Source organism: Callorhinchus milii, unplaced genomic scaffold (assembly GCF_018977255.1).
Source record: "Callorhinchus milii isolate IMCB2004 unplaced genomic scaffold, IMCB_Cmil_1.0 Scaffold5, whole genome shotgun sequence".
Classification (NCBI taxonomy): domain Eukaryota; kingdom Metazoa; phylum Chordata; class Chondrichthyes; order Chimaeriformes; family Callorhinchidae; genus Callorhinchus; species Callorhinchus milii.
The window spans coordinates 10835458-10896405 of record NW_024704746.1 but is presented as its reverse complement, the minus strand read 5'-3'; the positions used below and the strand labels follow the sequence as shown (position 1 = coordinate 10896405).

Below are 60948 nucleotides of genomic sequence, written 5' to 3'. Positions count from 1 at the left end.
TCAATAAAAACCTACTTACCTGTATTTAACAAAAAGACCAATTTTTCTCTTTCAATTTTTCTCTCCCCTCTTGTTTTGATGGTTTTCAGCTCCTTTACCAATCTGGTATCGTGGGTGCTAATAATTCTCTCATATTTTCCCAAATATGTGAGCCTTCATGTTTGCTTGTGTTTGTGATTGAAACTTGTTGGACTCCATAGTCAAAGGCTCCATATGAATAATGAATAAAATGTCTTCAGGAAAGGAGAGCAGATCGGATAGAGGAGCTTTTTGAATTAAAAGCAACAGATTTATAAAAATAACAGGATCAATTCCATAAACAGACCCGAAAGTAAGTGAGAACAAAATTCAAAAACAATTGAATATTGATAGAAAATTGCAGAGATTTAGTATAAATGAAAAGCAGAAGTTAAACGTTTTTATTTGGAACTAATATTTCTCGTACATTGTGCAAATTTGTCCAATATTTTCTATGTGTATATATATCATCCTGTATATGCACACACTTTAGATCAAAATATTTTCACAGCTTAATGCGTTCCATATGTTTCCACAATGCCTTGTGTGAACACAAGATAACAAACAGAAAAAACAGGCCCAAAATACAAGTAAAATTCACACCCCAAAGGAGAAAATCTTATAAAACCAAAATGGCTATTAAGCAATTAAATCTGTTACCTGTTAAAAAACGCAGATTATCCTGAAAGTGTTTGTGGATATAAGAAGTCTTCAGCAACAGCAGTTACTCTTAGCTCATGGCCTAAGATACAATTAGCGGCCTATTTGCTGTTCAAAATGTTATTCTGTGAATTTTCATACTTTTCCAGTTAGCTCCTCTTGCTCTAATTGAGCTCTTGCAAACTAGTTTATTGTTCAAGTCTGTTTTATTTGAGCAATTGAAATATTCAAAGCAGAAATAATAATAATTCTATAATTTAGATAACGCCTTTCATGTTAGGAGGACTCCTCAAAGCGCTTCATTGTGTGTCAGCCTGATGCAGTGGTAGCGCTCTCGCCTCTGAGGCAGAAGGTTGTGGGTTCACCCTCGGGAACTTGAAATCACATAGTCGAAGCTGATACTCCAATCCAACTGACTATATTAAATATACGGTAACTCCCCTCCCCCCCCACACACACACAAAACAAACCTGTCACTACCACCACCAATATATTTGAAAGTCTAATTTGCGATATTTCCAAAACAGATTGGATGAGTGCAACTTCTGGTTTATGAATCCCGAAAGCTGTTTTAACTGATTTTAAAATTTAAAAAAATCCTGCAAGCCGATGTGACTGGGAAGTTCTTTACGCACTAGGAAGTGCATAGATCATGCACACCATAACCAAATGGCGTCAAACTTCATAAGGTCAAATGAAGAGGAGCCTATGCAAAATCATTTCTCTTTGGCTACCTTTATGTAAGGCACCAAATATGTTATATAGAGAGATATTAATAAGTGCAGAGATGTCTTCTTTATAACCTTTAGAGATTATGAGGCACTTCAGTAACATACAAAATATACAATCAATTAACTTTACAGTATATTCTGTGAAATGCTTTGAGACGTCTCAACAACGTGATAAGGTTCTATATCAAATGCAAGGATTATTATATACATTTTGCCTTTAAACCTCAGACTTTACACCAACTCTTGACACTGTATTTGTAAATGTCCCAGTTGCAGGCCCTATGAAGCATTTATTCCTAAAAGGAAGAGTTGAGAGACAAAGTCATATTGCCTGTACTAATATGGTAATGAGAAATGGGAATCGACTGCACCTAATCTCAAGTATGCAACTAGTATGTCTGAGCAGCACAGTTTTGAATGGATCATGGGTGTCGCGATAGTGAAGCTGGTACAATGGCTAGTATCAGTATTACCAGGAGGAGAGCACCTGATATGGCTTTGAATGGCATTCTGTTGGCAGCTACATCGGGTATTTCTGAGGTCAAATTCTGAAAAGTGTACGCACACAGTTTTTGCACCAGTGAACTTTAGATTGGAGATAATTGAGCACAGTGTTCTGTGATCCTATATCATCTGCAGGCACTCAAATTATGTCTGCCTCCTCAGTGCAATTTTTACCCATGTGCGGTGGGATACAAAGCACAAACAATGAGAGCGATTCTCAGTCACTTTGAAACCATTATATGCAGAGTGACAAAGGACTGTCTGGCTTAGTTCCCCATCACAAAAATATTGTTAATATATATTCTCAGAAAGATCAGGCTTTAGTGTTCTGCAATCACCATTTAAAAACAGTGGAGTGCATTGATGGGCTACTAGTGTGTACCTTAGTAATACGGTAATCACAGAATCGTTCAGATAGTTGCTAAATGTTTTTATCAGATCTTGTGAATATTGGCTCTGAAATGTTTCCTCTCATGATGCAATTATATTTTATGGTGCAGATGTAACATAACCTGCTTTGCAGTTGTACAATCAGTATGTTTGTATTTTCACTTTGAACCCAACGAGTGAATCAAAAAATATTCATTTCCATTACATAGGGCATAACCTCTTTATTGAGATACTGAAAAGTAAGTGGGATGGAAACAGTTTAAGTGATTTACACAGATTGTAAGCATAGAAATAGGCCATTCAGCCCAACTATTCCATGCTACATGAGTCTCCACCCACTCCTTACACTCTTTCATAACCTTCTATTCCCTGCTCCCTTGTGTGTATATCTAGCTTCCACATAAATACATTCTATCTGATTCAACCGTCAATTCAGGCAGTGAGTTCCACATTCTCACTACGCACAAATTACTGTCAATTCACTTTACAATGTATTCTGCAAAGCGCTTTTAGACGTCTCAATGACGTGATAAGGCATAAATCAAATGCAAGGATTATTATTACTACCTTCTAGTTTAACTTCCTGACTACTTTTACCCTCTTTGAGTCTGATAGTGAATCTACTGAGAGCTCTGGAACTATGAACAGTTTTGCCCTGCTCACGAGGAAGTGGGTTGAGTACCGTCCAGTCTCATTTCACTTGGGAATTACAGCCAGCAGGGAGAAGAAGCTCCCTTTCCATCATTACAAGAACAATTCAGCCTGGGCCACAGAAGCGAAAGGAGGCTTCTCTGATCTGTCGTGACACCTCAGTTCCGTGAACAAGTAACAGAGGCATCACTGATATTTAAAATGATGCTAAACACGGTTATTGGCTCTGGATTTATCTAATGTCACACATTAAGCACATCTAGGTAGCTCAGCCTCCAATCTATTTGGAGTAGCAGTCAGTGTAAGGAGGGGTCTGCAAGGCAATTAGTGTCACTTCAAGATACTGGCATTGACTTGTGATTTAAACAGCTCCGAGTCTATAATCCTTTAGGAAGATGGGAGGCAGCAATATTGCATGATGTACAGAGACTTCTTAAAATGGGATTATTTTTGCCCCCAAGAAACTGCTTGTATCTTCTATTTTGAAAAGATGTAATTTAACGGCAAGATACACAGTTCAAGATATATGAGATCTATTGGATTTAGGATATGCTGAAACCAGTTATTTTATGTTCAATAGATCCACACACCAGTTATTCAACTTTGTGTTTTAGGGGCAGTGAATATAAATTTGTTGCAAAACACAATGCTTCGGGCCTTCAGCCACTCTGCCCACACCCTCTGGAACTCCATCCCGCAGTCCCTCCACCTCACCCCTCCCTTGTCTCCTTCAAGTCTCATCTCAAGACCCTCCTCTTTGACCATGCCTTCGATCACTCTCTTCCCCTCCCCCCGCCCTTCACCCTCCCTGATCCTGACGCTCAGCTCAGGTCCGAAACATTGACAGTCCAGTGCTTTGGGACATCCTCCCGACATGAAAAGTGCTACGCAAATGTGATTTTGTAGTTGTTGTTGTTATAAAGTTTTGTGTTTGTTGTGTCACCGTTGGCTGTGAAATTCCTTCTTGTAAGTCTTCCAATGGACAGAAGGCATCTATGAATGTAATCTAAGAAGAAGAACACAAAGGCAACTGCATTCTCTTTATTACAGAAAATTAATAGAAAAATATTTAGAGAAAGCAACTGGAAAAAATGGATATTAAATACAATTTACTTTTGACACGCGATATATTTTAGGCAGGTATTTCAAAAGTAATAAGGTTAATGTCTATAACTTGAGAGTTAAATTGTTTGTCTATTACCATGTATTGATTAAACAAAATGTACAAATTGTTATTTGAATAAATTGGTGTATACTGGCTGAGCAAATTCTGGATTTTTGAATTAACCTTTTTAGAGGAAAGGCTCCAATGTTCATGTCCTGAGGGCCAGATCCAGCTACGTGGGACAGCAGTTATTGGCTCAACAAACAGAGCTTTGCAAAAAACACTGTCACATTTGTGAGCATGGGTGTGTGCAATAAATCATTCACTTGATGTGTGGCTCACCCACCGTCAAAAACTGGAATTAAATGAATTGTATTTTTATACTCCAAAATGCTTCAATGACCTTGTTTTCTCCCTTTCCCCTTCTCTCTCCTCTCCTAAACCTTGACTCCTGTTTACCCTTGGATTATTGGCACTGTGCTACGTCCCAGTGGCCCTTATTGTATTCATGTTTGAGCCTTGACAATGAGTTTGGGCACACAATTTGAGCTTAGAGGGCCGACAGTCAAGACAACAACAACAACAACAAATTACACTAGTGTGGCACCCTTCACGTCGGAAAGGCAACCCAGGGTGCTGGACAGTCAGGGGTTTTTGGACCTGAGTTGGGGTGAGGAGGGGTGTAGGGCAGGGGAGATTGAGGTGGGAGGTTGACCAAAGGCACGGTCGAAAAGGCTTATCCTATTTTCACTCAACTCCAAACACATCACCTCAAGCAAATGTCTCTTATTAGAAAGCAGCAGAGGGAGTTGCATTAGTTGTTTTTACCTCTTCCCTTACCTGAGAAATTGAGACCCCCTTAATGCTACTTTGACTAACATAGGTCAATTTGGCACACAGCAATGTAGCACAGATTGAACCTGCCACCTTCCTATTTTGTTTGGTGGGGGAGGTTTGTTCCAGGAATAAAGCCAGCCTTGAAAATATTTACATTTACAAATCAGTTAAAGGTGCAGTGGAGTAAAAAAAAACTTATATGTTAAAAAAAAGTCCTTTTTTGCTTGACAGATATCATTATTCCTCAACTAAAATACTCTCTTTGCATCTGAGTGCAGAATAATCCTTATTAAGCTTTCAATTTAATGTACAATAGACTCAATGGAATTAAGCATCTGAGTTATGAAGAGAAACCACTATGTAAAAAATTATGTATGTAATGTATCTCTTGTGTGTGTGTGTGTATGTCTATCTGAAAAAGGAAATTGCACATCACAGAAAAGAACCTCATCAAATCTAGAACTTATTTGATAATTATTGATAATTATTTGGGGAGGACAAGTTTGCACGGTTATGGGGAGAGAGTGGGGGGGGTGGGATTGATTTGGGTAGCTCTTTTCAAAAGCTGGCACAGACACGATGGGTCGAATGGCCTCCTTCTGTGCTGTATAATTCATAACTAGAAAATTCTTGTTTGTTGAATTAATCTCCCTTGAGACCTATCTTTTTGACTGTGCTTTTAGCCATCTTTCCTTCCGTCCCCGTCCCACCCACCCAACCCTAACCCCCCACACACCCTCAATATCCCCTCTTCCGCCCAGCTCGGTCGCGGACAGCTGTTTAAAGTGCGGTGACACATCCTCCCAACATGAAGGACCCCATATCAATGGATATTGTTATTGGTGTTGAATACAGCAATTCACTGTCAGGCATTGTTCTGGTGTTTGATTTATGTAAACATATTCAGTTAGAAATACTGTATATCACTTCTCCGTTCAATTAAAAAAAGAAATTGTATTCATCAAAGTGAGTGGCAGTGGTAGGGAATTGATGAACGGAGCATTTGTATGTGTAATTTTCTACATGCAAGTACCCTGCATCAAGAATTCCCTTAATCAGGTATGGCGTAAGTTAGATTGAATTCATCTTTGCTTTAAAATTGGCTTAAAAAGCAACCTCCTTAACACATTTCCATTTCTTGTACTTTTTTCTATCTTTATGACCTCCCTGGGCAATGCTGTCTAATTAGGGCCAATTATTGTTGCATCTGCTGCTGTGTGCTCTGCAACTGGACAGAGCCTGTTAAATAGCTCATTTCATTTCAATGAAGGCCAACAGAGAGAAGGATTTTTCATCTGCTCTGGCATGGTTTTAAATGAAAGGGCCCTGTTCCAATGCAATGTGTTAGTCAGTTACTTTAAAATCAATCTTCACGCTTCTTGAATGAATGAACAGAAGGGAAGCTGTTTAATAAAGCAGAATGCAATGGACAGAAACCTGTGAATAGAAATACAGTGTTGAGAGGAAAAAACGTAGCTCCAATATATTGCAAATATTCTCCAACTGCAACATAATATTATAATTTTCTTTAAAGCGAGTATTGGACTTAAGAAGTGCTGTGCCTCAGCAAATGTTTGAAGTGCAATCTCAAATTAATAACTAGAGCTTGAGATCTTAGAAGGGTGTTTTGGAAAATGCATTAAAGCGTACAGCATAATATTGTAAAACTTTCAATATTAATCATATGCACGGAGCAGAATATAATATGCTATTTACTGCTCTTAAGGTTCAGCAGACTTTAAGCAACAATCCCTTAACAAAATAATAATATTAAATCTTGCATTTGATATAGTGCTTTATCATGTCGTCAAAATGTCTCAAAGCACTTCACATGATCTATTCTACTGTAATCTATTGTGATTTGTAGGCAGACATGACAACCAATTTGCACAAAACAAATCAATTTTATTTGAGGGATTGTTGACCTGGATATTGAGGCAAATTGCCTTCTCTGTCCATCTGAACAAGCAGACGGGTGTTTGGTTTAACATCTCATCCAAAGGCACTTCTGACAATGTAGAGCTCCCCTGGTATTGCACTGCAGCGTCTACTATGAGTTTAAAGTCCCGATCGGAGCCTGAACCCACAATCTTCTTCTAACACAGTTTAGATCATCCAGAAAGTAATTTTCTACATCCAAGTACTTGTCTTGGAAGAGTGTTTCATCGGGAAAGATGTTCTATGTGAAATTCTACCCTTGTGTGAAGTTCCATCTCCAATAAATTCTTGAGCACTTCTCCATTATACAGAAAGGTTTATTTAAATTAATAATAGTAATACTTGCATTTCATGTAGCACCCTATCACGTCTTCGAGACATTTCAAAGCTCTTCACAGAATATACTATAAAGTAAATTGACTACATTTTGTGAGCGATTTTTGTGCCACAAAAAGAACCAAATGTTACAATAGTGTCAAGGTTAATTGCAGGGGAGAGAATGAAATATTTCTCACTTGGTGTAGTGTCTTGCTATTATTTGCTTAAGTCATCCACTGTGCAACTGTGCGCATGTTACTGTTGTATTTAGTGGAGAGGGAATTATTTTGCAATGTTAAGAGGAAGGAGTAATTAGTGTATCTTGTGTCAACTTCACACTGGGTTAATTTCGCAATTAAAATACCTTTTTATTTTCTTCCTTGAGAAAATATGCTGCCATACTTAAAGCCATCTTGCATCGTTTGCTTAAGCAGTCCCTAAACATTTATCCCAAACGCTCCTTAGTTGTGAAATATTTATCTTCTGTCTTAAGAGCTTAGTATTACTAGTAGGAATAAATCATCCTTGCATTTGATATAGCACCTCATCACGTTGTTGAGAAGTCTCAAAGTGCTTCACAGAATATATTGTAAAGTGGATTGACTATGTATTTTTTGGCTGAATCTCAGCAGCCACTCCAGGTTTGTGTATGCTTTTAAAACATTTAAGTGTGATGATAATTAATATCATTCGCCAGGCTCAAAAAAAGTACAGAATTTCATATCCTAGAATTTAAATCATTCTGAACCTGTTTATGCGGATTGTGTGGGGGTTCAATGGCACTAACCTGAGAAGAATCAATGCTTCCTGTAATGAGGCACTTGCTTCTCTTGGTCCGCTGGAGATATTTAAATTGGCTATCAATTTGATTTCTATTACTGAGATAGATGAATGCAAAGTTTGTTGCATTTATTCAACTTTCAAGCTCAATTAGTCAACTGTGTAATCACGATTAGGCTCTGAGGGCTGCAGTCAGATTGATTGTCTATCGTAGCTGTATACCAAGGTGAGGTTCCCGACCTGAAACTGACCTGCAAACAAAAAAATCCCGCAAGCCTCCTGAGATTGCCTGTTTCTTGAACAAATCTGCCACAAGTGCTTTTAAAATGAGTGAAAATGATTGTTTTCATGTTGCAGACTTCGGCCCAATGGTTTGTCCCAAAAATGCTGGCACCTGGCATGGCAGAGCTGCATTGTGCAGCATAATAATAATGTATAAGCAATGTACTGCAGATATTCCTCTGCAAGTGCTAATATAAAAGAGTTCGAGAGCGGATGAGATCATTCAAAAGGTGGAGAGATTAGGTGAGAGTTTGAAAACCTTTTAACCGCTTTTATTTAGTGTAACTAAATTACTTTCTAAGAAAAAAACTCTTGTAATGTGTGTCTCCACCACTGTTTTTTGCCACTTCTGTGCACAGCTGGCTCTAACATTTCCACTGTGCAATGGGATTTTTGTAAAAGGTTAAAACGTAGGTGTGAATAAATAAATAAATAAATAGATTTTAAAAAAATAATCTTTACTTTTGATTTAGCGCCTTTCATGTCAGGATGATGACTCTTGCTCTAAAATGTAGTGCAGCCCAGATGGAGAGGAAAGATCTCTTCACAATACCCCCAATAATATGACACCAAAGTGGATTATTTCACTTTCTCACACTGGTCACCATTCTAGTTTCGCTGAGATTGCCAACTCATGCCAAATTGTAAAGCAATATTGCATTCTGTACTTGAGGGAGTAAGAATTAAACTGGCCCAAACTCCCTTTGCTTGGAATTCTTACAGTCAATGAGAGGAAATGCTACTAGAAACATTTAGTTTAGACTGGGTCCTAAAGGTGAGAATAGTGCTCGTTCATGTATAGAAGTGAAATTCCCGTAAAATTACCAATTTTGCCAGAGTGTGGCAAAATGCCATCATAAATGCACAAAATCCCACTAGAAATGAATGCCATTAAATGCTGGTAATTTTGCGAAATCTCACCCACCCCTTGCCCTGTTCTTACTTCGAAACAATTGCATGTCCAAATGTGCTGTGGTGTCATTGTTCCACTCCCCATCCCTCCCTGTTACAAAGCCATTCTTTTTAATTATATGTAATGGCTTGCAGATACTGAGCTAATGCGCTGTCTCAGTAGTCTATTGTGAGTGTACTCAGGAGTGCCAGAAGCAAGGCTCCTCTGTCTGGTAACTGCTTTCCTCTAGTTTTAATATTTTTTTTACAACCTCTGTGCACAGCTGAAGCACAGTTGCTGCCACAGCAGCATTGACGAAGGAGGCGGTGAGGAATATCATGAACAGAAATCACTGATCTACCTCCCGCTCCAGTGCTGAGAAAAAAGTACATTATCCATTGCTGTTGCTTCAAACTGGTACGTTTGATCCGAAGATTGGCAGTCACTTCACAATAATAAACCTTGCATTTGATGTAGCACCTTATCATATCATTGAGACGTCTGAAACACTTCACAGAATAAGTGGATTGACTGTGTAATTTATGGGCGAAACATAGCAGCCAATTGTGCACAGCATGTCCCACAAACAATCGAAGATTGAGGTCCCAATTTTTTTAAAAGGGTTTATTTACAATTTATTGCTAGGTAAACTGAAATTTACCTAAGGTTTTGCCCCGCCCGGGAATCAAACCCAGGTCCTCTTGCTTGCGAGGCGATTGTCTAAACACTATGCCACAGGACTTAACAGGGTCTCCATCAGGAGAAAGGCCTGAAAAAAAGTCGTCTTCATGATGAAAATTTCTGGGATTAAAAAAATCACAGGAAATGTCAATTTAATTTGTAAAACAGACAAGCATTATAATCCCATCGCTAAGAAATTGTACTGAATGATGGTGCTTGCTTGGGTCTGATGCATGGACACAAGCTATGACAAAAGATACTTTATTGAATGTATCTGGGACAGTGTACTTAAAGCCTCTTTAAATCTCAGAATACAGTAAATAAATCTGAGGCGAGCTAAAAATTTATATTTGAGGCTCATTATATGAGGTGGCTTTATGTTTTTGTGCATGTCAGTTGTTGTGAGTGAGGGAAGAGAAGCTGTTTGTGCAATGAGAGCAGGTTCCTGTTCAGGCATGTCTTCAGGTGTTGAGAGAAGAGCTTAAATTAGATTTACGCCCCCACCTTCACGCTGGGCGGGGGTACAATATTGAACTGTTATTAATTATTAATGATTAATTATGACTCCGGTCACCCTCTGTGAAAAAAAGTTTATTAAATATGTAATTAACAACCATTCCTTTTCATTAATTTCAATTACACAATTAAGGGCATCTATAATTCCTTCCATACACGTGTGTTTACCCATGGTTTACACATGGATCATTATTCGCATGGTTTACACATGGTGCATAACAGACCCTGGTTCCCCTATTTAATACAAAGGAACAAAATGGGTTTGACTCTAAGGAATCATATCATTTATGATTAAGCTGAAAGTCATGTGAGGTTGTCCTTTTTGTTGTGAAATCCAAAGGTTGTTCAGTATGAGTAGTGATAGCAACACCATTCCAGACCATTCGTTTGTCCTTTTCGTGCTAATACAAACTCTGTTTTCACGCAAATCTTTTCGGCTCTTATGAGAATCACAAAGCACAGATTGGCTTTCCTGAAATAAACACAGTTTCACACAAATATTGCCTTGCCAAATACTTGAAATGGCAGTTAGAAGGTGCTAATTGATTTTGCTTCATTAGTCTGTATAAGTCATTGTGTAACATGACTGCTCTGAGCACAACCCCCTCATTAAAATGACTTGTTAATAAAGTCTATGCAATTATAAGAGACCGGACACCTTCAATTACTGTATTGCCCCTTTTGGGGTTCAAAGAATATCTTTTCTTTTCCCTTAAACCCCTTCCCCCCATTCTCCATTCAGACATCCTCCAGATGTGAAAGACTCAATATGAAATGCAAGGATTATTATTAATGTCTCAAAATATCTTGCTCCCACTCCATTTGGGAGGTTAGGTATCTGCAATCTCTTTATATGTTGTTTTTCTTATCTTAAACCCTCTTCATTATATTCCAAGCAAATTCCCATTTCAAAATACTGGGAAAATTGCACACATGAACATTTGCAATACAACAATAATAAAAGCCAAATTTTCATATGTTTCTAGCAACAAAAGAGAAATGTGCTTATCTTACACCTTTGATTTCAGGAGGGCATGTGGTCAAATCCTATATGAAACATAATTTAAAAGTGACCCTCAGAGTATACCTTCCTATGTTTGGGATGTGTGCCCAGTGCCAGTGTCAATCCCAAAGATAAAATTGATCATTCACCTCATCCCTGTTTGTGGGGCATTGCTATTGCTATTGGCTGCTGTTTGCCTAAGAAATACACTATTGTCACCACACTTTAAAGTAAATCCTGTGAAACCGTTAGAGACAACTCACAAACATGATTAGGCACTGTATCAAAAATAAGAATTATTATTTATTATAAGTAAATTCTGAACAGGCAGGATTTGTAAATACTTTTTGCCCAGCGGATCCTTTGTGTTCACGCAGAGGCTAACTGATGTTTGTGGTATTCATATTGTACTTGTTTTCTGTTCTACAGTGTCCGGGAAATGATTTATGTGAAATTCTACTGCTGAATATTATAAAGTGGAATTAGAAAAATGTAGAGAACGGCAGACCATGAGCTAACATATTGGCACGTTTACAGGAGAATCCTAATCTGTTCCAAATAATGGTTTGGTACTGCTGCAGTAATGGTGTCACAAACCCTCCTATAAATATTATACCACCGAGCCACCAAAATTCTCCCGCTGACTGTAAAAAAGAGAAAATTACATTTGCTGCTTTAAAGTGCGTGAGATAGACATACAATTCACTCCCAGATTAATACAGTTCCCAATCCAAGGATGTTCCAAACTGGATCGTGTTCACTTGCATTTTATGCACTTCCTGATTATGCACAATTAATGCAACATTCTGTTTTTTCTTGCTTCCACTGCCACAAATTATCCACTTGTAACGTGCACATGGTTTGTTATCACTCTCCATCCCCACAAATGCTCCAAAATAAAGCTAAACATTACTATAGTTGAAATCATTGGGAAATCCACTGCTACATTCACATCACCATGCAGCAACGTGAAACAATATCTTTATTGTTGTTCAGTTTGAATAAATGAATGACTAAATTAACCTTGGTACAAAGATTTGCAGTTTTCCAATTTTTAGAGAAATCTTGATCCTAGGTAATCCCGAATTAAACTCCACATTTCTTGGTAAATCACTTACACATTTGTCAGGATTCATCTGTGGTGTACAAAAGAACAATTTTAAAGGCTATAATGTAATCTTGGGGGCTGGTGACATTTCTGAAATAATAATAATAATAATAAAAATGCATGAGATTACTTTGGGATTTGAACACACCATTTAATTCACTCACAGTCTTTTAACCCAGCAAATCGTTACCCTACGTGAAAGTATATGAGGAAGTTTCTCCCAGTGTCCTGGCCAAAATCCCCCAGATAAAATCATTCATTCACTTCAAGGCTGCGTGTAGGACATTGCTGTGGGCAAATTGGCTGCTGCATTCGCGTGCAAAATCCATGGCCACTACAATTCGCAATAAGTCCTGTAAAGTACTTTGAGACATCTCAGCAGCATGATAAGGTGCTATATCAATATGCAACCATTCTTCCTATATTATTATCTGGTGCATGGTGAAGATCATTAATATTCCAATCTGCCACTGCGTCCAAGGATGGGGTTCATGCCTACAATTCCTTGCACAGTAAAGTCTTAAACTCAGCCTTGCTGCTGTTAGAATAGAACCATGTTGGATTGACATGATGTGATCCTTTGAGGTGTGTGATGTAGAGACCTGAAAAAAGGGGAAAAATAGACACTACAATTTCCACAAAGATTGGGGAATTTCGTTACCTATGAACTCATTCGCACTTGCTAATAGCTACACTTTTTTTCATGCATTAAGCATACTCTGAGGTTCCTTTTTCACCACTTATTGTATCTTAAGACATGCTCAGAAATGTACTGCATTGTATGTGCTTTAATATTTTTAATAGGTCTTGCCTAAAAATGAATGCCCATTTTTAATCCATCATAAAGGACAAAGGTTGCAATTGCATTGCAATCTTAATCACTTGCCTTGATAGAGGGAAGAAAAATCTAACCTTATTAGGATTTTCATTTTGTTAACAAAATCTTCTTTCAGTGCAGAAATGATTAAGCTTATTTTGGAAAAGGTTACTTCTTTCCCAAGATGAGCTATGTTCACTCAGCAGTATCTGTCTTATGTTGCAAGATTCCTTTTTTGGCCATTTTCCAGACCTGCATTAAAATGCATAATAAACTGGACATACTGTAGCCGTTCTTTATGAAGCCCTGCATAAATAGTAGTAACTCCTGGGAATTACTTTTTTTCCCTTAATCCGATTCTTCAGACACCACCCCCCACCCCCAAACAATCATTGGTGTGTGGCTTCATTTATATTGTGCATTGCAAACTGGATTTCATTTATTTTTATCAATACTTTTATGTAATATATATATTTAAAGTATCATGTAATTTTTACTTTGATATAATAATCGAATCTCCTTTTCTTTACATACCACTCAATATTATGTTATCTTTTTTTCAAAACAAATTCTCACACTTCAGAGGGGAGTCAAGGCAGGTGAGTTAGAGTTATTTCCAGGCCTGTGCCCCAGACTGCTCATAAAGCAGTCTCTTGATGTGCAACACAGCTCAGAGATGACTTGCATACTGATTGTTTTCTCTCCTTTCCTGTGCGAAATCTCCACGTTTTGCTTGATGTCACTTTCAATAGAGCGATTGAAATTTGGAACTTACAGTTGGGAAAGTTTAATTCGAAGACGGCAAAACCTTAGCCAAGTTTCCTTACTTTACATGTTTCTGTTTATTTAACACTAAGTAGGAACCCAGTTGCTAGTTGATTGGTGGATCGCTATCTGGAGGTAACTATGCCTTCAAAAAAATTATTTAAAAAAAATAATAATTTGGTCACTCGATCCACGACTGTTTGAGGGATACTGCTGTGCATATTTAGCTGACACTTTTCATCCAGAAAATTCACAGCCAATTCACTTTACACTATATTCTGTGAAGCGCTTTGAGATGTCTTATCAACGTGATAAGGCGCTATATCAAATGCAAGGATTGTTATTATTACGACGCAACTACCCATTCCGTCGACTTCATTGAAGGATGTTTCGACCTGCTGTGTTGCCAGGTCTAGTTTCTCTTTCAATCCATCCAAGTAGACAAGATTACCTGTGTATTGATTAAAGGAGTGGTTTGGATTCTGCACTGTTGGTAAAAAAAATAGTCCCTGATTCTACCACCGTCAATCCACCAAAAAGAGGAAGAAGAAACCATGAATATTGAAGCAAAATAGCACTACTATGCCCGTCTTGCTAAGGTCTCTGTGTGCAGGTGGATGCTGGTATTATCATTACTGCGTGTTGTCACCCAACTGGAACCTGACTGTTTCCAAGGCAGTGTACAGTGCAGTGGCAGATGGCACTGCATCATCATTGTGACTGCAGCTCTAACTGGGATGAAGAAAGTATGACCATCTGGGCTAGGGAATGGATTAGACTCCCTTCTGACATCATGTCAAGCAATATATATTGAACTGCACATTTATGAGCAATAATGACATGTTAAATGAACTCAGAGGATATGGGTGAAATGTAAAATGTAAATTGCTGTCATCGGTTATTCCACTAAACACAATTAGAAGGAGACAATTAGAGCAACTTCTTTTTCCTTTTAAATTAAAATTGTTTCTTACATAAGAGTTTTTGATGTAAAATGCTCATACGTCTGCAATAACTCCCTCCTTGCCTTGAATCCAATTCCTTATGGAATTACATTTTGCAGAAAGCGGCCTGTCATGTTACAAAGTTGAAAATTGCTACTTTTTCACCAAGCGGATTATCATTTGAAATATGAGCCCATGCTGGAGGGAAAGTCAAAACCTGAAAAAGCAGATTTTCCAGGTGATTAAAGCCTGTCCCTGTCTGCCTGTCACTTATCTGGATGCATCAACTACTCTTAAATTGTAATCTTCCCCTTATTTAAAAAAAAGAGAAGCATCTAGAGTTAATGTGACTGGGGAGAGTGGGTATCTGAATACCCAAAATGTAATGATGTCTTCATTAAAGCAGTGAGTGATTGCTCTGTCTTCTGAAATACCACGTTCTAACTGTCATCCGCAAACCAGAACTTCAGCAGAATGGAATGAGCACATTTTTAATGAGTCTACCAAGGATCAGGATGGGAAAAGATTGCAAAGTTAATGCTATAAGGATGATGTTAAAATTGTAGGCAATGCTTTGGGGTTTAAAATGTAACTTACAAAAATATACTTCTTAATTTGCAATCTCCATTCAAATTACTATGTACTTCATTGAAGCATACACTAGTGAGCATTTCAAATAGTCTAGTGGCTAAGGAACTACACCTAGCGTAGTGTTAGGCCACACTAACAGGTTTGTTCCCTGGTCTGTGTTGAGTAAGCTGATCTCAGTCATAGCAGTACCATCAGTATGCAATACTGTATTGATATAGAATAGTGGAGTCCTGTAGCATAGTAAATAAGCAGACCCAGGTTTGATTCCCGGGCAGGGCAAAATTTTAGGCAAGATTCCTTATTCCACATACCTCCACATTGTAGGAAACTAATTGTTAGCTGATTGGCAGATTGCTTTTCGGGGTAATAATACCTCCAAAGAAAACCAAAAAAATGTGGTCAGTCAATCCGCGACTGTTTGTGGGAGACTACTGCCGTGTTTCACACACAAAATAAACAGTCAATCCACTATACAATATACAAGCACTTTGAGACATCTCAATGATGTGGTAAGGCTCTATATCAAAAGGAAGAATTATTATTGTCATCCAATAAAAGTGAATATGTGCATGGAGGTTGGTTAAGAATAGGAACAGCCTCGGCTTAACACCCACCACAACTGTATCACCTACAGATGCTATTTTCCAGAATTACACATGCAGTGGATCCCTTGTGACTCAGTAAGTCTCAGCATTTTCATGAGAGAACATTGTAATAAAAATGCGTTTGGCCATTTAAAGCTAATGAACTAAAATAGCCATTCTATGAAGTAAAATCAACATAACAAAAAAAAGAGGATCTGCTACAGTGAGGAGCCATAATATGTGGATTAGCATGAACAGCAATAAACGAGTAATATGTTCCCTGTTTTTGTTAGAAGCCACTCTCGGATGTTTACGTGTTACATTTGTAATCACTTACAGTTCAGGCAAAGCTGTGCACTTTACATTAATATTCAAATATTGTTGCTGTCAGCAATATCTAAAGCTGTACTTGTACATCGTATTCCTCTAGGGCAATTTCTTCAAAAGCGCCCTTACCACAGGTTAAGGTGAATCATGGATCCATTCAAAGGGTTCGAATTCTTCTGCCTCCCCCGTGCATGTTTTCGATGGTACTCATTATATTACAAGTGTACTTAGTAGTAGTTTTCGACGGAGCAAAGTTTGCTTTCTACAAAATCGCACACAGCAATCCCTGTGGTAATGAGGATTTTAGACACAGTCCCCAATGACAACTGCAAGAGATTCAATTTCAAGATGCAACATTGAAAATAAACACACTACATTGAGACTAAACAAATTTATCATTGCATATTGGTGTTAAATACATCTTTTGTTGTATTCCATGCACGCAGTTCCTAATCTATTTGGACACATTAGTTAATGGTCAAGCACAGCTGTGAGAGGCAGATTTATCTTCATTTTATTAGCAGTTAGCTTAGATTTCAGCAGTAAATTTTTTTAAAAAAATCTTTAGATTTTACACATAAAAAGATTATTTCGCAGATGCAGGCAAATTCTGTAAAAGTCAATACCATGTCTAGAAATCGAATAATAATCCTCACATTTGATGTAGCGTCTTATCACATCGGGAGGATATCTCAAAAAGCTTCACAGGATTTACTGTTGGGCAGTGACTGTGTATTTTGTAAGTGAATGCGGCAGCGAAATTGCTCAGAGCAAAAACTCACAAACAGTGATAAATTGAATGACCAATTTTACCTGGGGAATTGTTGGCCAGGACTCCATGAGAAACCATCTTTTTTTTGAATTGTGCCAATGGAATTTTTGACATCCACAGACAGACAGGATTTTGGTTTAACATCCCATCCAAAGGACGGCACCTCCAACATTGCAGCCCCTGCTCAGCACTGGGTATCAGCCTAGATTGTATGTTCGAAGACTGACACTGAGCATTTTTGTGCCAACAACCTTCTGACTCAGAGATGGGAATGCTACCAATTCAGCCAGAATTACACCTAAATCTTTGCTGGGAAATAGGACGTTAATGAGATTTTCATGACTCCTCTTCAATTCCCTGTGTCTAAATTAGTCAAACGGTGTAAAATATCATAGGTGTATGTCAAACATATGTGCCTACCGACTTGCCAAAATATTGCTTGCTCTTGCTTCAAGTCTGAGATAAATGAATACTATGCAATTTTGAACTTCTGATTTACATAATTTCGGCCATGTACAGTTGCTTTATTTTGTAACTCATTTAATGAATCCCAAATCCCACTAACTATGGATCTTTGTGAAATTGGTCTGATTGAGTCAATTGAGGGGAAGGAAAACCTAGTGCAGTGAATTAGATTGTTGTCCTTCTACCCCTGGGATCCGGATTAGGATCCTGTCTGGAAACAAGAGAAGAAAATCTGCTTTATGGAGGTTGCAGGATTTAAGTATGGACTATCCCTTTGCAGTTCCCATGAGAGCCTACAGAACACATCAATCTATGATTCATCACCATCTGGGCAATTTCAATCAAAGAGGCATAAAAATGAGGCAAGAAATATGGCTGCAAAAGATGCAGATCCATAGCAGTAGAAGGTGCTCTTACGATGTTGAGTTACAGCAGACTCACTGACCTCACTAAAAAAATTTGGACAGCTGCCACTTAATTTTTTGGCACAAAATGTTTTTTTGCTCAAGTTTGGGCTGGTATTAATGGAGTTGATTAAAATTTGTAATAACATTTGCATGGTCAAACCCCAATTTTTTAAAGCATTATACATAGCAAATTAAAAATCCTGGAGTGGTAAAAAAAAATATTTTAATTAGGAGGATTCATCTTGCTCTTATGCGCATATCATTTATGTCTTTAATATGCTACTCATCTAATGCCACAACAATAAAATGCATCTCTAAATATCTTTCCTCAATGTACATAATAATGTATGGTCTCCTGTTGGTAGGAGTTCAGTTAAGATACTTGTTTTTGAGTTCCTCTTTTTATTGCCAACCAACCCTGTCTTAAATAAAGGGTTAAGTTTTAATTCAACACAGAGCAGCACAACCACAGAGATGAGAACAGCTGCTTATATGGCTTCACAATAGGAGTAGTGATTGAGCTAATGAGTTGCTGATCTGGTTTGCATGTAAGGTAGATGGATTGTTTTTGGCATGAAGCAGAACAGTGGCAAAACAGCACAACAAAAATCACAAGGACAAAGGAAAGCCACGTGGCGGCTTTTCTGCAGACTGTCACCGTCCCTGCTTGTTTTTAATCAATGTTACTTTTTTTTTTGCACATTTAAAACACTCAAAGCAGCGAACATTCGGTTTGATATCGATCCTGGTGCAGCAATGAGAATTCTTTCATATTTTGCAACTGACTGAGATAGCGTCACAGAACCAGGCTTTCATTCAAGTTCTCCCACTCAGTTTGCAAGGTAATTCCTCCCACTCAAGAGTTTCCTCGGTTTGCAAGGTAATTGGCTAGGGAGTACTGTAGTGTTAATAGGAATTCCTAGCTGCAGATACACCTGTATTGTACCCGAACAATGTACCAACATACATACTGCATAGAACGAAACATTGCTTCATTGCTTAATCAGTCTTCACCCGCTCCCTTCACCCAAATGTACACAATTTTCACCAAGCAAGGCAACAAAAATATGACGCATAAAGACAGAAACTTCACTATAAACAGGGAGCCTGAAAAGGCCAATACCCTTTTGTTTATTTGCTCAATCCATTTGGCATTACCCCCCAGGTATACAATAAATAAGAATCATGTAGAATTAAGGTCACTCAGATGCGAAGTTGTTAATTAACAGATTCCATTGCACGTAGAAAAAAAATGCATTTTTATTCCATTGTTTTCCAGCAATGAAAGTGGTGTGTTGTTATTCCACAATAAATGAACAAATCAAAGTGCAAATTGCTCAGGTACATAAAATGCATGCAATCTACCAACAAACAAAGTTTGTCACCTTTCAACCTCCAATTCAAAGAACAGTTAGCCAAACATCTACCTTGGTCTGCGCTCCAGGAAGAGCTAGGTAGCTTATGCTGTCCATCTCTCGCTACTGTAGTTATAAGGCACGCTGCAAGCCAAGCTTCTTTGCAGCAGAACAAATCAATTCGTATTTTTCCAGGCGAATACCTATTATTCACATCCTCCCATTTTACTTCAATATCAAAAAAAAACAAATCGGTAGGGGTGGGATTTTGTAACAAAAAACACCAACAGAGTTTATAGATGTGGTGCGAAAGTTAAATACACAACTTGTTTTTTCCCACAGTAGGCAGAGGGGAAATCAAAGTTGCAGTAACTCCTGTATTCACAATCAACCGACCAGATGTCATAGATCTATGGCCAAGGCATTCCCATTCTGTTATGATCCGAGAAAGACTGGCATTGACACGCACAAAAATAGTCCCACACTCACCGCTCACTCCTTTTACTCACTCGGAATCCAGCAGGTTGGATTCTGCCAACCACTTATACCTACTGTAAGGAAAATGTAAATAGCCAACAGGCTGATCAGTATCTGAAAGCAAAAGATGGGTTAACTATTTTTTTGGGGGAGTGCATCAAAATCCAAAATGATTGGTTAGGAATAGGACCTTTATTGGATGGAGAATGTGCTTGCCTTCCTAATGAAAGTGTTTTCTTGATCTCGTCCTATCCTCTGTCACCATTCTGCAAAGAGATCCTCTTGAAGCATTAACCTATATTTCTTCCTCTTTCATGCTGATTAAGATGCTGTCCATTTTTGTTTTTATTTCCCCATTTCCAGCATTCCTTTTTATCCTCATTGTTGGCAATGAGATTGTCACAGGAACAGGAGCATCCCTGACCATGTCAGTGGATGATGATTCAATGAAAGCACCAAAGATACAGAATGTCACCCAAGTTACTTGTTAAAAAAGAAATGTTTAACAAGGAATCGCTTAATGACACAAGAAGAATTGGCCAGGTCTGAGCTCTTGAACTAACACGGATGGTTACAATTTTTATTCTGCTAGAGTATCTAACTTTTGAAACGATTTTGAATAATTTTAAAATGCTAACCCATTATACATTTTAACCCTGCAGGAATCCTAATTAAAGATTTGCCTGCAGTTATTATGACTAAAATGTAATAATGAGGATTTTTTTAAAAAAATAATAATTTAACAACATTTCTCACGGTCTCCATCAAGTTAATAGCCATGAGAAGTTTGGATCAATCGTGTGTTAAATTCAGTGAAAATGACTTTAAACTCGGAGCCACTTTGGCACACTTTTTTTTAATGCAATGACAATAAATGCAGTGTCAAATGGGAGCATTTTTGTTGTTGTTTCTGTAATATTTGAACGTAGGCCTAAGAAAAGCACTGAAAATAAATACTGCAAATGTTATATTAAAAAGTCATTCAGTTGACTGCAAAACACTTGTGATTCCATATAGGCGTAAAACCACTCACAACACACAAACTGAATGCACATGGAGATTCCCAACAATAAATGTTCTTTTACCACGAGGTGCATGCAAAAACGTTATCAGTCAGTCAATCCACTGAATAAATAGACAAGTAGCAATAGTAGGAAGCATCACTTCACTGAAGCCTGTCAATGCAGAGCAAGCCTCTGGGCAATTATAAAATAGTGGTACCTTACTCGTGTCAGATTTCAGCACCACGGCCAGTTCATCTGGACTGAGAACTTGCCTTATCAAAAAACAAAGAGAATCAAGTGTTACCAGAATGGCTGTACGGTCCAATTGCTGTACTTTTGTAAACAGTCACGTAAGATCCCGCGACATAATATAACCACCTCCTTTAAAACAAAACTGCGTAACAAAAAATCTCCAGCCTGATTCATTTCTTGCTGCAGAATGAGCAGGAGGTCTGTGAAATTCACGGTGTTATAATATTTCCTTGGATGATTCCAGTCTTTTTAAAAAATTATTATTGTTAATATTGTTAATAATTATTTGGGAGGTATCACAACTAGAGGTATACCACGTTTGGGTCTCCACATTAAAACCTGGGCATCGTTTGCATTGGGTTTCACCAAGGCATTTGAAGGCATAGGATCCATCCTGGTCAATATTCGAGGCTGTTCCTGCTGTTTCCTTCCAACAAGTTTAGCACGGTATCCCAATGGCTTGGATGGGTCAACTTCAATGTCAACACGCATTCTCCATTTGATTGTCTGCAGTATGATCTTCTCTTTGCTGGCTGTGTTCATGGCTACTAGCCAGGTGGTGAAACTTTGGTCTCTTTTAATTCTGGTTAGCTGTGGCACATTACTGTCACTCACAGGCACTGCCCAGGTCACACTTGGATAAAAATTGTCGTTCATGCTCACTGAGAACCGAGATACCTTGTTTATCGGACCAACCAGAGTCACTGTTTCTGTAGTGTTGCCGTACCATGGATAGCTCACCCCATCAGAATCACTGATAGCTTTAACCCTGCCCTCTCGCAAATCAGGAAGTTCCCAGCTCGACCTGGAAAACCAAGCATAAATGCACATCAGATTATGTGTCTGCAATTGCAAACAAGCCCAGAGACTTCCACATGCTTCTGTTTATCTAGCAGGAAGTAGGAACCCAATTCTTGGTCGATTGGTGGATTGCTTTTTTTTAAAAAAAATTTGGCCACTCAATCCATGACTGTTTGTGGAACACTGCTGTGGGCAATTGGTTGTTGCATTGCACCCACAAAATATACAGTCAATTCACTTTACAATATATTCAACGACTTGATAAGGCGCGATATCAAATGTAAGGATTATTATTATTATACTGGTTCATTTGAAGTAATGACATACAAAATAAAATTGTGAATATCTTTTGAAAGAAAATTAATCCAATACCAGATGAAAATCTGATTAACATTGTTTTGATATACATTGTATTCCAACACTTGCCTTTGCGTAAGCATTTTTTAAATATATTTATATTTTATGCTTAATTTGAAAGAGAGCCACGGGGTCAATTGTTTATTTAATTTGGAGAGTTTGATGAGTCAGGTTGCAGTTTCTTTATTAATGTTTCTTTTGAAATATACTGTGGCCCAAGAAAAATTACTTTATTTAAAAGATAATGAGAAATCTGTCTTTGGTTGTACACACACGGTTTCTGTATAATTCATTATTAAATCCGTCATTTACCATTGGCCTAGTGGGTAAAGGAGCCGCCTAATATATGACAAAGAGATGTAAGCCAGAAGGTCACAATTTTCAATCCTGGTCTGTGTTGAGTTACCTATTCTTAGCCGAGAGAGCAGTTAGCTTGCTCCTTCAGTATACAAGCGCTCCAAGATGCTATCCCAATTGAAGGGCGCTATATAAATGCAAGTTGTTGATTTTGCTGTTACCTTAATAATAATAAAAATAATGATGTAGCAAATTGCAAACAAGCCCAGAGACATCTATACGCTTCTGTTAATCTAGCAGTAAGCAGGAACCCGATTCTTGGTCGATTGGTGGATTGCTTTTTTGTCATCAAGACATCACAAAGCACTTCACAGAATTTACATGATATACTGTGGATTGACTGTGTATTTTGTGGACAAAACTCCTTATGTTTGGCCTCAGCATTCCTGAACTAGGACAAAGATTAAAAAAACAGCTACGTTTCCTACTCTTGTCATCCAGTGATACCTATTATCCTGTGACACGCATCACCGAAAGTATCAATTTGTGAATTCAAGGGAGATAAGGATCAGGCTTGGTTGTCTATTCATCATCATTCCCTCCTCCCCCCCCCCCCCCCCCCCCACCTCCACACCACCACCTCCCCCAGAGTTATCCAGTCTCACATGAAAAATGACCATTCAGACAAAGTACCAGAGGTTAGCCTTGGTTAGGTATACCAACATGAAATCAGGGCAGGGATAAATTCAATACATATAAGATACAGCTGTTTGTTGTACTCCTCAAGCAGGATCCACAGAAAAATTAATCTTATCTGTCTTCATGTCCTTATCTAACTGTGTCAGGATGCCTTCAATAGGAAGGTTGGATGGTTAACCCTGGTGTTAAAGCAACTCCTCGAGGGCAGGTCGTAGCTCTAACAGCTTTGTGCTAATGTGTTTCCCAGGAGTGGTACTCATACGAGCGAATACATAATTAATTGTGGTAGAACAATTCCATGCCACAACACTCAAATGAGTTGTGTCAAGTCCTGTTACATTAGTTCTCCATTACCTAAAGCAATCCAATCTATGCTTGAGTCTTTTGGAGAAAAGAGGGATAAATATATAAAATGATTCAGTCTCTCTGCTGCCTGTTCCTCAGGATCACATTAACGTGGGTACAATCATTTCTCAGAGTATTATAAAGTTTACCCACTTTGGCTATGATGGAATACATCCTAAATGGTAATTGATGTTGTTACAGAAACCAAACAACATTTTGAAATATTCCAGCAGATCCAGCGCTTGTCTTTCTCTGATAGCTTAAAAACTTGCTCTGGTGAAGGTTTCTATTGAAAAACGTATAATGTACTTATTTTGGTCAGCCAGGTGTCTGACACAAGCGGAAATCCATCGTCACGCTTAAATTATGCAAACCAGACAGAGTTTCACGTATGTCACTTACACATGAAAATCCTGTGTCTAGAATGGAATGTGCACTCTCTCCTTGGAGTGACACACCAGCTTACCCAATTCCGTAAAGCACTACGCACAGTTTGGTAAGAACTAAGGCTGGAGTGTGCGTTGAGGCTCCCCTGGAGTTTAAAACCACAACTGTCTGACAAGCATCCCGCTGCTTGCCCAGCCAGTACCACACTACCCATTTCAGGATTACCAGGAGCTGAGTGGGAAGAATCCCTGCCCCCAATGACTGGTCTGCACCTTCAAGTCTGGCTGACGAGCCAAGTCAGCTGGTCTGTGATCAGATGCCCTGGATACCCCTGGAACACCTGGCTCAGGAACCAGACTGCCAAAAGGACCACAGAAAGTTGACTCAACTCCTTCATTTTAATACTAAGCCAAACTCAGCTGTATCTTGCCTTTCCCCCTCTCCCCAGAGGACAGCAGAACATAACAAGGAGCTTTAGGTTAGAATATTTAAGATCCTCTTAAAATAAATCTCCAGGATAAGTAACTAACACCATCATTAAGATAATAATCCAATACCTAAATTGCTTATTGAAATCAGAATATGCGTGACTGTATATGTGGAATACTAGGTGACACTTCCAGGACTTGGATCAAACCAAGTCCAGATTTTGTGCCTGGTTAAATACATTTAGGCAATATCAACCCTCTTTTTAGTTCATTAGTGTCTGTGGGTCTGCAGCACAAATCACGGCACAGGTTCACCACTAACTAGTACTGAATTGGCAATTCCACCGAAAAGGACGATAAGCAGAGCAAGAGTACGAAAATAACAATTTGTACTGTTGCCATTTCAGATAGTTGGCAGAGATTGTGCGATGAAGGGGTTCCACCAGGGCTGACTGAGACTCACAATGGGTGCCAAAGTGGGAAAGTTCTCCATTTCCAAGCACCAACCTTCAAATTAAATAAATCAGTTTCAAAGCTGCATTTAAACAAAAACGATTCAAAAATTCCAGCTTTTTTATTTTCATCTCCTAGTTCTTGGATCCCTGAAAGAAATAAGAGACCCAGTTGCCACTGCAACTCAGCACAGAACTGAGATTCAGCACAGTCACTATTATCATTGACGACAATCCTTACATTTGATATAGCGCCTTTTATCTCGGGAGGACGTCTCAATTCATCTCATAGGTATATACTGTAAAGATCAGTGACTGTGTATTTTGTGGGCAAACTGTATCTTTTGGAAAATAAAATATTTGTTTAATAGTATAATTGTTCCAAACAACGCAACAAGACAAATGGAAATTATTACCACCTAAATGTAGTAACTACATAAGACCCACCCAGCCACACTGTTATGTATATGTAAGTTCCATGTAACTTGAATTACAAAATAAAATTTGCATGCTACTCAGCTCAAGACGTAGTGTAAATCCTGCACAACTCTCTTGAGAATGAGAATCTAGGAATTTACTGAAAATTTATTTCTTTAGAAATATTGGAGAAGNTTTTTTTCAATAAATTTCTAGATTTGCATTCTCAAAAGTGGAATAACTAAAGTTACTAGGGTATCACTAGTGGCAATTTCTAATGGGATTCTTTGGGAAGGAAATATTAAGAAATCCCATTAGAACATGTGTCACTCTGACTCAATCTACTTTTGGAGTAGCATTACTGCAGGGCTGGGGTGAATTACTTCCAGTTAGCAGTGTGAAATCATCCCACCTTAATAATAATAAAAATAATAATAATCATAAAGAGCAAAGCAACCTCACAAAAACAAGGCTGACCAGAGCAATCATAACAAGCAGTGAAAGAACACATTAGATCACTTCTGTGCTCGTTTTCGATTTATCTTCATTTCAGATTTGAATCAATGTAAGAAAATGAAATGTTAGTAAGGCTTGTTAAACTAACTCTTGTTCTCAACTTCTACTGTATTCAAAGTGGCAGTTTAATTTAATTCAAGATACGCTTCATTGAAGTTGGTACAGTAGAAATCTTTAGAAATGACTTTCAACATCCATCAAAAAAAGTAACAACACACCAAGCAAAGCAACAGCAAGGCTTCACCCCGATAAGGTTTCCCCATGTATCTGGAATAAATTAGATTGCAATTACAAAATACCACCATATCCCACTCACCTGCAAAATCACAGTCACTACACTTTACAGTAAATCCTATGAAGTGTTTTGAGGTGTCCGACCGATATGCAAGGATTATGATATTAATATGATATAAGGAAGTTGCTTCTCCCATTCATGTGGAGATTGCAAGTACATGAGGAGGAGAAATTCCAACTGGCTCCCGATTGTCTCTATTAATGCAGAGTTTCAGAGCATCCAGAATTTGGAAAATTGTTGAATTCAGTCTTAACTTTGGAGTTGGTTTTCTGTAGAGCTTAGAAGAACAGATGTGAAAGAGAATCGGTAGTCTCTGCCTGTTAGCATTTTATGTAAAATGCAAAATAGTACTCTTCAGAAATTTCTTTGTCAGACAATATATCTGGGCCTGAAACCCTCCGTAAAATACAACACGTGATGCAATACAAAATTCCATTTGTAAAACGTCTTTCACGTCGGGAGTATGTCCCAAAGCAGTGAACAGTCAGGGATTAAGGATTAGGACCCGAGCGGGGTGGGGAGGGGTGGGGTTGGGATCAGGGAGAGCACAGAAGGTGGAGGGCAGAGAGGGTGGCCAAAGGCATGGTCGAAGACAAGGGTCTTGAGGCATGCCCTGAATGAGGCAAGGGAGGGATTGAGGTGAAGGAAATGTGGGATGGAGTTCCAGAGGGTAGAGGCAGAGAGGCTGAAAGCCCGGCTGCCGATGGCAGATAGGGCAGGAGACATGGAGCAGGCCTGCTGAGCGGAGGGAGTGGACAGGTTGATAAGGCGTTAGCAGGTCGGAGAGGTAGGAGGCAAGGCCTGGAGGGCCTTGAAGGTGAGGATGAAGATTTTGAACTCGATCCTCTGAGGGATAGGGAAGCAGTGGAGCCGGGCAAGGGGGGATGTGATGGATTCATGGAGCCTGGTGAGGGAGAGGATTCGAGCTGCAGAATTCTGGATGGTCTGCAGCTTGTGGAGGGAAGGGTTGGGAAGGCTGATAAGCAGTGATTTCCATTGTTTTAGATTGCAGATGAAGTCCTCATTCTATCTTAGCACCCGGTAAAAGGTTACAAATTCTCACTCACTCTATCGAATGGAAGTGGGAAAATTAATGTTTCCTTTAAAATAAATTGTTGGCATTAAGTGGCATCATATGTACTATTCTGTTATTTGATTGAGGGAAGATAACCGAGATTAGCTGGTCCTGGGATTATTAATGTACTTTGTATCCACTATATAAGATTGTATTGAAAAATACAGCACTGTACATCTTATAACGCAATTGGTGTTATGGTTCATTTTTGTAGGTAATACTAAAACGGCCCATTATAGTAAACATGTAAGTAGCTATTCCGCATTCTTTGTGATAATCTACAGGGAAATACCCAAATGTTTCTGAAGATCCCAAAATAAAAAAGTGGGCACACTCAGAACAAACATAATAGCAATTTAAAGCTATGATTGTAAGTGGCTGCCAAAATATAAATAACGGGAGTGGGCGTAGTATGTGAGGATCTGGTGGCTCTCAGATTGCAAACAATACACTAGCTGCACAGAGCAATAAAGCAATGCAGAATCAGCATTGTAAACACATCCATTTCGCCATATAAGCAAACTAACTCAAAATGGTCAAATGATCTTTTTAAAACAGATGGGTAAAGCCACAATATTAGAATGTCTTTCTATTCAGCATGCTTGCTCCAGAATGTCAATTTAACAGCACAAACCTCATCAGCTATTCCTTGATCACTCGCATGTCCGATGCTCATCACAATTTCATTTACATATTTTATTTTAAGCTAATTATTGTGCATAATAGTCTGAGCCCTAGTTCAATTGATAGACAGACAGAGGGACACATATACTTTACTTTTTTCCCTTTGAATCTTGCTCTGTTAAGAGGAGTAGAACGGGTTCCCAATTTGGGTAATCAGTGTGTCTACATCAAATACTGGTGCTATACTTGAACCTTAGACATGGAGTAAAGCTTCTTCTGTCCTGCCCAACAAAGTGTCTCAGAGTCAACTTCGGAACAGCACCACTGCTTCAGCAGAGAAAAGCTCCTATTCCCTTTTGGAGGAGCTCACGGTATAGAACCTCAGAAATTTAACATGCCAGAAGAAGGCAATTTGGTCCATAGTGTCTTTGTCAGCTCTTTTATGAGCAATCCTTTCAGTCCCATTTACCTGCCCTTTCCCCATACCAGGAGTTCGCTCGTTTTTTTTTATTAGATATTTATGGAGTTCCCTTTCGAAAGCTCATGTGAATTCAACCACAAAAACAATTCTCCTCACCTCCCATTTACTCATTTGCTGACTATGTTTAATTGATGCCTTCCAGTCACTGACTCACATGCCAGAGTGGGAACCCATTAAGATGAAGGACCTTCCAACTCATTTCGCAGGTTACTCTGAGAAAACTTTCATCCCTTTAGTAATGAGCTTAAATCAAACCTGAGCTCAATAGGTGGAAGACCAATGTGCCGGTTTCCCCAGATCATATTAATATAGAATTACAGAAATACTGACTCAATCCACGACAATACAAAATAACTACTTTGCAAAAGTCATGTTCTTCTGAAGAGTTATTGTTAGGAGTTAATCTACTCCCACATTTTCTACTCTCTGTAAAAAGCAGTTTCATCAGAAGTCCCTGAAAACGTACAGTAGAATTGTCAGTGGGGGAAAAAAAGTTATGGGACACGAAAACATTCCATTGCATTTAAGCAGTCTGAAGGTAAAACGGTTTGTTAATCAAGCCAGCAACAAAGGTGGCAGAGTGAAATCAACAATCCTATATTCTGTGAAGTGCTTTAAACCATCTCAACGTCGTGACAAGATGCTATATCAAATGCAAGGATTATTATTAATTCATTTACAGTACCTATCAGGGACATTCCAATCTTTCTTACAAATATTTCTAATTATACGGTCACATATTTTTGATTAATTCTGACAGATAATTAAAGAAAACTTTTTTTTTAAGAAAAAGGAGTTTCTATTGAAGTTGTTCGTCACCGTTGCAAATCATAACGTGGGACCACAAATCAAATGACGAGGCGGTATTTAATTTACTTTGAGCTTTTGCCAACACGTTTTGGTTTGGTGCTGAGGAATGTGACAGACACACACACACATGTTTAAAGAGTGAATGTGTAGGATGTGTGGAGGGTGTGGAGGGAACAGCTCTACTGTTTCTTCAGTGCAAAGGCACTGAGGCTATGCGTATAAGACAATAGTACATTTATCCATATCGCATCACTGGACTGAGCTATGCAAAGTATTTGGAGATGTTCTATATTTGGTGCCTGCAGGAACTATTGCTTGTTATTGCTGAGGCTCTCACAAAGTGTAAGATTCAAACTGCAGTGTCCCACCACCTCCCCAGCAATGATGCGCTGGTTCCTTTCGGGTCAATTTCATACAGCATAAACCATCCAAACACACAGTCTCTGTGCTCAGTGACTGCAACAGTGATAACTGCAGCATCAGAGCAGAGAACAATTGGGTGTTTTTTTTTTAAGGGGAACTGGAATATCAGTGATGGCAATATTTTGATGTATGAGTCAATTTGAGGCGTGTTTTATTTCCGATCAGTGACATTAAACATAATTGATGGTCTGTAAGGTAAGGGGAAGAATGTCACAGGTTCCCCTCAGTATAGTAGTTTGCTTCGATTTCGGTGCCCGTGTGAAAGAGACCAGAAAAAATGCCCACAGACTATTTCGGAAACCTGACTTTCATAACTCCGGTTCATTAAAAACAGTGCATTTTGAAATCTACAATTTGGATGCCAATCCTTCAACTGAAGCCACAGAAAGATTCTCCAACACCAATTCTTTAGAATCAAGCCTGGACATTGTCACTTGCAATTAAAACCCCTTTAAAGCGGTTTAATACAACAAACAAGTACATTCATTCCCCCTCAGCATTTCTACGGTTATTTCACCATTTTCCCACCAATGCAATTAATAATTAACTCAGAGCAAAATGCGGCAAGCCGAATTGCAATTTCCCCCTTTTAAAGCAGTTTAATGTAATAAAAAGTACATTCATTGCTTCTTGGCATTTTTATGGCTGTTTCACCATTTGTCCATCAATCAATACTTGGTTAAGTTCGCTGACAGTAACCACTTTTGCTGATGACAGAACGGCACACTGATCCAGACTGGTTAGTTTACTGGTTTATTTCACTTTGGGGGAAACTTGGAATTGACCCCCCAAATGCTGAAGAGTTTTCCTGAAACTTTAAATAGCCACGTCTTTACAAAGCCTCTCTCTAATGGTTTGCACGCATGGACATCAGCTGCGCGACTGCGAGCAAAATATTGCATTAATATTTATTCCAAATGTATATTTTTAAAATACCGGCTTCGCTGAACCTTGACTCGCCAAGACTCTCTCTCATTCCCAGATAGAAAGGCATGGCTGTATGTAATCCATACACTACAGATATGAATCCTCCAGTTGAGTAAATGAATGCAACACGAATTAGGTTTCACTAGTAAATGTGAACACGGGTTGTGTGTCTATATGTGTATATATAGGGTGACCAAAAAATCGTGAAAAATACCTTATTATCTAAAAAGTATCATCATTTATTTAAGACTTATTAGACAGTGTCATGGTATCACGACCTTTTGGTCACCCTGTGTGTATATATATATATATATATATTGTGTGTGTGTGTGTGAAATTGCAAAGACAGAACAAGAGTCGAGTCAGTGGTGGGGAAAATGAATGGGGGGGGGGGGGGGGGGGGAATGTATTTTTGCTCTCGAGTCGACATGACTTCTAAAGATTTCCTGAAACTGCAAAACCATCTGTTATTGACCAGAATTATAGAAGGAGAGAGCATCGTTCTCCACAAGGATGCAGCGTGTGCGAGTGAGTGCGCTGAAATAAGATGTCATGCAAGTTTACTGAAGGCTGCACGCAGTCTTGGGTGAGCCAAATCGCTTTTGTTTTGTTGGAGAAGGGGTGAGGGGTGAGGGGGGGGGGGGGTGGGGGGGGAAATTAGGGGGTCGTGCTATACCCAATTCTCAGGCTGTTTCTGAAGGATGGAGCACGGTGCCTTTGCGGAACTGAGTGTCTGTGCGTTTCGCATACTATACCGTGCAAATTCCCTTACATTCCCAGGTCGCTGTAAGTGTTGAAAAATTCCATTTGGTTGCACGCTTGGATCCATCCGACCACCCACGTTTCGTTCCTGGGGACAGGAGGCATCACCACCCGAGCAGACGCCTTGAAGTATGGTGTCTTGTACCTCAGCACAATGGGAGAATTTTCCTCTATGAGAGTTGGGCACTGATCAATCGTAGCAGAAACGTCATACACCACTATATTTTCTCGCCGTATCCTGGATTTGCAAGTTATGCTCTGAATGCAACCCATTCTTCTGGGAGGGGGGAAGAGGGGAGAGGAGGAGAGGAGAGGGTGATGGTGGTGGTGGTGGTGGAATATAATCTAAATTTAAAAAAAAAAGGAAATAGGGGAGAGGGGAGGAGGTGGTGGTGGTGGTGGTGGGGGAATAAAAGATGTGCAAGATTCAGCACTGCCTGATCTTGCTGATGGTGTCAAAATTTTTCACTGCCTTCCTTCCTTCTCCAGATGGTTTTTTTTCTATTTATATTCGTCATTCGGGTCCAGGCTAGTTGGCTAGCTAAGCCCTTTCTTTATTTCTTTCTTTCTTTCTTTCTTTCCTTTTCTTCTCCTTTTTTCTTCTTTTTTTGGGGTTTTTTTTTTTTCCTCCTCTTCTTCTTCTTCTTCCTCCTTATTGTCATGTCACAAACGGCAGGAAACCAGAGGAAGAGGAGGCAGCATATTGGCAGAAAGATAAGAGGAGAGAGAGGATATGCGGCTTTCCCGTTGTAACCCAGTGGCAGCCAAAGCAGAGGAAAAGCTCTGTGACCACTGGTTCCAGCATAGTCTATATTTGTTCAGCAGACGCATAGGATAACGCAGCCTCTGCTCCTCCCGACTTCACATACGACGGCTTAATACACCCTCGGCTCCATTTCTCCGGCCAGGCACAAGCAAATTTGCTGGAAGAACATAAAGGCGTGTGCACACATGCACTTTTTTTCCGCACAGCAAATCCTCCGGACAAATAACGGCGAGCGACATGGTACCCCCCGTTTATAACAGCGAGCTGTCCATGGCTGGGATGCTGACTGAGACTGCACACACACACACACACAGAGAGAGAGAGACACACACACACACAGAGCGAGACAGAGAGAAAGAATAAATATATATAGATTTTTTTTCCTTGCTCCCAGGACCACGCAGGTTGGCAATTCCCCTCGTTTAAAGAAGATCAAGAGATAGATGATTCCTCTCCTGGTGGTTTCAGGATCCACACAAACAATGCGGCTGAGCGGCGCCCCCTAACCAGGCTCTCCAACATGACCAGCTTAGATCTGCAGGAGGCACAATTGCACTCTTAATATTACCTACAGTACAGTATATTTTACTAAGTTCGTCAGATACACAGATGCGCCACTGAATTGCGTCTCACCAAACTGGAATTAAAACACAAAAGGTTCCATTAGTTCTCATCAGTACATTTCCATTTCAACTGAGGGCTTATTGAATTAAGACTCAAACCCAAGTGCTTTTTCTGTTGGTTGGCAGGTGTGCCTGACACTTGGGGAAAGCCATTACCCTGCTTAAGAGTGCCCAAGCCAGAAATGTATGCGACCTACACTTGGAAATGTCTCTGTGTCTGGAATAAAGTGTGGTTTATCCCTGGAGGATCAAATCCTGATTTCCCCTTCCGTTGGAAGGATGTACTTCGTTCCCTCCTAACCTTTAAAGACTTCTTTGTAACCGTATTTTTGATCATCTCTCTCCTGAGCTTCCCCACCTCAACTCAGACTCTCAGCCAACTCTGCCAAACGCTTTGAGACATCCTGACATGAAAGGCGCTATATAAATGCAAAATTGTTGTTGTGCTTACCTAATTCCAGAGAGTATTAGAAGAAGGTTGGCAAGAGCCAAGACTTGCGAAACCTAAACTTTGGGTTGGTGTATTGCTGGAGTTTAATCAATTAAAACCACATAGCTTGCCATTACTTGTCCTGCACGGACCATCCTACCCATTAGGGCTTTGGTTTGTAGGGTTAATAGGAGCTGATTGGGAAGAATTGCTCATTTCAGTTTGCACTTCAAAGTCCTCCAACAAGCCAAGGGCTCTTTGGTCTGCCATCAGCAATGCCATGGAGAGCTGCAGTCCCACCTGGCTCAGGAATTGGACGACTGAGACCGCCTGAGAGGGTTGATTTGATTCCAACATTCTGTTGGCAAACACATCACTTTGGAACCACCTCAACTGCATTTCCCATCACATACAATCCTACACTTCGGGACCAACATTCACTGTGAAACAAAATAAATAATACATTTGCAATTTTGAATTGAAAATTATAATGGAAAAATCCAAAATAATTGCAAGTATATATTACACGTGCATGTTTGTAATGAGTGTACCAAAATGACTTGTGTAACAGAAAATTATGTAGCAGATGCTGCTTGCACCTTCGCTCGACTAACTCAGGCCTGCTGCTTGTCCCCCAGCCCTTCCGAGCCACAATCTATTGCGAAACCTTCTTGGAACTGTGGCAGAAGGCAGAGTCGAAGAGGAACGTCTTCAGACGGGAATTGAAGGAGGCAAGAGAAAGCGTGAGGTGGAGGGATTTCAGGATAGAGTTCCAGAGTGTGGGGGCAGAGATGCTGAATGCCCAACTGCCAAAGGTTGGGTATGAAGTGCGGGGGACCTGATCAGGCCAGTGTCCACCAAGCAGAGAAAGCTGACAGCTTGAGGTGCGGTTATGAGGTCAGATAGATAATGGTGAGCAAGATCATGGGGGGCCTTGAAGGTAAGAATGAGGACACGAGCTGCAGAGTTCTGAATAATCTGCAGCTTGTGGAATGAAGTTGGGAAATCTAGTGAGCAGGCAGGGTGGATGTGACTGAAGTGAATAGGGTGTGGATACAGGAAGTGGCCGAGGTGTGTCTGCGGGGAACAGCGTGGTTGTCAGTGCGGAGTTTAGATGCAGGGAATGGCAGGGGTATAGTCAGGGAGTGGTGAGGGTGGGTATGGGGTCTGGTGCAGGGAGTAGATGTTGTGTGGGTCCAAGGAGTGGGTGTGGGTAGTGGCAGACAAAGCGGATACAGATATGGCAGGGGGTGTTAGTGTGGGAAGTGGCGGGGGTATGTTTGTGTGGTCTCCTGGTGAGGTGGGAGAAGCGTCCACCAAAAATATCATGTCCTGCACCCACATCACCTCACCAGTAGGCCTCACACCCAGAGATGAGATCACACACGCCCACACCCCTCCCACCACTCACTCAGTGCCTTGGGATGTCCTTCCATCCAACTTCCATCCAAAGGTGGTTCAGTAATAATCATTAACATTTAATTCACTTTACAGTACAGTAATAATAATAATCCTTGTATTTGATAAAGTGCCTTATCACATCTTCGTAACATCTCAAAGCGCTTCACAGAATATACTGCAACAAAAACAGAAGTGGCTGGGAACACTCAGCAGGTCAGGCAGCATCTATGGAGAAAGGAAAGTGAGTCAACGTTTCGGGTCCACGACCCTTTGTCAGAACTGAGGCACGTTGGGAGGGAGAAGCTTTTAAGGATTAACAGAGAGGGGGGGGGAAGGCAGGACAAGGAAGATAAAGGAGAAAATGGGGCAGAGGACAGGGGATGATGGGTTAAAGAGCTGTTAATGATGCAAAACAAAGGGCGAAATCACAACAAAACAGGCAGACCAGAGAGGGAAAAGATGTGTCTGGGACCCAGATGATGTGGTTACGGTCACAGAAGAGAGGGAAGGTGAGCTGTCACGGTCCGAAGTTATTGAAATACCGGTCCGAAATACTCTAAAGTGAGCCGAAAGTATATTTTGTGGGCGAAACGCGGCGGCCAATGGCGCACGGCAGCGTCCTCGCAAACAGTGGCGGATCGAATTGACCAAGTTAACTGTCATGTCAGTTTTCCCGGTCGATCCTGCGCAGCGCCTCGAGACGTCTCGACGACGTGATAAGGCGCTGTAACGAATGCAACGAGGAGGATTATGATGATGATGATGATGATGATGAAAGGTAATTTTGTTGTTGTTGTTGTTGTCGTTGTTGTTGCAGTGGCGGCTGTCGTTGTTGAGTGACAGGCGAGGGGCGGGGCGAGGGGGCCGTCCCTCCCCAGGAGGCCGCCGGGCCTGCAGGTGGCGCTGTAGCGGCGGCGGCGGCTCTTGTGTCGGTGTCTCTCGTTATCCCCTGAGCCCCGGGCCCCGCGGCAGCCATGCCGGCTCACTCCCCGAAAAGCAGGAGCCGAGACCCGAGCGGCGGCGGCGGTGGCGGCGGCGGCGGGAGGCTGGAGTTCATGGCGCTGAACAGGCCGCTGATGCAGAAAGCGGCCTCGGAGCCCTCCTCGCCCCGGCACCGGGGGGCGGGGGCGGCCCAGTTGGACGGGCACAGCCTCGGCCTCCGCCGGGACTCGGGCTCGTCCTCCGGCGCCGGCTCAGCCGCCTGCCTGCCCGAGGAGGACTGCATGAAGCTGAACCCGTCGCTGCTGGGCATCGCCCTGCGCTCGCTGCTGGCCATCGACCTGTGGATGTCCAAGCGGCTGGGCGTGTGCGCCACCGAGGAGTCGTCGTGGGGCAGCGCCAGGCCCATCATGAAGCTGATCGAGGTGTCGGGCCACGGCCTGCCCTGGATCGGAGGCACCCTGTACAGCCTGTACAAGAGCGACAGCGCGGCCGGACAGGAGGTGCTGCTCAACCTGCTGCTGGGTGGGTGAGGGTGACCGAGGGGGGGGGGGGGGGAGGGGGGAGGGGGGAGAGGAGGAGGAGGGGGGGAGAGGAGGAGGAGGGGGGTGAGGAGGGGAGGGGGGGTGAGGAGGGGAGAGAGAGGAGGGGGGGTGAGAGGAGGAGGGGAGGGGGAGAGGAGGAGAGGGGGGGTGAGAGGAGGGGGGGTGAGAGGAGGAGGGGGTGAGAGGAGGAGGGGAGGGGGAGAGGAGGAGGGGAGAGAAGGGGAGGGAGGGGGAGAGAGGGAGGGAGGGGGAGAGGAGGAGGTGAGGGGGAGGGAGGGGGAGAGAAGGGGGGGAGAGGGGGAGAAGAGGAGGGGGGAGAGAGGGGGGGGGAGAGAGGAGGGGGAGAGAGGTGGAGGGGAGGGGGGGGAGAGACAGTAATAATGGTCGCAACGTTTGGATCACTCAGTTCGTGGCTGTTTTGCGGGGGAGCCGCTGCGGGCAATTGGCTGCCCCGCAAAATACGGTCACTTCACTTTACGGTGGGTTCTGTGAAGCGCTGTGAAGGCACCAGGCTGACCTGATGAAGTGAGGCGCCTTATCTCAAGCGCAAAGGATTATTATTTTTTCAGCCTGGCTCAGTTGGGAGCGCTCTCGCCTCTTTGAGTCGCAAGGTTGCGGGCTTCAAGCCCCACCTCAGGACTTGGAATCGCATCGTCTTAAGTTGACATTCTGCTAATAATAATAATAATTATTAATTATTATTATTAGCAGAATGTCAACTTAAGAAGATGCGATTCCATATAATAATAATAATAAGGACTCCACAGTGCGGCGCTGGAAGGCGTGTTGCATTGTCGGAACGTGCCATCCTTCGGATGAAATGTTAAACCCAGTTCCCGCCCAGCCATGCAGGTAGGTGTTTAAGGGTCCCGCGGCACGATTAAAAGGAGAAGGGGGTTTGTGCTGGCCAAAATAAAGTTGGCCGTTCACTCCAAAGCTGTTTGTGGGATCAATGCTGTTGCCAAATGGCTGCCGTGGTTCACCCGCAAAATCCTCAGTCAAGGTTATTAAATATTCTTAGACCAAAGTCAACTAAATAATGAATCGGAAAAAAATAATATGCTTCACAGTCTCCCCACTTTACAGTATATACTGTGAAGTGTATTGAGATCTCTCCACAGCATGATAAGGCACTGGAGTCCTGTCGCTCAGTGGTTAGAGCACTCGCTTTGCAAGCGAGAGACCTGAGTTCAATTCCAGGCAGGGCGAAACCTTGGGCAAGTTTCCTTACTCCACACAGAGCCTAATAATAATCCCTCCAAAACCAAAAACAATAATAAATTGGTCATTTTCAATCCACGGCTGTTTGTGGGACATTGCTGTGCGCAATTGGCTGCCGCGTTCGCCCACAAATATACAGTCAATTCACTTTACAGTGTGATCTGTGAAGCGCTTTGGGACGTCCTCCCGACGTGAAAAGCGCTATACCAAATGCAAGGATTATTATTATATCAAATGCAAGGATTACTATTAAATACTAGTCCCAAAAGTAGCCCGATATTAAACATGTATACTGCGCATAGCAGTCATTTTAGTCATTTTAATGTTAGTAAATTAACATTTAGATTAGTCATTTTAATGTTAGTAAAATGAAACATGTGCATTAGGCACATATTCAATTATATTAACTGGTTGTCTAGTCTTAAACACTTTTTTTTTATTTAGGTTTTACAGTTGCCTTTTAATAATCCGTGATAGTTTGCAGGAGAGGAGATGAGACAAAAGCTTCCTTAACGTATCCTACTAGGCTGATTTGATGAAACTTAATTTCCCTGCTATATCAATCTGTCGAAGCCCACATTATTTTAGTATCTTTGCATCCTCCATCTCCAGATGATTAATCTTTGTTATAAAGTTTGCTTTTATTTCATGAGTTTCTGTTAACTGGTAGTAAGATCATTATTTTATATTACAAATGTGTGCCTAACAATACTATTCTCTTACACAAGCTTTTAGGCCCTTTTAATTCCTTTACTGATTTCACACAATCAAAAGTATTTCTATTTTTATAGCAAATGTAATCACTACCCCTGTGACTTTGGTGAATGTTTGGGGAAAAAAACAGAGAGGTTTTCCATTGAACAATACAAATTACAGCTCAATGGTTTTCTAAAGTAATGGAGGTTTGAAAAAAAAACGATCTTCAAAGTAGTGGTGCATGTTGTTCAGGATGCAGGTACTGCGCTTAATCGATTAATAATATAATAATCCTTGCATTTGATATAGCACTTTTCAGGTCTTCTAGAGGATAACAAACAAGGGAAGAAACTCAAATGTTTTGTTGAAAATGTCAAATAGTGACATTTTCACCATAGATGTTGTCAGACTCGTATTTTAATTTCCCCAACTTTTTTAGTGCTTGTTTGGAAACAACTGCAGTGAGTGTTATGTTCTCAAACTATTTGTGAAGGACCTTGTGAATCAGCTCCTTAAAAACAAAACACTTAAACAATATCACTTATTGCTATTAAGAGGTTCTTGGTAGATAACTAAAGTTAAAATATTCCAGTGATTATAAATGGCAGAGCTTATAGATAATTATTTGGGGAGGACGTTTGCAGGGCTATGGGAAGATAGCGGGGGAGTGGGATTGATTTGGGTAACTCTTTTCAAAGAGCCGAAACAGCTGTGTCGAATGGCCTCTTTCTGTGCTGTATAATTCTATGATTCTGTGAACGTTAATCCTGATGGAGTAACCGTGATATGCATTTAATTAGTTATCAGTACATTGGAACAAACCGTCAAAGGTTGCTAGATGGAGCACTTTCATTTATAAAAATATGCATGCTCAGAGGCAGATAATCTGAACTGATTAACTGCCCCTGAGCTGGGCAAAGGTCTTGAGCTTTTATAGTTTTTCCTGGTGTCCTGGCCAACAATCCCCCAAGTAATATTAGTAATTTATTATATGTCCCAGGTTCATCTCTTGATGTAGCTGATCTTACCTGGCCGAATATTGGAGTCACTAAAGATCATGGAATTAAACAGCAGGGTGAACCCTTGGGCAAGTTTCCTTACTCCACATGCCTGATAATAATCCCTCAAAAAAAGCAATAATAAGTTGGTCTTTTCAAAACACGACTGTTTGTGGGACACTGCTGTGCACAATTTGGCTGCCGCATTTTGCCCACAAATATAGTTAATTCACTTTACAATATATTCTGTGAAGCGCTTTGAGATGTCTCGAAGACGTGATAAGGCACTATATTAAATGTAAGTATTATTATTTGATAGTGGCCCAGAGCCTCATTTTCCCAGTTTAACATGTATCGTTCTTTATCCCCGTGATCTTTTCAGCATTAGATAAAATTCTGAAATTAAGCATTTTGAAGTGAAGTGAATTAAATATTTTCTTTCAAATAATGATTCTGCCCGTCTTTGTTCATCAAACATGTGGCACAGATTATGTCTGGTATTCCACACATAGGCGTGGAAACACGGCTTTAATTTGAGTGAAGAATTCTTTACAGGGTTCTCCCACAGTGATGCTGCTTCACCATGCAGTAGGTTTGTTTAGACAGTGAAGTTGCACATATCTTTCTTGCAAGTATAATGAAAGCTTTTTTTTAACTGTATATTGTAGAGACGCAAACATAAATTATCTCCAGCTTTGTAACTGGAATCATAATGCATCAAAGTCAGTCAATCTGTCAGATGTGTACGTGGAGGAGGGTGGGGGGGAGAAACGAACCTCTATGTACATGTTTTTACGTTCTGCTGTAGAGTTTGATGGTTTTAAATGTGTAGTAATCCATTTATTTCCCTCTTTAGCTTTGATCCTAGATCTGATCCTAGTCGGCATTGTTAAATCACTGGTCCGCAGGCGTCGGCCTACACACAACAAAATGGACATGTTTGCCACGTTTTCAGTGGACAGATTCTCCTTCCCGTCAGGCCATGCGACCAGGGCAGCAATGGGAGGCCGATTCTTCCTTAACCACTTGGTTCTAGCAGTCCCGCTGCGTATTCTGGTCGTGCTGTGGGTGTTTATCGTGGGACTCTCACGAGTGATGCTCGGAAGACACAATGTGACTGATGTAGTTTGTGGTTTTATCATGGGATATCTGCAATACAGTCTGGTGGAGTATATGTGGTTATCATCTGCTAATCTGCAGAGACTTTTGGAATTGTGCAGATTTAAATAATATTAGCTTTAAAGACGTATGAATAATTATGTGATCAAGCATAATATACCTACTGTGAAAAATTGATCTGTAGATTATAGGATTACAATGCAATTATTTCATATTGTGAAAGTCATATTTCATATTATCAAATTTTCTGAGTTTGTGACAGTATCTTATTTTATGGGGCCTTTAATGTTGAAAACTGCCAAAATTCAGATCACCAAACAACCTTCTTTCTACTTTGTATTCTTTCCTTAATGTGTGGGATCATCAATGTGAACAGTGACGTGTTGGAGTTTGGTGAGTGTTCTACTTTTAGGGTTTGGTTTAGTGTTGGTTTATGCTCTTTTCCAAACACCTCAATGTTAACATCAGGGCACTATCTTCACTACTGTACTAACACAACATTTCCACTTCTTACATTCCATCCGTATGGCTTTTAGTCAAGAACTGTAAAATGTATGAACTCGAGTAATTTTCCTATGTGGATTCCTTTCCACTTGAAGGCTTCTTTGAATTAATTCACTTTGGTACCTTAATTCTTTCAGAAGGAGGAAACCTTTTGTTCCACTTATTTACACTATCCTATTACTAAGACCCAGGAGCATACTAACCCAACTAAAACTTTTTATTTAAAAATAGGGATTTACAAGAAACCAGAAGGGTGTATTTGCTGACGTGCACAATTTCCGGGCCCTGTTTAGTTTGACATTCTTTTAAATAATGGGCGTAATATAGATATGACCTTCCAGAATCCATATTCTATGTGTAAATGGATATTCAACAGCAGCAAATTCAAAGAACCACCCTCCAAACTTCCCCTCTCACTCTCTGAACATGCAATGAATGCACTGGTATTCTTTATCTACATTTGTTGGCAGTATTTTATTGATCTTGGATTACAAAAACATGGCGTGACTTTGTTCTCCATTCTGTATGATCTCAGAGTGCATAATAAAGTAAGGGGTGAGGTTGGCACATGTTATGTTATCTTTGTGCAGGAAATGTACATTTATTTGGCTTCTGTCTCATTTTTGATTGTGTGCCTCTTTCACTCCTTCAAGAAAGCATGATCTGCTCTCAGATTTCAATGTCTCTGTTTTCGTGGGTCTGTAATTTCCCAGCTTACAGAGCATATGTACTGCATGAGCATCCAATACCAGGGGCAAGTAAATTATTGCCTTTAACATATACTGTATGTTCCAAAAATAAAACAAATTTGTCAAAAAATCCACCTACACCCACCAAAAAATACTGTTTGTAAAATATAATCCAGGTTGTCCACAAAGTCCTTTTACCCCCACCACCCCCCATCCCTTTTTTCAAAACAGTTATATGAGACTACGGAGGCGCTGAAATCGCTGTAAAGAAGAAGATGTCTCACCGAACATTATCTGCCATGAAAATCACACCGTCATGTGGAGTCCCTTAGCTTAGTGGTTAGAGCACTTGCCTCGTAATCAAGAGGACCTGGGTTCGATTCCCAGCAGGGCGAAACATTGGGTAAATTTCCTTCCTCCACATGCCTCTGTTTACCTAGCAGTAAATAGGCACCCAGTTGTTAGTCGATTGTCGGATCACTTTTCTGGGGATAATCAGGTCTTCAAAAAATTCAATCCAGGACTGTTTATGGGACACTGCTTTGCGCAATTGTCTGCCGCATTTCACCTACAACAGATTCAATTCACTTTCCAGTATATTCTGTGAAGTGCTTTGAGACGTCTAGATGACATGATAGGGCACTATATCAAATGCAAGGATTATTATCGTTATCCTCTGGAGGTCTAAATACAGTTAAAACACTTGTACTGAATACAATCAAGTACTTCTAAATACAATTATCATCATTCTTCCACACATTTCAGTTGTTGGTAGGTGCACTGTAGAAAAAAAAGCACCATGGGTGTAACATGACTTTGTGGACACCCTGTACTGTGCTTCTGCCAATTGTATAAAAATCAACTGGATTTTTTATATCTCTGTTTAAGTAAATATCTTTGGCAGTATTCATTGCCAGAATAAAGTACTGTAGACTCTTGTGTTGAAATGTCCTACTGGAGTGAAGAGCTCTTTTGTGCTATATTGAGCCAAAATTATTGATCACGTACAAATTAGATCACTTGAATCTTAAAATTGTATCTCTTTAAAAATAAGCAGCAAAGCTATGGGACACTGATACTTTGACTTGTACTAGGTTCACCAGCTTTCAGCATGGTTGAAACTAACCGGTATAGGAGCTGAAAGGTTCAAATACAGTACCTGCTGAAAAAATATGCTTTGTAATATTAGAGTGAAAAATAAGGTGAAAAAGTTGCACTATTAAAATGTTGAGCAGTACCATAATGCAAAGGTATTGAGTTATAAACAATACTTGTGAATAATTTAAATATTTGTGCACAAATAGAATTAAATTGAGTACGAGATGCTTTTGTGGCTATTCGTAACCAGTAGTTAAGAAGTGTTGATAAAGTTGTATGGAGCGTTGCATAAATTTGGGGAATTTGGCTAATCTTATTGAAAATATCGATAAGTGGGAGTTTTATTGTAATGCAAATTGTGTGAATATTCCTTATCCTTTTTCATGATAATTTACAGCTTTCAAAATTAGATTTGTTAATAATCCTTACTACCCTCAGTTGGTAACAAACAGATTGGTAATCTAGGCATTCTACTCCAAGATGACAATATAATTCTTTTAGCCCAGAAAAGTAGCATTTTTGTCCTTCCTCACTGGATCTGGCATTTTCAATCTAGTGAGAGAAAGGACCACCATCACTGTACATTCCCTACGTCCCCTGCAGTCTCACCAGGGCAGTTGAATAACTGACCTGATCATGTACGACCCATTTAGTCTCTAATGTCCTCACTTGTTAGCACAGAGAACAAACATTAATTATGTAATGGCCACACTGAACCACTTAAAGGCCAGTTTTTCAGTCAATGGGAGCTCAATAATATAAGGATTGACATAGACATGTATAGGTGAATCTTTGATACAATATTCTTGCGCAAAATAAAGGGCCCCTAACCATTGATGTTTGGTTAATGAGATTGTGCCCCAATAAGCAAAGGTTAATGCCTTTGAATTGTGTTTAGCATACCCATTTATAATGTTCTGACAAAAAAAAATTAGGCAGGGAATTAAATGCATTGGAGAGGTCATCTTTAACTTGTGTTGAACATTTCCATATTCATTCCTTCATCAAGAAAGATTCCCAAACCATAATAGATACACTTTGAAGACCTTATCTGAGCAGAAAGTACTTTCAAATGTATTTAGTACAAACGTGAATTGATGCATTCCTTGAAACCAAGCTGATCGCTCAGTATGCATAAGAAATAAAGAAATGTTTATCCGTCTTTTCAAATCTTTTATGAGAGCATTCTGGATTTGGTAGGGATTCCTATTTTTATTTTGTTGGATTAGTGTATAGTAAGTGTTGTAACATCAATGCCTGTTCATCAGCATTTTGTAATGGCACTGTCACAGCTTTTCAGCAAAGTAGAGCAGATGCATTTAATTTTGACAGCTGCCATAAATTTTTTTATGAAAATGGATGTTGGAAATATTACAGTAATCAAGGGGATATTCAAGACCTTTTTCCCCAAATATTTCAATGCAACTTGTTCCAGCTACTGTTAAGATTATAGGTAATTGTGTGTTTGATTTTCTGTCTTCAAAAAATAATCTAGTGTTGTAATAAGTTCACACATCTGCCACAGATTCTATTCCAGTTTGTGAGGGGAAATATTACAATTGTACAATTGTATTCAAATATTTTGTGATTCATAAATTATTTTCTACAATAAATGTGTGGTGTGTGTGCAAACAGTATTTTTTTGTTGTTCCTCCACACTCCATAATTTGTGTCATTTTCTGTCAAAATAATATTATTTGTGTGGATAAACTTCAGTCTGTTTATAAAAAATATTTAAAATTCCAAGTTTACTGAAGTAGTAAATAATTTGTATTTCTGCACTGAAATGACTTTGGGACGAAAATATTGTTATCTTTGTACAAATTTGGAAACTGATACTTCATTGCAACAAAAACAACAAATTGCATTTAAATAGTGCCTTTCAGGCCAGCCTCAATGACACTTCCTTGTAATCTGTTGTAAATAATTGCTCTGTGGGTTAAAAAGTAACAACTTCCTGATATCGGTCTCACGGAACTCAAAACCCAAGTCCTCTTGTTCTACTCTCTATTTTATAGACTTCTATACGGTCCCCTTCTGCAGTGTATTTCAAGACTAAAAGAGCCCTAGCTTGTAATCGTTGCTCACAGCCTGGGCCAATGGAAAAGTGCGGCTGCAATTTTTCCACGGAATCCGCCGCACACACACACTCCCCTCCGCTACAAACGCTCCCCTTCCGCTGCAAACCTGCAAAAATGCAGCGCACTTGGCCCCGGGTCTCTGCGTGCGGTGTCTGAGTATGTTTGTTCGGCGCCGCTACTGTGGGCGGAGCGCCTCTGGAAGAGCCTTGCACGGTGCGGGCAGGAAATGGGCTTCGCTCACGCTCAGGCCCCGCTGTTGTGATCGTCTGTGTGTTTTTCCTCTGTATGTGTATCTCTGTAACTTTGTCTCTGTGTATGTCTCTGAGTAAGTGTGTGTCTCTGAGTGTGAGTCAGTGTCTGTGAGTGTGTGTCTTTCTCCTGCTCTCACCCTCCTCCACAACACCCTCTCCTCCACACTCGACACTCTTGCCCCCATCACCTCCCTGTACTGACTCCTACTCTAACCCTAAATCTACCGCTCCACTCTAGCCTCGGTCAAGTCGTCCTTCTACTCCAGGATAATCCTGGAGGCGAAGAACAACCCCAGGCTTCGGTTTTCTACCACATCCCGACTCCTCCGTCCCCCCGCCACCCCATGCAGGTCATCTCCAACCTTCACTGCAAGGAGATGCTGGATTTCCTTGAATCCAAAATCAAGGGAATCCGCTCCGCGGTCATTCCCCCTCCAACTTCCACCCACCCCCCACCCCTTCCCTCCCACACTCCGACTGCTACCCATCCTCCCCTACACACCTTTTAACCCGTTTCCCCACCCTCTGTCACCAAACTCATCCTGTCCCTGAAACCCACCACCTGCTCCCTTGACCCCATCCCCACTCCACTCCTTATCTCTCAGCTCCACCTCCTTGCCCCACTTATCATACATCATCAACCTGTCCCTCTCCTCTGGCTCTGTTCCCACTCCCCTAAAAACTGCCATCATCACTCCCACTTTGATAAAACCCTCCCTTGATGCATCGCAGCTATCAAACTACCGGCCCATCTCCAACCTCCCCCTCCTGTCTAAGGTCCTTGAAAGAGTTGTCGCCTCCCAGCTGCGCTCTTTCCTCTCCACCCATGCATTATTCAAACCCCTTCAGTCGGGTTTCCGTGCTGCCCATAGTACAGAAACCGCCCTGGTCAAGGTCACCAATGACATTTTGACCATCTGTGACCAGGGCTCCCTCTGCCTCCTTGTCCTCGACCTATCGGCAGCATTCGATACGGTCGACCACGCTATCCTCCTCCACCGCTTGTCCTCCCACCTCAACCTTCAAGGCCCTGTCCTTGAGTGGTTTAGGTCCTATCTCTCCCACCGTCTTCATTTTGTTTCCACAACAAAACTCCAGCCCCCGTACTGTCTCGTGCGGTGTCCCTCAGGGCTCTGTCCTCGGTCCCCTCCTCTTCACCCTCTATATGCTCCCCCTTGGTGACATCATCCGCAGACATGAAGTTAACTTCCACATGTATGCGGATGACACCCAACTCTACCTTTCCTCTTCTACCCTCAACTCCACGACCACCGATGTCCTGACAGCCTGCCTGTCCGACATCAATTCCTGGACGAGAGACAACTTTCTTCAGCTCAACGTGCGCAAAACTGAGGCCCTCCTGATTGGCTCACGTCAGCGCCTCCGCACTTCAGGCGCTAACAGCATCAGCATCCAAGGCTGCACTCTCCACCTCTCAAAGCCGGTCAAGAACCTCGGTGTTCTGTTTGACCTTGAGCTGTCCTTTCTTCCTCATATCCGCGCCACAACTGGCACCGCCTTCCATCACCTCCCTCCTACCTCTCCGACCTACTATCCCCCCTACCTACCTGCCTGTACCCTCCATTCCTCTGGCTCCGGTCTGCTCCACATCCCCCTCCCCAACCGCCCTACCATCGGTGGCCGGGCCTTCAGCCTCTCAGCCCCTAGGCTCTGGAACTCCATCCCCAGTGCCTTTGCCTTGCCTCCTCCCTTTCCTCCTTCAAGGCCGGTCTCAAGACCTTTCTCTTTGACCGTGCCTTCAGCTCCCCTCTCGACTCTCTACCCCCTCCTCGCTCCCTCCCTTCCCTCCCCTCACCCTGACCATTTCCCCCCTGCTCGGGTCCTGACTCAACTGTCCAGGGCCTTGGGACGTCCTCCCGACGTGAAAGGTGCTTTATAAATGGAATCTTGTTGTTGTTTCTAAATCTGCGGTGGTGGGCCCCGAGAGGCAGGAGATAGTGACCTCCTGGAGACCCGCAGTCAGGACACAAGCCTTCAAATGCTGTACAGGGTGGAAATGGACCATTCGGCCTTCAAGACTGGACTCGTGGGCCTCCCTCCCCCAATGGGCCACCCAGCTTTTGTTGAAGAAAGCATTCATTTTTTTTTGCAACAATCTAATGTACATTATTTCTTCAAGTTTAGTCTTTATCAATAAAGTGAAAAAATTTTTACAATGTTGGTTTTAAAAATCTACCTCTCAATAACACTAATCAATTCCCCATAAGATTTGTCAAATATTTGCCAAAATTTGTTAAATTTCCACAACTTTCTATTGGCCCTGCTCATAGCTCATGCCTGCAACACTGGGGATCATTGCTGTCCTCCAGGCCTGGGCAGCCCCCTTATTTCCAGTGCCCAAAACTGTGCAGTTTATGATCAACTGAGCCAAGCTGTCAGTTTGGCCCAAAAGACACACAGTTATGACAGTAAATTCTGGAAATGTGCTTTGAGATGTCCTCCCAACATAAAAAGTGTTATACTAAATGTAAGGATTTTTTGGGGTATTGGCTGGATGTCTGACATGCTTGATTAAGAATATCCAAACAGAATTCCATGTATCCCACCTATACATTGAAATTGCAGAGATATTTGTTAGAATGGAACAGTCGCGATCTCCGTGGAGGGATGCATCCAACTTCCAGTAAGTATTTGGTGCAGGTTGGCAAGAGCCAAGGCTTGGGCACCTCAAGAGTGTATCTTGGGAGTACAGCTGGGGTCTAACCAGCTAAAACTGTAGAACTTGCCAATGAGTGCACTGCTTGTCCAGCTAGGATCACCCTACCAGTTAGGGCTTTGTTTTGCAGGGTTGACATGAACTGAGTGGGAAGAATCCCTGCCCCCAATGACTGGTCACCCTGCCCCAGGAACTGGTCTTGGAGAATTTGCATTTCATCAGTTTCATGGCAAAGATAACAAACAACAATTTGCACCTATATAACACCCTCCAAGTAGGGTAGCAAATAAATTAATTATAATAAATAAATACATTTTAGACAAACAAAGAGTAAACTGTAGGGAAGTATGAGGTCAAATGATATCTAATCTTATCAGAGTTGTGTTTCAGAATTTGCCAACAAACCAGAAAAGCAGATTTGTCAGATAGTGCTGGAATATAACAAGCTAAACTTAACTAGCCATTGAGAGCATTGTCTAGGAAGTTAGACTTTATTTGAACAGCCATAACCACCCTACCTGTTTGAGCTTCAGCTTATAGGGTTAATGAAAGTCAGATAGAAAGAATCCCTATTTCCTTTCTGATTTACCCCTCTAAGTCCTGCTAATTAACCAAGTTGACTGGTCTATCATAGGAGTGCCTTGGTGCAACCTTGCTCAAGAGCTGAACTAGATACCAAGACTGTGGATTGACTCAAATCCAATATTATGTTGCTAAGTATGTCACCTGAGAGCCAAGTAACTTCCTCTCTTCTCTCTCTCCCCTGGAGTTTCTAGTTGGTCATTTCCAGAGCCTATAGAAAATTGTGGAAAAATTTGCTGAAAATTGCTAGGAATTTGACAAATTTGCAGGGTGTGGAGGTTGGTAGGTGCTATTGAGAGGTACATTTTACTGCCATCTGAAATTTTTTCACTTTATTGGTAGTGCAATAAATTCAGGTGTCAACCATACATTTTTTAGTATCAATCTACAATTTAGTATGAATTGCTTATCTCAATTTTCTTTTGCCAGCAAAGTTCTCTTTACTGTATTAAGTCAGAAAAATATGTTCGTGACCCAACATGCTTTACAGAAAAGTAATGAGATACTTGCTCCAGGATGTTTATGGTAAATTGGTATCTTGTTACCACATACAAAAAAAAATTTTGGGTCAACAAGTGAATAATCAACCAGACTGCATTTATAAGGCAATCACAGGAATTGCTTGTAGAGGTGGACCGTTCACCCACTGGAGATCTGAGCAGGAAGTTTGAGAGGAGAGTGAGAAAAAAGAAGCCAAGTTAACAGGTACTATTTGTAATGTTGAAGCAGTTGCATTTTTTTTCTGGATGTGATTTTTTTTCCATGAGGCAAGAGGAAGGTTTTTTTTATATATGATCTGATCAATATATCTGATTGGAAAAACAAGTGCATAGAGCCATTTGCAGATTGTAATGGGGTTGAAACAGTTTTGTGTAGTAGTTAATGTCCACTAACACAAATTGGAAGAGTTATTTAGATGAATTTAAAAAGGTTCAGAAATAAGGGCATTTTAAGGGAATTAAGTTATTTTGTCTTTAAGTTGTTGTTTCAGGGTGGGCTATTGATTATAAAATGTAATTATTATGCGTTTCTTTTTAATTGAATTCAGACTTTATCTTGAATTACAGTAAATCTTTGTAAGTGTAGTCACTTGTAATGTCGTTTTTTAAAAAAAACTGCATGTGCATTGAATTGGCCTGATTCAAAATGAATTATATACGCTTTTAATGGAAATTTTAAATCATTTATTTAATTTCAAATAGTAGTAATAAAAAACATTCTTACATTTGATATAGTGCATTTCATGTTGGAAGGACGTTTCAAAGTGCTTTGCAGCATATACTGGGAGTATATATGGATTCCCATAGTATAGTTTTTAGAGAACTCACCTTGCAAGTGAGAGGACCTGGGTTACATTCTTGGGCAGGGCGAAACCTTAGGCAAGTTTCCTTACTCCATATTTTTTGCCTAGCAGTAAGTAGGAATTCAGTTATTTGATTAGTGGATTGCTTTTAGGGTAAATAATCCCTTATACCCACTACCTTAAAATAAAATTTCCCTCCGTTCGGCTAGCTCTGGCTTCCTGCTTGTCCCTCGTTCCCTCTGTTGCAATATCAACGGCTGGGCTTTCAGCCACAACGCCTCGATGCTTTGGAACTCTCTCCCACAATCCTTCCACCTTATCCTCGCCTTCCCCTATTTTATATCACGGCTAAAGACCTTCCTCTGCAACAGTGCTTGCGGTCACCTTCCCCTTGCTTGGCATCAGTCTCTGCCACTGTTAATCGCTCCGAGATACTGACCCATTGATGCTCAAATGCGTTAGAGGGGAGTTGAGTTGCATTCGATCAGAGGTAGGGTTTGGTAAGGATTTGGAATGTAATTGACAGTTTGGTCAATTATCTTGAAATTAAGCCACTGGGAAGAGAGATGTCAAAATGGAAAACCCAGATATTGCGTCGTCCTCCACAACACAACTGTCCAAATCCACCTCACACCTTCAAATTGCTAACGAATAGGAATACAACCATTAATTACACTGCCTCAAAGCGCTTTACACAACTAATTGAGTAATTGAGCTGGTGCAGGGTGGGGGATGGAAAAGCCAGTTTCAAATGTGCGCGGGCAAACAGGATTCTAAAAAATGGAATAGGTGCGGTCGTGGGATTATGAGAGGCAAACAGTATTGTAACAACAGTCTTAAGTCCCAGAAAATTTCTCATGTAAAGCCTATTGTGGATTTGAGACAATTGTAATAAGTAATTTGTTGTAAATTAATAGATTAATACATTGGGATTTCTGGGTTTGGAAGCATGAGAGATTGGAAATTGCAAAGTGAAGGATGGGATGTGGAACATTTGCAAACTGATTCTAATCAAAAAATTGTATGGAATTTAGCAATCTCTGCATCATTTGTGCTGTTACAACAATCTGAGTTTAGAGTGTCAGCCTGGCTCAGTTGGTAATACTCTCTCCTCTCAAGACCCACACTGGGACTTTGAGCTGACAATCTAGGCTGACACTCCAGTGCATTGCTGCATTGTTGGACATTTTGTCCTTTGGAACGAAAGAAGTTGTGAGCAGAACTAACATTTTTTTCTGTGCATCCTGACTTTGGGTTCATGGAGACAGGTGAAAGTTAAAGAACTTTGTGAAAGAACTTTGCTTTCGAATTGAGCCTCCTGATGTCTAATGTATTTGACCCATACTCTGGCTGGTTAAATAATTGGTTTGTCTTTACTTTTAATTACTAGCAAAACACAAAGTTGTACAGTTATCAAAAACAACTGCAAGTAGATTGTGAAGGACTACTTTGATTTCAGGTCATCGCCCACAAGTGAAAACAGGTCCTCTTGCTTGTGAGGTGAGTGCTATAACCAATACGCTACCAGCAGAAGTAACTGGAGCCCTTTGAGGGGTGGGGGATAACCTTTTGCCATGGTTTTGGAGACTTTGTGTCTTGTCTTGTTAGATCACCATGGTGAAGCGTGTTGCCATAATTGGGGCCGGTACCAGTGGGCTCGTGGCCATAAAGAGCTGTTTGGATGAAGGCTTGGAACCTATCTGCTTTGAGAGGTTTGGTGATATTGGGGGCCTTTGGAATTATCAGGTATGTTCTGGTTTATAAACTTTTATTTGGCTTGATCAGCAGAAATAACCTCTGAAGCTCACGGAGCTGAATGCCAATGAATTGCAAGTCAGTGTGCTCACTGGTTAATATCGTTTTCATTAACCAGTGGGAGATGGGCTTTCAGTAACTTTGCATACTCATTGCCCAAATAGCTTCTACCACCCTATTTCTAACCTGCCCTTCCTCTCAAAAGGTCTAGAATGCATTGTTGCCAACCAACTTCGCGTACACCTCTCCTCCCATTCCCTCTTTGAACCCCTCCAGTCCGGTTTCCGCCCTGGCCACAGTACAGAGACTGCGTTTGTGAAAGTCACAAATAACATCCTCTCTATCTCTGACCAGGGCTCCCTCTACCTCCTTGTCCTCCTGGACCTCTCCGCCGCGTTCGACACAGTCGATCACGCCATCCTCCTCCACCGCCTTTCCTCCGTCATCCACTTCAGTGGGACCACACTCGCCTGGTTCGAGTCCTACCTCACAAACCACCAGTAGTACATCTGCACAAACGGCTTCTCCTCCCGCTCTCACCCGGTCACCTGCGGAGTACCCCAAGGATCCATCCTTGGCATCCTCCTCTTTCTGATCTACATGCTCCCTCTTAGGGATTTCATCCGCAGACATGGGATACATTTCCACATGTACACGGACGACACCCAACTCTATTTTTCCACCTCTCTTTGCGACTCCCAGTCCCCTGATGTTCTGTCAGCATGCCTGTCAGATCTCAGGGGCTGGATGAGCACAAATTTCCTTCAGCTGAACGTTGACAAGACGGAAACCATACTCTTTGGCTCTCGTCAACGTCTAAAATCTCATGGCTCTCACTTCCTCCACCTACCCGACCTCCCCCGAAAACTCTCCGAACCCGTACGCAACTTAGGCATCAGGTTCGACCCCCAATTATCCTTCCTCCCCCACATTCGGTCCCTCACCAGTACCGCCTTCTTCCACCTCCGACGCATTGCCCACCTCCGCCAATACCGCTCTCCGAAAGCCGCTGAAACCCTAGTCTGTGCCTTTGTCACCTCTCAGCTGGACTATTCTAGCACCCTCCTCGCCGGTCTCCCATCCACTACCATCTATAAAATCCAGATCATTCAAAACTCTGCCGCCCGCATTCTCACCCGCACCAAACTCCGCTCCCCGATCACCCCAGTCCTTGCCAGACTGCATTGACTGCCTGTCCCAGAGAGGATCGACTTCAAGATCCTCACCCGCATATTCAAGTCCCTGCATTCCTCTGCACTCCCCTACCTCTCTGACCTCTCTCCTCAAAACAGTACCTGTGCCTTCGTTCCTCTGGGTCTGGCCTCCTCCTCATTCCCCAAGTCCTCCGCTCCACCCTCGGCGGCCGTGCCTTCAGCCACTATGCCCCGAGGCTCCGGAACTGCCTTCCTCACTCCCTTCGTCTCGCTCCCTCCCTTCCCATTTTCAGATCTCTGCTGAAGACCTTTCTTTTTGACCGCACCTTTGGTCACCTTTCTTCCCCTCCCCCTGGCTCGGTCCCGGGATCCGTTACTGTAAAGCTCTCTGAGACGCCGTCCGGTGTGGAGGGCGCTATATAAACCCAAGTTGTTGTTGTTGAAAATATGGCAGCGCTTCAGAATTGTACAAACCACTGCAACATCTTCAAATTATTTTTTAATAGGGTGAAGTAACACCAGAGCGGGCTAGCCTCTACAAATCACTGCTTTCCAATGTGTCTAAAGGGACCATGTGCTTCAGTGATTATCCGATCCCCGAAGATTATCCACTCTATATGCGGAGTGATTCGGTTTTAGAATACCACCGCCTTTACGCCAAACAATTTGACCTGCTAAAGTACATAAGGTTCAAGGTAAGGTTTCAAACGAGGGCAACATTTTATTTGTAAACCTTTTCCCTATTTATACAATTTTTTTTAGTCAACCAAGTGTCTGACACGTGGAAACCCATCACCATGCATAAGAGTATCCAAATCAAGCAGAGAATTTCATGCATCCCACCTAAACATGGAAATCCCAGAGATAGATTGTCGGAATGGAATGCACACTCTCTCCCTGGAGGGATGCATCCTGCTTGCCTAATTCTAGAAAGTATTAGGTGCAGGTTGGCAAGAGCCAAAGCTTAGGGACCCCAGAGTGTGCATTGGGGTACTGCTGGATTAACCAGCTTGTCTCACAGCTGTCTGGCAAGCTTTCCCGCTGCTTCTCCAGCTAGGACCACCCTGTTGGGGCTTTGGCTTGCAGGGTTAATAGGAGCTGTGCGAGATGAATCCCTGCCCCCAGTGACTCATCTACCCTTCCAGGTCCTTCTGATGAGCCATCATCAGCAGTGCCCTTTAATATTGCAGGCCCACCTCGGTCAGGAACCAGACTTTCGAGACTGCCACAGAGGGCTGTTGCCAGGTATAGCCAATTCAGCAGAGGCAGCGGGTAGCGAATTGGGGAATAACCTACCCATTATTTCTTTGGATTGCAGGAGCTAAATGGGAAGAACACTTTTTTTTTCTCCCCTTTCTCCTCCCCCCCCCCCCCACCCTCTGCCATCCCATGCCTGGTCTGCCCCTTCAAGTTCTGTTAGTGAGCCAGGCAAGGTAACCTATCTTTTCCATCTCCAAGAATCCTAGATCTATTGAGTAAATGACTAATGAGATTCCTAACCTGTTACACCTCCATTCTGTTTCTGTAGCACACTATAACCAGTGTGAAGAAGCGTGCAGATTTTGCCTCCAGTGGACAGTGGGATGTTGTAACTAAAGATGGCAATGACAAAGTAGCATCTGAAATTTTTGATGCTGTTATGGTCTGTACTGGTCTCCATACAGATTCCTACATACCTTTCGATTCTTTTCCTGGTGAGTGTGAGAATTGGTGTATTCACCAACTGAACTATGTATGGAGGAAATTGCTATGAAAGTCATCTTGTTCTGTAAAAAGTATTTCTGGTAAGACTGGGATGTTTGTCAACAATTGTATTCATGTAATAAAGTCTTTCAATATCCAACATAACATCTGAGTACAAAGGAAAAGCACTATGGTCAGAAAGTAACTGTTGCAAGGAAGTAACCGGCTATCATCATTTATACCATCAAACAGAATTATTGATCTGTAACAACAAAGTGTTGTGTAATAAATTAGAAGAATTATATTTAATCTCATGAATTTCATCACTAATGTTTGTTTTTCTTCAGGATACACTTTATATTGAGCTAAGCTAGAAAGTAGCATTAGTTTGAAATCTGTCTGTTTTGAAACAGGTATTGAAAAGTTCAGAGGCAAATATATGCACAGCAAGGATTTCAAGGAACCCGAAGTGTTCCAAGGAAAGAAGGTGCTCATAGTTGGGATTGCAAACTCGGCAGGTGACTTAGCTGTGGAAATTAGCAAGCATGCTAAAAAGGTAAGCACCATTTGAAATTAGTCACTATTATGAACAAATATGTTTTTCAGTGACATTCCCTTGCTGTCAATTGGCATCATAGCATTGGGTATTCTTTTCCATCTTGCATTTTCAGTCAAATAATCCCAAATGATATAAATTACAGCACAGAAGGAGGTCATTCATTCTGTCAAGCCTATTTTGTTAGTTCCTTTATGTTAGTTGCACTCTTCCTGTAATGAGCCTGAGTTTTGCCTTCTAGTTAACAGTGGGATTAGCCTTTCACTATCTATCCTCTCAAAACATTTCAGAGGTTTGAACAAAACTACTGATTTCAGTACATTCTTAACCTACTGTTTCAGTGAAATCAAGCTAATCCTTATAACAATTCCTTATAGCACTGTTCTAATCCTCGTTTTCAGATGCCTCAGTGGCCTTTTTGTCCCACCTTAAGTGGGCAAATGTATTTCTGCCCTGCACACTGGAACTCCCATTTCAAAGTCCGTTTTCCTTTCTTTCTCCTCTCCTCCCCACACCCCCCCCCCCCCCCCCCCCCCCACCCGCCACACACAAATACACACATTTGAGACCTATGTTTTCAACCATCTCTCTTCCAACCCCTCCTGGAAAAACTTGCTATTTTAGCAATTGACGTCTTCTCAATCCCTCTGGAAGATTTTGACACTTATTGCCCTTATTTCATTCATATCAAAGATCCTTTTCTTGTAGGTATTTCTCAGTTCAAGAAGAGGTACCTGGATTATGCATCGCATTACACAAGATGGATCCCCCATGGACATGGTTATTCTCAATCGATTCGTAATTTTCCTCCTGACTGTATTACCTTTGTGTCTGATCAACTGGTTTGCTAAAAAGACATTTAACTTCCTGTTCAATCATGATAACCATGGGCCAGAGCCTGAGCACAGGTCTGTAAGATCTAGCAATCTATCATTTTGAAAATGTTTTTTGTTGTCTAGTGTTGCACGTAACAAAATGATGCAAGACATTAATGGACTGATTTTTAATTTTTTTTGCCCCACCTAGTTTTGGTGTGGAGGGAGAGTTGCCAGGTTGATGCCAAGTTTAATTATATTTTCCCATTTAAGAAACTGCTTGCATTCATTTGAGAAAGTGTTTGGTGCTTTCTTAAGAAAGGTGAGATGATTGATAGGTATCCTGGAAAAATGAAATGGATCAAAAAGGCTTCTTCATCCAATTATTTTATTGATGAATGTATTTTGAGCCATTCAGTAAGTAGGATCCTGGTTGGAAAGTCGATTGACAGATCATTTCCTGGAGATAATCATCCCTCTTCTTTCCAAACCTCACCCCACCACCCAAAGAAAAATTCGGTCACTGAATCCATGATTGTTTTTTGGACACTGCTGTGCGCAATTGGCTGCAGTGTCTCACCCATAAATACACAATATATTCTGTAAAGCACTTTGAGACATCTCGACGATGTAATAAGGCGCAATATCAAATGCAAGGATTCTTACTATTCTGTCTTGTCAAAGTCATTTTATGCTTAATATTTCATTTACTTAAAGTAGAAAGACTGAATTTTGTATTGATTTAATAAATAGCGTTACAAGAGACAATATTGTACTGTTACGCTCATATATAGCATGTCACTGTAATGACAATATCAAAGGCAGTAAATAAAACTTCTCTTGTTTAGGAATGCTGATAATAATGTACTTTGAATCTCTTGCGTGTTGCAGCTGCATTCTTGTAACACCAAAGTCTTTTCTTCCAATATTGCTGGAATATTCTGTTTTTTTTCCCGGTATTGACAATTGAGTGCCTTCTTGGAAAAACAGAGAATGCAGTCGCGCTTTCTCTCTCTAACTCAGAGAGCTAAAGCTGAACATGCAGACTGAACAAAATCTAGCTCAGTTACTATTTTATTTAGAGTCCTTTTTGAAAAACATCAGCAGTAGATCTGTGCATGTCTGCGTACCCTCATCTAGCTGATATTTGTTTAATCAGTTACCTTGGACTCTGGGTTGACTCTGATTAAGATAATACAGGATCATTACATCAACAATTGACGTACAAGCACAACGTTCCGATATTTTCTCATAATTTTTTATCTGGAGTTATACCAGTTACCTGGAACATCTGTCACACTTAGATTATACAACTCAGCAAAATGTAATTACAGTTGTAGTTCTATAAATCTGCTTGATGCTAGCTAACGAGCATAAAGACACACAACTTTACCAAAACAATTCAATTTTCGTTTCTGATCACAAGCCCCGTGTCAATATTGTACTAAATGATTTTACTATTGGCAAAAAAGACTTTTTTTTAATAAAAGCTTAATAAGCATTGTTCCTTTCCATTTAATGCAACACATATTTGATGAAGATGTCAAAGAGATGGTCAGTGACTTAACAAAACTTTGAATCCATAATGTATAAATGGATTTAACTTGTAACATTGTCCTGATGTCTCTTGGCAGGTTTTTAAGCGAATGCCCAATGATCAATGATGACTTACCAAGTTGCATTAAATCGGGAAATGTTTTAATGAAACGAAATTTGAAGCGTTTTACTGAGACCGCTGTTATCTTTGAAGATGGGACAGTGGAGGAAGATATTGAAGTGGTTATATTTGCAACAGGATACACCTACCGCTTTCCGTTTCTGGATGAGAAGGTTGTAAAAGTTGAGAACAACCACGCTGGTCTTTACAAATATGTCTATCCACCTCAGCTGGAGAAGCCAACTCTCGTCTTTATTGGTTACATCCAGCCGATTGGAGCTGTTATGCCAATATCAGAGCTTCAGTCACGTGGGGCAACGAGAGTTTTTAAAGGTATGAAAGTTAAAGGGATTAAAGGATAAATCTCTAAGCCTGAACAAATGGTTCAGCCATGTATTCAGATGCATTACTCACCTACTTTCATTGGGAATATGCATTGTCAGGTTAATGAGCAATGCCTGTTTATATGCAATGCAGTACAACAGTACATGTAGGCAATTCATAGATGATGCTTTCAATATTGTTTCATCTAAATATGTGAATCCGACATCAACATGTTATTTATGTTAAGTAACATTAAGTGCATAGTTTTTTCTTTAACCCCTATAAACTTCTCCACTTCTGAAGATGTTCAATTGTGTGGGTTAATTTCTCATGGTTATGAGTTGCCCTCTGGCCCACTGTACAAATAACCACTGTTCCTGTGTATATTGGCATATTGGCTGAAAACACGGCCACCGGCGGTGGAACAGAGATCATGAGGGATGTGCGGGAGGCTGTAGCTAGTCGAGCAGAGGCAGTGGGTTGGGGAGTAAGCAGGTTGGAGAGGTAGGGAGGTGCCGAGGCATGAAGGAACTCCAACCCACAGACTTACTGAGACCAATTGTAGTAGCCCTGCTACCCTCCCACCTGAAATCCACCAACGACAACAACAAATTGTGTTTTATATGGTGACTTTCACGTCGCCGTTATATTCACCTTGGACTTTCCTGCTTTGCCTAGGTTTCATTTTAATTATTAATGGCCAATGGAGCATAGTACACATGTTTTCTTTACAACGTAAACAGCAAAGTTCATTATCTGTGTTGAGCAAATATAGTTTAACTTTGTCTGACCACTTTTCAGGGTTAATTAAACTGCCATCTACCAATGACATGATAGCAGATGTAATGAAGATAAAGGAAATCACTACTAAAAAGTATGTATGTTACACACCCATACTGTGAACTTATAATTTTGACATTGAATGATCTCATGGTCTTGATTCAGTGTTTTTTCCCTTTTTTTCTCTTCTTCTCCCCCTCTTTCCTTCCCCCCCCACGCCCCCCCCCCCCCCCCATTATTTACTGTCTTACAATCTATATTCAAATTCAAACATACTAATATATTGTCTCTCTTACGGTTAAGCATCCTACGTGAAATGAGCTTGCCAGTTCTTAGTGGGCAAACACCAGTAGTGCAAAATTGGCACCCAAACTAGTAAATCTCATTTGGTATTTAAGAGTTGAACCATTTTACAGTTGCCATTCCTCAGCACTGACGTCCCCCTCCTTGACAAAACACCTCAAACAATCACTTAAATCTGTTGTATGAATGTCTATTACACACCTTTAATCCACCCTTTGTACAAATAATAGTGATGCTGGTGTTGAAACATTATAAACATAGAATAATTGTTCACATTACAGAAGTGTGTTCTTCCAATTTGTTTTCATATTAGACAACAACTTGTACTTATATAGCGCTCTCCGTGCAGGGTAGTGTCTCAGAGCACTTAACAGTGGCGGAGCCTGACTCCAAGCCGGCGGGGGGGAGATGATCGTAAGCACGGTCGAAAAGGAAGGCTTTCAGACAGGATTTGAAAAAGGGGAGAGAGGTGGTAAGGCGGAGGGATTGAGGGAGAGTGTTCCAGAGTTTCGGGGAGTAGACAACTAAATGAAAAACATTGCTCTTAAGCTAGTGTATCTCTTTCTCCATTTATATTAGGTATGGTACCTCCCAAGGACATGCGGCCCAGGTAGATTGGATAGCCTACTTGGATTCATTAGCTGACATGATTGGGGTAAAACCCAGCAAAATGCTCTTCCTGAGTGATCCACTACTCGCGTTTCAAATTTTCTTCGGCCCCTGCACAGCATTCCAGTACCGTCTAACTGAGCCTGGGAAATGGCCGGAAGCCAGGAAGATCATCCTGACACAGTGGAGCCGAATCTTCAGGGCACCCAAATCATGTCTTCTTGCTAACGATGAAAAACAGTCCTCCATGCCACTGATGCTGCAACTATTGGCTGCCTTTGTAGTATTGGCAGCTGTTCTGTTTTTCTTTCTGGGGGCTTAGGTTGAGGCTCACTCAGATCACTTATTAGTTTGAGGTGGTGGTTGGCATTTAACCTTGATGGAGACATGCGTCATCCTATGAACCTCTTTAACTTCTGTGTTTTTTTTTCCAAAAAGACGTCAGTGCCTTCACTGAATTCTCTTAAATTCTTAATTACTAATAATTACTAACTTTATCAAATGCCTATTACTTTTTTATTCATACAACATCAGTACATATATTAGGGTTGGGTGATTAAAATGGGAAGTGAGAATTTTATAAATGTTTTAATGATGTGTCATGGTGATTTTGGAATATTCTAATGGTGAAAATTATTCGTAACCCTGTAATTACCATAATTTCCTAATTGAAGCCGAGGTGGATATTTGATCACTGTTACTGTTGTGGTGGTTATGGACGGTTGAATAACTTGTCATGTGTCTTTAAATCTTGTCCGCTTTTGAAATTAAATAAAGCAGCTTTCACAAAGCAAAAATGTCTTCAATGCCTCTGCAGTGAATTTATTACAGTACGCCATTGAGTGGTACATGTTTGAATTACAAACTAAAAATATTGGGCTCCACATACACCCACCATTCATTCATTGAAGAGATTTTGCTCATTCTATTTTTTGCTGTCTGTCAGTAAAATGGCTCTACGGGAAAATGAAAAGATATTAAAATTCCTTTTTTGCCTTAATCATTAGTTTTGAAGCACAGGGTGGAAATTTGTGATATTTCATAACATCTCACATTGAATCAGTTATGAATTATCTCAATCTTCCTTATGTTTCCAGCATTGAAAAGTGGCTTAAAATTTATGTTTGCCCCATAGTCTATAAACAACCACAACACCAACAAATTACATTTGTATAGTGCCTTTCACAAGGACGTCCCAAGGTGCTGGTCAGTCAGGGATTTGGACCCGAACAGGGAGTCGGTACCAAATACAGTCACTATAGTTAAAAGTATTTGAAACATTTTGAGATGTTTCAACATGATGAGGAACTATTATCAAATGCAAGGATTATTGAAGATAAATATTAGGAACCCTATAGTAAGAAAGCATAACTTGGGAACTGTGTCCTTAGAAAGGAAATGTTAACATCCCATAGAATCTTACAGCACAGAAGGAGGCCATTCGGCCCATCGTGCCTGTACCGGATCTTTGAAAGCTATTCAACTAGTCCCACTCCCCCTCTCTTATCCCATAGTCCTACAATATTTTCCTTTGTAAATACCTATCCAATTCCCTTTTGAAAGCTACTATTGAATCTGCTTCCACCACCCTTTCAGGCAGTGCATTCCAGATCGTAACAACTCTCTGGGTAAAAAAAATTCTCCTCATCTCACCTCTGGTTCTTTTGACCAGTATCTTAAATCTGTGTCCTCTGGTTACCGAACCACCAGCCAGAACCACAAGTTTCTCCTCAACTAGTCTAACAAAACCCCTCATAATTTTGAACACCTTTATTGAATCTCCCCTCAACCTTCTCTGCACTAAGGAGAACAATCCCAGCTGTCAGAATTGTGATTGATGCTGGTGTCAGATTACAAAGAGGAGCAGTTCTATTTGGGAGAAGTTTTACATGGGGTCGTGATTTAAAGCTGGTGTTCTTTATTTCTTAAAAGAACTTGCAATAAACTGGCTTCAAAAGTTAAGGTTGCATTTAATAATTTGCCGGATTCTGGATGCACAAAAATGCTACACAGAGTAAATCCAGACCATGTGGAATTTCTCCCACAGTAGAAAAAAACTTATTTGCTATTTAGTTCCGAGTCAAAAAGTTGTTCAATACAAAGCATCACTGAACATGAC

The 60948-nt window shown here is 40.9% G+C and overlaps 3 protein-coding genes and 1 non-coding gene across 5 annotated transcripts; 3 read left to right on the top strand and 1 right to left on the bottom strand.

Annotated features, from left to right (window-relative positions):
* Positions 1 to 20604: 20604 nt before the first annotated feature.
* On the bottom strand, positions 20605 to 31579 carry fam78bb (family with sequence similarity 78 member Bb). The gene is made up of 2 exons (XM_007895634.2): positions 31281 to 31579; positions 20605 to 21979 (listed from the first exon to the last, which is right to left on the bottom strand). Exons 1-2 carry the CDS (start codon positions 31541 to 31543, stop codon positions 21457 to 21459), a joined length of 786 nt encoding a protein of 261 aa, XP_007893825.1. The 5' UTR covers positions 31544 to 31579; the 3' UTR covers positions 20605 to 21456.
* Positions 31580 to 35405: 3826 nt separating this feature from the next.
* plpp6 (phospholipid phosphatase 6) lies at positions 35406 to 41112 on the top strand. The gene is made up of 2 exons (XM_042335639.1): positions 35406 to 35954; positions 39746 to 41112. Exons 1-2 carry the CDS (start codon positions 35465 to 35467, stop codon positions 40117 to 40119), a joined length of 864 nt encoding a protein of 287 aa, XP_042191573.1. The 5' UTR covers positions 35406 to 35464; the 3' UTR covers positions 40120 to 41112.
* A 413-nt stretch (positions 41113 to 41525) lies between these two features.
* Positions 41526 to 41597, top strand: trnat-cgu. Its single transcript has one exon. It is a non-coding gene; the product is annotated as a tRNA-Thr (tRNA).
* Positions 41598 to 48492: 6895 nt separating this feature from the next.
* On the top strand, positions 48493 to 59630 carry LOC103180025 (flavin-containing monooxygenase 5). Of its 2 annotated transcripts, XM_042335779.1 has the most exons (10): positions 48493 to 48595; positions 50653 to 50693; positions 50802 to 50939; positions 52609 to 52797; positions 53631 to 53796; positions 54199 to 54341; positions 55050 to 55249; positions 56791 to 57146; positions 57939 to 58011; positions 58800 to 59630. In XM_042335779.1, exons 3-10 carry the CDS (start codon positions 50808 to 50810, stop codon positions 59149 to 59151), a joined length of 1611 nt encoding a protein of 536 aa, XP_042191713.1. In that variant the 5' UTR covers positions 48493 to 48595; positions 50653 to 50693; positions 50802 to 50807; the 3' UTR covers positions 59152 to 59630. The 2 variants fall into 2 exon arrangements, with proteins under 2 accessions (XP_042191713.1, XP_042191712.1); XM_042335778.1 differs by lacking the exon at positions 50653 to 50693.
* Positions 59631 to 60948: the final 1318 nt, after the last annotated feature.

Coding starts and splice junctions, on each gene's coding strand:
- LOC103180025 (XM_042335778.1), top strand. CDS start 50,808: ATGGTGAAGCGTGTTGCCATAATTGGGGCCGGTACCAGTGGGCTCGTG. Junction 50,940..52,608: donor GGGGCCTTTGGAATTATCAG/GTATGTTCTGGT, acceptor ATTTTTTAATAG/GGTGAAGTAACACCAGAGCG. Junction 53,797..54,198: donor ACCTTTCGATTCTTTTCCTG/GTGAGTGTGAGA, acceptor GTTTTGAAACAG/GTATTGAAAAGTTCAGAGGC.
- plpp6 (XM_042335639.1), top strand. CDS start 35,465: ATGCCGGCTCACTCCCCGAAAAGCAGGAGCCGAGACCCGAGCGGCGGC. Junction 35,955..39,745: donor GCTGCTCAACCTGCTGCTGG/GTGGGTGAGGGT, acceptor TTCCCTCTTTAG/CTTTGATCCTAGATCTGATC.
- fam78bb (XM_007895634.2), bottom strand. CDS start 31,543: ATGGGTTGCATTCAGAGCATAACTTGCAAATCCAGGATACGGCGAGAA. Junction 21,980..31,280: donor ACTTACAGCGACCTGGGAAT/GTAAGGGAATTT, acceptor TTGGTTTTCCAG/GTCGAGCTGGGAACTTCCTG.